Genomic DNA, 72,089 nt, shown 5'->3' with positions numbered 1-72,089 from the left:
AAATTAGCTCAACTGTTTTTTTAAGTTGTGTACTTATATACAAACTTTATCAAATCCATTTAAAACCTAAATTTGTTTATTATTAAGTATTTCTTAGATATACAAAACGATAGAAAGTTTATGGAGATATCTTTTTTTTTCATTTCAAGGATTGTATAAGTTTTAATTAAATGAAGACTAAGCAAAACAGACTTTACATATATCTATTACAGACATTATACAGACATATATTACATTATTACAGACATATTATAAACAGGTATTATACAATATACCACTAATAAATAAGTTACTCTAAAGTATCTTTCAATGTTAAATTTTATGTTTTTTTAAGGTTTAATTTCTTAAAAACAAACGTTACTCTTTTTTACATCCTGGTTTAGAATTTAATCGGAATCTGTATGATTAATTAAGTATGTTGATATTATTAAATATTATTAAGTATGTTGTTAAATTGATATTATTAAGCTATAAAACTGTCATTTGTTTTTAACAACTCAAATTATAGAGATTTTATTTACTAAAAAGCATAACATGTTATCTTTTTTAATTTTCAAAAAAAAAAAGAATAAGTGTTGTCTTTTTTTACTTATATTTTTGTATACAATGAATAACCTTAGATTTAGTTTAAAAAGTACACAAACAATATCTATAAAAAAAGTATATTATATTTATGGATGATACTGTTAAAGAAAAAGCTTGTTTAGAGCAGATAGTTGTAAATAAGTTGTTTGACGAAGGATACGGTGGTGAATTCAATAAAGAATACTGGTGTACTGTGCTAAAAATAAAAAGCAAGACATTAACGGATTATGTAGATTGTTAGACAAAGAGAAATGACCCACCTTAAAATTTACTTTTTTATGTACTAAATTTACTGCTGATGCCAACAACATCTTATATATCAGCTACGACTGAACCTTACAAAAAAATAAGTATTTTTAAGCGGTTTAAAGACAAGTTTGTAATCAGCTGTTAAATAATGTTTTTTCTCTTAGTTAAATAAAAGTTAAAAAAACTATTGTTTAAATTTTTGCTGAGGTAAGAAAACTTTTAACCAACGAATGATACCTCAAGAATAAAGACTTTTGGACAAAAAAAAAATTTATAAGGAACTTAGTTGAAAGTGTTCAAAGAAGAAGTTTTGTTTATAAATAGAATGTTTTTCAACGCTAAGACCAGCTTTGACAATTTTAAATGATTAATCTAACAAAAAACAGTTAACCAGATAAACAAAGTTGGTTAGTACAAAAAATTATCATGACAAAAACACAGTAGCACTTATGCAATAGACTAACATTTAATATCTTTACCAAAAAAGTGAATCGAGTCAACTATTTAGTACTATAAATCAAAACGACATAAATTTATTTTTTGAACAGAATAAATGTAGATAGTAAAATTGTAATTAAATTGATTTAATAATCTTTGAATTATTTTGATTTACTGATTCATAATTTTGAATGTGTAGTTGAACAATACTTTTGTATGCTAAAAGGTAATGATACTTTAAGTAAACTACTTTTGAGTTAAATAAAAGTATAAAATCTATAGATTTTATAACATAAAAGGTAAAGAAACTAAAATTGCATATTTTAAGACATAAAGTAAGTACTTATTAGTCTTGAAACTTCATTAATTTCGTCAAACTAAACTAAATGGCTACTAGAAAAAAAAAAGCATAGAAAGTTTGTTTTCAATTAAAATTTTAAATCTTAAAAAAACTAATTTTAGATACATTAATATCAAATAAACGATAACTTTTTCAAACAAAGTTATTATTCGTAAACTTATTTAGTCAATTAATCAAAAAAAACTTATATAGTAAATACTAACAATAATGTAATTTTATAGATCACAACAAAAACAACAAAATTTATTTCATGTCATGGTTTTTCTTAACTTAATGCGATTATAAAAATAATATTTATTTATTTAAAGAATAAAATGGTTCAAGTCGTTAGTAATAAACAAACTGTGACCTACTTAATTTCATAAGCATTAATGTTTCACAAGAACTTTATGCACACAAAGTAAAAACACTTCCTGATTAAGTGAAACGTTAAAACAAGCAGTTTGACATGAAAAACGTTAAGAAATCCGTTCATGACATGAAAGTAATAACTTAAATATAAAAGCGGAGAACAAAATTGAATATTAAGTCGGTAAAACATAATAAGAAGTACCAACCTTAATGTTATATTAAAACAAATTGAGTACAACTATTGCAGAAAGTTTTAAGCTTTTTATATTCTGTTAAGTGCATACAAATAACTAACACATATTAATATTATGTGTATCGATATAATTTTTTATATTCAACTGTCATTTAAACATTTAAAATAAAGCTCAAATTTAAACTGAAACTAATACCAAAAGTATATTCTTTATCAAAAGTTAAGTTTTAGAAATTTTCTAACAAATATGTAGTAAGATAAATTAAGTTTGGAAAATTATTATAATTGACGCACAATCATTTCAACAATTTTTTTAGTTATTTACAAAGACATAAGTTTAAGTTTTTGATGTATATTTTAAACTTTTGTTTTAACTAAACCAAATTAAAGTTTCATAGCCATGTATTTAGTACCACTAGTTGTATTACTAGCGTATGTCTCCAAAACTTCTGGCCACAGTTGGATAGCATGTGCTGATTATACTGAGAAAAACGGTAGGTACTGGGATCCAGAAAAGTGTAGGGGTTTCGCGAGAGACTCTGAAAGATTTGCACCAAAGGGTTCTTTTGGATCTGATAGAGGTTAATATTAATAAAATATTCTACTCTAAAAGTAAATTAACTTTTGAATTATTAAAACTACTAATAGCTATTGTCATTGCTAATGTTTTTATTTTTATGACTAAAGTTTTTGTTATATTTTTGTTGATAATTTAGTATAGTTTAAAATTTGATCAAAATTACAAACAAAATATTATTAAACAACTGAAATAGATTATATTAAATTTTTTATTTGATTTATAGCCTATACAAAAATATCAATCTAATTCTAAGTTTAATAAGTTTATAATGAACTAGACGACGCGTCTTTAATTAATTTTTCAAAATATTTACTTTTTTCAATCGATTATACGTATTTTATGGTATGTTACATAGTAACTTTAATAGAATTAAATAAAAGAAAACAAAGCAGTACTTTTATTTTATCGTGTGAAAATTTCTTGATTAAAATAAAAAAGGTTTCGATCACCGTCCATCACAAGCTCCAACGGCGTGCAAGACGACACTTAGCGGATCAAGTTATTCTCGAAATTACCCAAAAGCTGTTTACTATCCTGGACAACAAGTAGTGCTAGTTCATCCAATGAAGGTTGTTTGTTTGTAAAATTTAAACTTAAGTGTAAACTTGAAGTGTAAAAACGATGTTTAAAAACAAATTTTGACGGTTTTACTTGTCAAGTGACTTAAAAATTTAATACTAAATTACATTCATGGAAAAAATAACAAATAGATTGTAATGATAAAAATACTTGTAAAGTGTTTATTTACCATGAACTTTTTTATAACTACAACTAACTCAATTTGTATCTATAGAATCTACAGTTTTAAAAAAAGTCTAAGACTGTTACAAGCTATTTGTCTTTAATAGCACAAAACACTGCACTACCAATAAATATTGATAACGACGCTTCAAAATGTTCTACAATATATATACTATTAATGTTTTAAGTATCTTTTGTTAAAGGTAATTCTTATTAAAAGATCCGATCGAAAAAAGCTTGTTGTGAAGTAATTACAAAAATCTTAAAAGTAGTTAAATTATTAAAACTACTGAAGTTTAACTATTTTAGACTAACAACGTAAGTTAATTAAGTTTTTCGGGTAAACATTATCGTTTAACCAGTTACAAGTTAATGAATGTAATATTGTCTCTCGAGTAAGAAAAAGTAGTCAGCGTTCAAATATATTTTCAAAAGAGCTGATATATCAAAAGATCTGTAGTCATCGAGCTACACACTATTTATTTAATTTTGGGGTTTTAAGTTGTATTTATTTTTAATTTTTAAATATTAAAGTTTTTATTACGTAAACAATATTTAAAAGCACAAAGAAAGACGCTTGACTCAAAATTATTAAACATTAAAAAATTGGTATTTTAAGGTACTTTTAACTTTACTTAGAATAATGAACCTAGGCTTATTATTTTGCGCTAAATTTAGTAGCTGTAGTAGACATTAAATTTAGTTGCAAAATGTTGTTGTGGCTTAAAAAACTTCTCCTGTAAGTTAGAAAAGTATCTATGCAGACGACTATACACATAAGTAGAGCTAATTATGCTAGATATATTTTTAAGATCAGAAAAATTATTTAAGATAGCTACTGTTACAAATTCAGTATACTACTTTTTAATCAATTCGCTATTGATTAACATTGAAAAATAACTGAAACAAATAAACAAACATTTTCAAAATACAATTTAATTTCAGCGCCATGGAATTTGTGGAAGAAGAGGATTTACGCCAGACAGTGGTAATGCAATTTACCACGGTAGAAAAGGAACGGACACTAATGAACCTCTTGCTCACTACAAACAGTTTCTCGTATCTGACTTGGGAAGGTCTGTGAACATTGATGATCACACTAAATACCCGAAACCTGGATATATGAATGCTCCTGCTTTTTGCGAGAACCGAGATAGGTCAATGGGAACCTACAGCTTTAATATTCCTGATGATTTTGAACAAGGTTTTAATTCGCTTACTACATACGTAAATTGTTTTCACAACTACAATTAAAACTATAAAGAATTTTATTTACGTACCTTTTACATTAGACTTTAAATATTTTCATTTTTATAAATATATTCACGACAATATATTACTGTTCATTATTATTTAAAAATTTTGCACCAGGTGAGTACACTTTTGTGTGGTTTTGGGAGTTTAACAAAAATGAGCTTTACTCTACATGCTTTGACGTCATAATAGCAGAAAACAAGCGTGAAAGAGATATTACTCTAATGGTAATTTTTTTTATTGTAGCTTAATAAATATTTTAGTAAGTTATACAAAAAGTTATGGTAGTATAGATTAGTTTTATTCACTATATATACATATATATATATATTTATGTTTATATATGAAAGTTAAAAAAAAAATATGACTAGCTGAAATTACTCTTATAATGAAAGTAATTATAAGAACTAGCAATTTACAGTATGTATCACTAGTTAATTTATTGAATATAATTAAAATTTGATAGAACAACGGTTTAAATGATCTATCTGTTCCGTGTGGAGGAATGTTATCAAACTTAGAAGTAGGTAGCACAATAGGTTGTAATGAACCAAACCCTGAAACTCCTGTACCACCAACAATACCATCTATAATGTTAGTTTAATCTAACACAAAAAAAAAATCAGACTTAGTAAAATAGTATAATAAACATAAATATATGCAGTTTTTTAAATACTACTATGATAAAAACACAGAAATAACTATTAAACCAAAACGATAGTACTCTTAATAGTTTTAAAGTTAAAAGTGTAATTATATAACTTTTATTAAAACTTTAGTTTGAAGAAATATTTTATAAAAAAAGTATCTTGAGATAATTATTTTTTAATTTTTTTATTTCATATTGTTACTTAAAATATAAACTACATTTTAATTACTTTAGAACAGTTAGTTTTAAATTCAGTTTGCGGTAAACACTTGTAGCATATGAACAGCACTAGTTTAAAGTTTTTTTAAAATGTTAACAAATTTTTAGACTAAGGTTACCGAAAATATATTCAAAATCGCCCTTTTGCACAAAATCAAAAAACTAACTGCTTGTTCAAACCCAAAATATGTAGTGTAATTTAGTTTCGTTTAAAATTCTATAACTGCCCGAGTTTTCAAACTCGCCCTCTTACTAAAACCGCACAAAAAGGGGCCCTCATTGGGAAACGCTTGTTTATATTTACTTAATAAAAAATGCTAATTTTAGTCGAATATAATGTTTTTTTACTGTTATCTAGTAATTTAAAAAGATTATTTGTAAGACACAGGTAATATCCAAAAAATTCATTAGTTTACTGTCAATTATTTTTTTACCATATTTCGAGATAATAACAAATTACTTTTTTTTGGTTACAAAAGTTTGCAAACTTTATATTTTCATCGAAAAGAAAACTTTTGAAGTTTACAATAGACATTTACTTTCTTTTTATATTCAATATGTTGTGTTGTTACCTTAAGTAGAATTACAAAAACATTACTTTCTAAGTGAAGGCATGTAATTTTAAAAGCTATGAAAATATTTATTTTCTTAAACATGATAAATGAGCGTTTTTTTCAATGTATACCTACAATAATTTTGTGTTTGAAACAAGTTTGATACCTACAAGTTATAAAATGGTTTATATAGGGTTTTTAAGTTTATAAAATAATTAATATCTGTATAAAATTACAAACGACGGTTTTACCTACATGATTTTTGTTGAAACTAAATTATAATAAATGTTAAACACACAGACCATCATTAAATTTCATTTAAGACTGTTATAAAAACATTTGGGAGAAATTAAAAATATTATAATGGATATGATCTTAGCAAAGATTAATTATATTCAAGCTAAGTTTCAAGTAAGACCATTTTGCTGGTTGTAGTTTTCTTATTCTTCTAAAAAAAAACTAACTGAAAAACATATTAATCAATTGTTTGAGATTTAAACTTCTTATCAAAATTTAATATCATAAGAGTCATAAACAATACTTACTATTAAGTTCTTTTTATATTTAAAAACAACTAATATACTGTGGGTTAACGGTGTAGGGGTCCAAATGAGAACTTTGAGAATTCTATCAGTTAAACTTTACAAACCTACAAAATAAAAAAGAAGAAAAAAAGAGATAAATTAAGTTATGTAGAACTTTCTTTTTCAGAGACAAGTTGATATTTATAATTAAGTTTATATTTTAGATAAGAGCTAAAAACTTAAAAGGTATACTTTTGAAACTAAGCTTCTAAGTTTATTTTTACTTTTATAAACTTTTTTTTTCCAGACAACCAACATCGGGCAATAATGCTGTTGTAAATGTTCATTTTGTTGTTAATGGTGAAATAGATTTCAATCAGCCAAGTAATAACGAAAATCAAAGGCTTACAAGGGTAACTTTCAACTGTAAAGCAGAGGCTAGAGTTAGTTTTTTAGAAAGCTGTATAGTATTACAATATCTTAACTTTAAATATCAAGTATTTAAAGCTTTAAGTTAGTATAAATTTCTAACAAGCTTAAAATTTACAACTTGTTTCGAATTCTGAAAACCAATCTAAAATAAAAAAATCTTTACACTAAAAAAGCTAATAATCTTTACGTAGTAACTTATTTCATTAAGCGACAGCTGTTTCAAAAATTAACAATCATTATTACAGGAACTTAAGAGTGAACAAAAATAGACAAATTAACAAAAACGAAATTATTATTAATGCTTAATCCTTAAAAATAGCTTAATTTTTTTTCAGTTTTGGAATGCAAGAGTAGTTAACGGAAATAGTTCATCTAAAAATATTTATGAAGTACTACAAGAATCTACTGAAATTAAATCAGGAAAGATTTTCTTCTCTGCTTTTTTACTTGAAGATTGTAACGCAAAAAGTGACTTTGTTACCGTAGTTACATTGTAAAAATCTGATTAAAAAAAAAAAAATTGGTTTTGGATCTCATGTCGTTCTTTAATTGTTATAATTAACATTTACTAAAATAAATAACATAACAAAGAAATGTGTTTTAATAATTATCTTATTAAGTATAAAACTGAAATTTTACAACGAGTTACATTAAATAGTACATTTTATCGCTTGAGCATGATTAAAAATATTAAACTAAGATAAAAGTTAAAAGATAAAACTATCGTGCAATTCACCTAAACTTTATCTCGTAACGAAACTAGTTAAAGCATTTCATAATCAAAATTTAGTTTTTAGTTAATACCAAAAAATAAAGCCATTGAATATGTTTTCATAGCAAAAATTTTATCTAGGTTTTTACCTATGCTTATGCATTGTCAAGCCTGCATATTTAATTCTGGATAAACATATTTTAATTTTAATAAAATATTTAATTAGCTGATAGTACAAAATAAAGATTTCTGAGTAATTTTCAAACTTTGTACAAAGAGAAAATAAATTAAGTTCAACTAAAAGTATGAACTATTGTATCAACATTTTATGGCAGAAATTTCAAAAGCATTTTTTAAACAATCTACATGAACTGCTCGCATGATATAAAACCTTTTAAAAATACATTTAAAGTAAGGTTTTGAATTCTTAACAGTACACTAAATGAGATTTTACCAAGTTTTGACTAAGATTACAAACTAATTTGATACAACCAGAAGTTTTAGCTAAATTAAGATACATTTTATTTAAAAAATGAAGAAACACTGATTCCCAAAATTTACAAAGAAAAAAAAACTATAAACTGCATGTTTATAATTAGATAAAACATTTAATATAAAAGTTTAAAGTCTAAACAAAAAATTCTAGAGAAAAATTAAAGTTAAAACTGGACCAACGTAATCTTAATCATAAACAAGAGAGCCTAACTCATTTTTATTACTTATTTTTGTTAAGTTATTTAAAATTAATTTTGATACTCTTGTTTTATTGAGACTTGTTAATTAGAGAATTACAGAAGGTAGGTATATTTTGCTTTGCAGTGAGTGAAGCACAAACTAGCTCTATGATGGAAAAAATTTTTAATAGTTTTTTTTATGGATCTACGTACAAGCGCTTTTAAATATGTATTTATAACATATTAAAAAACAGACTAGATTTATTCAATAAAAACCATAGTATAATTGTTGTTCTTAGACACATGAATACTATATACAAGTTTTTAATTTAGTATATTCAATCTATAAAATATGTTTAGTTCGATATTAAAATGTAAAATAACTTTAAATGTTTTCTAAAAAACGCTTTGAAAGTCTAACAGTCTAATAAATAAATTTAATTAAAAAATAGAAATAATTAAAGAAATTTTATTTGTTGTACAACTTGTTTTTAGCTTTTTAAAATAAAATAGTAAATAAAACTTAATACGATCTTAATAGTAAAATTAACTTTTTAAATGTTTTTTAAAAAGTTATCATGTATTTTAAATATTGTATAAGTTTTTTGTGAAAAACAAACTTAAAGAAGTAAACCCTAGAACATAAAAACAGATTTTTCCGTACAAACTGAAAAAAACTGTTTTTAATATATTTAAACATCTGTTTGATAAACCTTTCTCGCTAATGATTAAAACACTAGCGGATATAAGTCCTTTTTCAACACTTAAATTAAATCCAGTATTACTTTTTAGAGTATAGCTGTTAAAGAGATACATAAACGCTTTTATCCATGTAATTATATACAGCTTTTAAAGAAAGATTTATTTTACTGATACTTAAAATGCTTTGATTTTTTTGTTATTTAAAAGTATTTTATAAATAATACACTCATTAAAACATAGTGATTTAATGATTTTTTTAGAAAGCTTTTGCGCTTAACACTTAAAATTAAGTAATGTTCTTATGTAAGACAAAATAAAACAAAGTAATTCAAATGAGAAGCATTTTATTGACATTTAACACGACGTCTTATTTTTTGCTTCTTTCTGAGAAGCATTAGCTGCGTAGGTTCCTCAATCATCTTCCTTTTCCTACATCTTCTCGGAGCGTCTATCTTCTTCTCCGGACAGCTTTTGCCGTCCCCCTCAGTCAAAGCTGTTCTGATGCAGCTTGAGAAGAGTATTTAAATTTAAAGTACTAATTTATAATAAATTAAAAAAATAATAAGCTTTTTGTGGTACTGATAATTTAATTCTTAAGACTAATATAAAACTAGTTTGAACAATTTATGCACATACACCTTATAATAAGCTTTTTGTGGTACTGATAATTTAATTCTTAAGACTAATATAAAACTAGTTTGAACAATTTATACACATGCACCTTATAATATGTTTTTTTTTTTGAGATTTATTGATAATTGGAATTTTTTTTTGTTTTTTTTCCTTATTAAGTGTGAAAATAGGATCTGTTGTTCTACTAGATTCAAATTTTTAAATACATTATTTTATTTGTGTTGTTACAATTGTTTATGTTTGTTTCAATAAAAACTTTCTAAATAAACTTATATTTAAAAATGAATACTTAATCGCTCAATATATTTGTTACATCTAATATAATTTGGTAAACAGACAAAAAATTTAATTAAGTTTAGTTATTTTTAGTAAAAACCAAAAAAACTACCAAACTTTTATACAAAGCTAGATATTATTAGGCATTATAACTAAATTCATATTTAACAACTGCGTTATCTCTTCTTATTTTAATTCTTTATACTTATACATAGTACCTATCAGCGTTTATTTATCTGCTTCTAGCCAATTTTAACTTCAATCGTTTTAAGCAATTGTTTAGTATGAAAGAAGTGCTACACACCTAAAAAAATTTAACTTTAAAATAACTTCGGTTAGTTTTATGACATTTAAGTATTTTTTACATAAAGATATCAAATATTTTTGTTATTACTATGATTTATCTAAATGTTTAAGCTTGACTAATGTTAGCTGTTTATCGGTTTTTAGCTGTTACGACTATTTTTTCATTAACTCAGACTAGTTTCTGCTTACTACAGTTGGATTTTTTGATTTAAAAAATAGCAAGATAACCCTGTAATCAGTCAAACATGTTAACAGAATTATTTATACATAAGAATAAAAAATGAGCACATAGTAATTGTGGAAAAAAGTTTAAAAATAAATAAGTTATTCACTTACATAACAAACAAAAATAAATACAAAAAGTTCGTTTTCACTACTTTTTGAGACTTTCAAAAAGTTACATTTCTCTCATTAAGTCTCATGCTGATTAATTCAATTGAGGTAATATTGATTAGTTAAACAGGGTGCTGACCAACAAAGGTAGGGAAAGTGTCAGTCTAAATCGAGAAGTGTCTAAAATTTCAAAACCCTGTTTTAAACAGCTTCATTAAAAATTTCATGAAAGTACATAGCACAATTTAAACAACTAATGTAATTATCAAATACTATTAACGAAAATAATAAAAATGCGGTCAAAATAGAATCAAAAATTAAATTATTTAAAAAATTCTTAACCTAATTGATTCGGACAGCGGAGGTTTTTTTATTAAAGACAAAATTTAAGTGAGTTCGCCTTTTTGTCATGTTTTCAAAGTGCGAAACTAATTGACAGTTTGTATTACACTCAAAGTTTGTAGAGTCTGAACATTATTTTAAGCTAGCTAAAATTTTCTTGATGAATTAAAAGAAGAATATCAATTAGGGGCGGTTTTCGTAAAAAATGTCCTCTCGGGCCTCGTAATCTTGAAAAATTTATACGTGGAATTTGAACAAATATTTTGATTAAAACTTAATTTAATTGACCATAAGTAAGCCCTTCTTTGTAATGAGAATAGAATTGAGTGTACAATAAAAATTACATAAAGCTAGGTTTTAATTTTGTTTGCATAAGTTGTTTCCAAGCTAATTTATTCGTCGTTAGCAGGAGATCTAGTTGGCAGGCCGTACGTATCACTCTGTATACCCAAAAAATTTTAATTTTAAGCACTTTTTTAACTATTTTTCGGTTTACAAAAACCAAAGCTTTGATAAGCTCAACAAATTTATTTCACCAACTATTTTTAAATATTTTCATATACTTTTTATGAAGCTAATTTTATTTAACAAGAAATTTTTAATGAAGTCTGTATAGTTTTGAATAGTTCTTTAACTCTGTGTTCATATTTGTTTTATATAGTTTAAATGAGCACAAGCACTTTTGCACGAGGACACTTTTGCACGAGTGTCACTTTAGCACGGCGTCACTTTTGCATGCAGGGTCATTTTTGCACAACGGGACAATTTTTTACGTCGAGTTTTTTGCACTAGCGTTACTTTAGCACTAGGAAATACTTTTGTACGGCGTCACTTTTGCACGGAGGGTCACTTTTGCACGAAGACATTTTTGCAAATATTGAAGTTTTTTCTTTTTTGTTAACTTCAATTAATTTTTTCTATATTTTGCTATTATTATTACCCCTAATCCTTACCCTTGGTCGGTAAATTTTAATTTTTTTTTTGTTTTTGATAGTTTATTTTCCTGTTTTTTTTATTATTTTTTTTTATTATGTAAATTTTTTTATTTCTATAACTGTTTTCCCTTTCCTTTACCCTCGGTCAGTTACTTTTTTTTCCCTTTTTGTTATATATTAGTTTATTTTATTTATTTTTTCTAGTTTTTTAATTTTGTATTAGTTTGTAATTTTTTTCTTTGTTTTTGTTTTAACTATACCTGTTACCACTTACCATCACCTTCGGTAAGTATTTTTTTCTTTTTTGATTTTTTATTAGTTTATGTTATTTATTTATTTTATATAATTCTTTCTATTTTTACTTATTTTTTTTACTCTCCACTAGCCCTTACCCTCGGTCGATAACTTTTTTTCTAATTAATTCAATTTTTTTTTTTTTTTTCTTGTTTCTTTTTTACAATTTCTTTTTCTTTTTATTTTATAAACTTTTTTTAATCTCGTGCAAAAATGACCCTCCGTGCATAAGTGACGCCGTGCAAAAGTGACTCCTTATCATGTGTACAGTTCTACAATTATCCTTAAAAATCGGTACTTAATTTTGGTGTTTTTTAATGGTAAAATTTGCTGGTAAAAGCTTTAAATTTATAATTTAAAAGTAGAATAGATTGTTTGAAACAGTAGAACTTTAATTGTTTCAAAAAGTATTATAATTTGTATTCATATAAATAAAGAAAGACGTAAAAGCTTGAATCAAAAACAAGATTTTAAAATGCAATATTTCAGTCAGATTGTACTTTCTTAATTAACTGTGACAATTGCTTATACAAATTTAAAAACGGACTGTTAAATGAAATATAGCCAAACAATAAATCTTTAAAAGCTTTCTTTTTGTTACAAAATTTTCAACGAAAAACAGTTTTCAAATAAAATAAATTAGGTAAATTATACTTTGTTATAAAAAACAGAACAACTATAAATATAAAAATTTAAAAATCTTAGCCAATTATTTTACTTGACAAAATTTACCATATGTAATAAAACCAACAACTTAGAAAACTTTAACTATTTATAATTTATTTTTACTAAAAATAAGTCGCGGGCTACAAATTTCTAACAACCACTTAGTTTACTTGAATTACGTCAACTGTATTTTTTATAACTTTGCATTATAGCACATTAAGTAGTATAGCAGTAAATTTATGATATTAATTAAAATAAATCAAAAACATAGTTTAGCAAAATAAATAATTTTAGTTATTTAATGTTAAACTAATTTTTGTTGGGATAGGAAAAGTATTTTACAAATGCTTAATAATTTCAAACTATTTGCATATCGGTTGAAATTTTTTGCCTCTGTAATAACCTTTTTAAATAGAAGTCTTTTGAGGTTTAATGACTTTAAAAATAAAAACATATCTTATAAAGACTATTTGCAAATACGATACGCCTTGTGTAATGTTGTTTTTATTTTTTTTTACATAATAAATTAATATTGTTTTTGTTATTATTCATTCTAAAAACAAATAGTACATATAAAAATAAAGAAACCAAAAAAATGTAATTCCAAAATATTGTTAAAAGTTATATAATCGTAACATAACTACATTCAAAACCAATCATATAAAAGAAGTTGGAAGTTTCATGCTTTTTAATATTAAAGTAAGGTTTAATAAAACAACAAATTTTGATAAGCTTAAAAATGTAAGGATTTTAAACAATAAAACTATTTTTTGAAACAAAAAAATATTAATCAATTTTTTCAGTTTTAAACAAAAAAATAATTATTTACATGTTCTATAAATATATGATAAATTATAAAAAATAATTATAAAAAGTATGGTGACAACTATTTTTCTTAGTTGTAGTGAATTTATTTAAAATTAAGAGCAAATCATTTCAAACTGAATCAGTTCAAAGTTTATCTTTTAAACTGAATCAAATTAAAATTTACCACTCAACAAAAAAATAATTATTATTTTTGTCTTTCATAAAACTATATAGCAGACATTTTAGTAATTAACAGAGTTATTAAGCACATCTAAATTTATTAATTTTTCCTAATCTGCCCCGGGAATGGTCAATTAAAATACAGCAACCATCAGGTCTTCAGCGTGACTTTCAACCATTTCTTCTATCGTTTCTTGGCACCGTCGTCTTCATCCTCATACGGGGCCTCGAAAACTTATCCAATGAAATCTCTCGACGCCTTTTGCGTGTCAGACAAATATTTATTAAAAAAAATTATTATTATTTGTAAGAAAATGTACGAGGTTTATCGTATCGTAAGTTATTGTAATAACAACATTAAAGAAACTAAAATACATTAAATATATATACACTTTTTAATTTTTTGAATGGTTTTAAAAGCTGTTTTTTTAGATACATATCCTATAAATAACAATAATTTCTTATAAAGCTACGTTGTTAAACTTGTTTAGTCTAGCACCATTATTACAAGCTTTTTCTTATACAATAGAAACATTTGTGTTAAAATAAAGTTGTAGCATAATATATTATGAATATATTGTTTATTGAACGACAAAATAAAACATACACCTAACTTTCAAATAAATTAGAAAAAAAACTCAGCAATCAATAATCTATTGCTTTGATAAACTTTGAAAAAGTTTACAAATACAACAAAGCGCTTAAAATACTAGAAATTAATAATACTTTGTTCTAAAAAGTAAAAAGTTTAAAATTATTTACAAGCTTCTGATATCAATTCGATAAGAGTTATAAGTTTTTTTTAAATTAACTCACTTGTTTTTTAAGCTGTACATATATAAACTTTATAATATCAATATGTTAAAGCTAAATTAATTTGTTTTAAAGTGTTTCTTAGCTATATAAAACAATAGTTAGGTTTTGGAGATTTTTTTCTTTTAATTTAAGGGTTGTATAAGTTGAAATCGAATGATGACTAAGCAAAAAATAAATCATAATGTTTTTAAAAATTTTGACCAACATATATCACTAATAAATCAGTTGCTATAAAATATGTTCTATTATTTTATTTTGTTGTTAACATATATGTTTTATTTATGGTTTAATTTCTTAAAAGCAAAATATCACTCTTTTTTACATCATAATTTTGAATTCAATCGGACTCTGTATGATTTATTAAGTATGATTTAATTATTAAGTTGATAAAACAGTCATTTGTTTTTAATAACTGGAATTGTACAAATTTTATTAACTAAAAAACCTTAGATGTTACTTTTTTTACTTTCAAAAACAAAAAAAGAACAAGTTTTGTCATTTTTAAACTTAGTGATGAGCTTAGTTTTAGTTTAAAAAGTACAAAAACAATATCCATAAAATATTACAAGTTAGTTTTATTGGTTTGTTCCTAATTTTTGTAAAAGTCAAAGTTCATCTAAAACGTATGTTAAGGTTAAATAAACATCAATTATATATATGGATAATACTATTAACAAAAAAGCTTGTTTATAGCAGATCATTGTAAATAAGTTGTTTGACGAAGAATACTGTGGTGCATTCTATAAAGAATACTGGTATACAGTGTTTAGAAATATGAAGCAAAATATTAACAGATTTTGTAGATTGCTAGGCAAATAAATATGAACCACGTTAAAATTTACTTTTTTATGTACTAAGTTTACTGCTGATGCCAACAACTTCTTATATAACAGCTTCGACTGAACATTACAAAAAAAGGTATATTTCTGAACGGTTTAAAGATAAGTTGTATAAAACAATTAAAAAAAATAAATTTTTAATAGATTAAAAACAAAAAATAGAATTATGTTTAAATTCTTGAATAAGAATGAAACATTCTAACCAACAATTGATACCTCAAGAATTAAGACTTTTGAATATTAAAAAAAAACATGTATAAGGAACTTAGTTAAAAGTGTTAAAAAAAAGAATTGTTGTTTATAAATAGAAATTGTTTTAACGCTAGGGCCAGCTTCGATGATTTCAAATGATTGATCTAACAAAAAATAGTAAATCAGATAAGTAAAGTTGCTTAGTAAAAAAAATTATCATAAAGTAAAAGCATTAGAACTTATGCAATAGAATAATATTTAATATATTTACCAAACAAGTGAATCGAGTCAACTATTTAGTACTATAAATCAAAACGACATAAATTTATTTTTTGAACAGAATAAATGTAGATAGTAAAATTGTAATATAAATGATTTAGTACTATTTGACTCATTTGAATTTACTCAGTCATAATTCTGAAAGTGTATGCTAAACGGTAATGATATTTTAAATAAACTATTTTTAATTTTATAAAAAGTATAAAGTTTTTTATATATTATACCATTAAAGGTAAATTAACTTACTATTGCATTTAAAGATACAAAGTAATCATTAATCTTAAAACTTCATTTATTTTGTTAAACTAAACTTTATGGCTACCAGAAAAAAAAGCATAGAAAGTTTGTTTTCGTTTAAAATTTCAAATTAAATAAATTAAATCTTAACACATTAATATTAAATATACAATAACTTCATCAGACAAAGTTATTCTTCCTAAACTTTTTTAGTTAATCAACTTTTTGAAAATACTAAAATAAAAAATATTAAAAAGAATATCATCTTTTAGGTGACACAAAAAACAATAAAAGTTATTACGTGTCATTATATTTTTTAACTTGATGCAATTATATAATGAAAAAATATTATAACATATTTAGTTAAAGAATAAAAATAGTTTAAGTCGTTCGTTAGTAATAAACAAACTGTGACCTACTTAATTTCTCAATCATTAACGTTTCACAAGAACTTTATACACACAAAGTAAAAACACTTCCTGATTAAGTGAAACGTTAAAACAAGCAGTTTGACATAAAAAACGTTAAGAAATCCGTTCATGACATGAAAGTAATAACTTGAATATAAAAGCGGAGAACAATATTAAATATTAAGTCGGTTAAACATAACAAGAAGTATATAGCTTCAATGTTATAATAAATCAACTTGAGTATTACTGTTGTAGCAAACTTTAAGCTTTTCATATTCTGTTAAATGCATACAAACAACTAACATATGTTTATAACATGTGTATCGATATAATTTTTTATATTCAACTGTCGTTTAAACATTTAAAATTAATCTCAATCTTAAACTGACACTAAAACTAAAAGTATATTTATTATTTTAATTTAAGTTTTACGAATTTTCAAACAGTAATGTTGATAGATAAATTTTGTTTGACAAATTATTATAATTGAAACACAATTGTTTCAACAAACTTTTTGGTAATTTAAAAAGACATAAGTTGAATTTTTTGTTGTATATTTTAAACTTTTGTTTTAACTAAACCAAGTTAAAGTTTCATAGCCATGTATTTAGTACCACTAATTGTACTGCTAGCGTATGTCTCCAAAACTTCTGGTCACAGTTGGATAGCATGTGCTGATTATACTGAGAAAAACGGTAGGTACTGGGATCCAGAAAAGTGTAGGGGTTTCGCGAGAGACTCTGAAAGATTTGCACAAAAGGGTTCTTTTGGATCTGATAGAGGTTAATATTAATAAAATAATGTACTCTCTAAGTAAATCAACTTTTGAATTATTAAAACTACTAATAGCTATTGTCATTGCTAATGTTTTTATTTTTATGACTAAAGTTTTTGTTATGATTTTGTTGAGAATTTAGTATAATTTAAATTTTGGTAAAAATTAAAAACAAAATATTATTACAAATGCTATAGATAATATTATGTTTTTTACTTGAATTATAGCCTATACAAAAATGTAAATCCAATTCTAAGTTTGATAAGTTTATAATGAACTAGACGACGCGTCTTTGATTAATTTTCCGAAATATTTACTTTTTTTTCAATGGTTTATACGTATTTTATTGTATGTTACATAGTAACTTAAAAAAAAAAAACAAAGCAATACTTTTATCTTATCATGTGAAAGTTTCTTTACTAAAAAAAAGGTTTCGATCATCGTCCATCACAAGCTCAAACGGCGTGTAAGACGACACTTAGCGGATCAAGTTATTCTCGAAATTACCCAAAAGCTGTTTACTATCCTGGACAACAAGTAGTGCTAGTTCATCCAATGAAGGTTGTTTGTTTGTAAAATTTAAACTTAAGTGTAAACTTGGCCAGTTTTTAAAAACAACTTTTGACGGTTTTACTTGTCAAGTGACTTAACAAGCTTATATTTTGTTACTAAATACATTCAAGGAAAAAATAACAAATAGATTGTAATGATAAAAATACTTGTAAAGTGTTTATTTACAACGAAATTTTTTAAAACTACAACTAACTCAATTTGTATCTATAGAATATAAAATTTTAAATTAAGTCTAAGACTGTTACAAACTATTTGTCTTTAATAGCACAAAACACTGCACTACCAGTAAATATTGATAACGACGCTGTAAAATGTTCTACAATATATACACTATAAATTTTTTAAGTATCTTTTGTCAAAGGTAACTCTTATTTAAAGATCCAATCGAAAAAGGCTTGTTGTAAAGTAATTACAACAATCTCAAAAGTATTTAAATTACTAAAACTACTGAAGTTTAACTATTTTAGACTAACAACGTAAGTTAATTAAGTTTTTTGGGTAAAAATTATCATTTTACCAGTATGTACAAGTTAATGAACATAATATTGTCTCTCGAGTAAGAAAAAGTAGTCAGCGTTCAAATATATGTTCAAAATACCTGATGTATCAAAAGATCTGTAGTCATCGAGCTACACACCACTTATTTAATTTAAACGTTTTAAGTTGTATAATTTTTTTTGTTTTTAATATTTAAGTTTTTATTACCTAAACAATATTTAAAAGCACAAAGAAAGACGCTTGACTAAAAATTATTAAACATTAAAAAATTGGTATTTTAATGGTACTTAAAACTTTACTTAGAATAATGAACCTAGGCTTATTATTTTGCGCTAAATTCTAAAAATAAAATTGTAGAATTAAAAACCTAAGACAGTCTAAAAAATATTTTTTGTAATTTTAGTAGCTGTAGTAGACATTAAACTTAGTTGCAAAATTTTGTTGTGGCTTAAAAGACTTCTCCTGTAACTTAGAAAAGTATCTATGCAGACGACTATACACATAAGTAGAGCTAATTATGCTAGATATATTTTTAAGATCAGAAAAATTATTTAAGATAGCTACTGTTACAAATTCAGTATACTACTTTTTAATCAATTCACTATTGATTAACATTGAAAAATAACTGAAACAAATAAACAAACATTTTTAAAAATACAATTTTATTTCAGCGCCATGGAATTTGTGGAAGAAGAGGATTTACGCCAGACAGTGGTAATGCAATTTACCACGGTAGAAAAGGAACGGACACTAATGAACCTCTTGCTCACTACAAACAGTTTCTCGTATCTGACTTGGGAAGGTCTGTGAACATTGATGATCATACTAAATACCCGAAACCAGGATATATGAATGCTCCTGCTTTTTGCGAGGACCGAGATAGGTCAATGGGAACTTACAGCTTTAATATTCCTGATGATTTTGAACAAGGTTTTAATTCGCTTACTACATACGTAAATTGTTTTCACACCTACAATTAAAACTATAAAGAATTTTATTTACGTACCTCTTACATTAGACTTTAAATATTTTCATTTTTATAAATATATTCACGACATTATATTACTGTTCATTATTATTTTAAAATTTTTCACCAGGTGAGTACACTTTTGTGTGGTTTTGGGAGTTTAACAAAAATGAGCTTTACTCTACATGCTTTGACGTCATAATAGCAGAAAACAAGCGTGAAAGAGATATTACTCTAATGGTAAATTTTATTTTATTGTAGCTTAATAAATATTTTAGCAAGTTATACAAAAAGCTATGGTAGTATAGATTAGTTTTATTCATTATATATATATATATATATATTTATTTATTTATGTTTATATTTGAAAGTTTAAAAAAAAATTTATGACTAACTGAAATTACTCTTATAATGAAAGTAATTATAAGAACTAGCAATTTACAGTATGTATCACTAGTTAATTTATTGAATATAATTAAAATTTGATAGAACAACGGTTTAAATGATCTATCTGTTCCGTGTGGAGGAACGTTATCAAACTTAGAAGTAGGTAGCACAATAGGTTGTAATGAACCAAACCCTGAAACTCCTGTACCACCAACAATACCATCTATAATGTTAGTTTAATCTAACAAAAAAAAATCAGACTTAGTAAAATAGTATAATGAACATACATATATGCATTTTTAAAAATACTACTGTGATAAAAACACAAAAACAACTGTTAAACCAAAACGATAGTACTCTTAATAGTTTTAAAGTTAAAAGTGTTATTATATAATTCTTATTAAAACTTTAGTTTGAAGAAATACTTTATAACAAAAGTATCTTGAGATAATTTTTATTATTTTTTTATTTCATATTGGTACTAAAAATATAAGCTACAACTAAATTACTTAAGAACAGTTAGTTTTAAATTCAGTTTGCGGTAAATACTTTTAGATATGAACAGCATTAGTTTAAAGGTTTTCAAAAATGTTAACAAATTTTTAGACTAATGTTACCTTAAATATATTCATAATCGCCCTTTTGCACAAAATAAAAAAACTAGCTGCTTGTTCAAACCAAAAATATATAGTGTAACTTAGGTTTATTTAAAATTCTACAACTGCCCGAGTTTTCAAACTCGCCCTCTTACTAAAACCGCACAAAAAGGGACCCTTATTGGGAAACGCTTGTTTATATTTACTTAATAAAAAATGCTAACTTTAGTCGAATTTAATGTTTTTTTACTGTTATCTAGTAATTTAAAAAGATTATATGTAAGACACAGGTAATATCCAAAAAATATATTAGTTTACTGTCAATTATTTTTTTACCATATTTCGAGATAATAACAAATTACTTTTTTTTGGTTACAAAAGTTTGCAACCTTTATATTTTCATCGAAAAGAAAACTTTTGAAGTTTAGAATAAAAATTCACTTTCTTTTTTTGTTCAATAGGTTGTGTTGTTACCTTAAGTAGAATTACAAAAGCATTAAATTCTAAGTGAAGGCATGTAATTTTAAAAGCTATGAATAAATTTATTTTAAAAAACATAATAAATAAGCGTTTTTTTTCAATGTATACCTACAATAACTTTGTGTTTGACACAAGTTTGATATCTACAAGTTATAAAATGGTTTATATAGGGTTTTTAAGTTTATAAAATAATTATTATCTGTATAAAATTACAAACGACGGTTTTACCTACTTGAATTTTGTTGAAACTAAATTATAATAAATGTTAGACACACAGATCATCATTAAATTTCATCTAAAAGTGTTATAAAAAACATTTGGGAGAAATTGAAAACATTTTAATGGATATGATCTTAGCAAAGGTTAAATTATATTCAAGCTAAGTTTCAAGTAAGACCATTTTGCTGGTTGTAGTTTTGTTTTTCTTTTAAAAAAACTAACTAAAAAACATATTAATCACTTGTTTGAGATTTAAACTTCTTTTTAAAATTTAATATCATCGGAGTCATAAACAATACTTACTGTTAAGTTCTTTTTAAATTTAAAAACAAGTAATTAGCTGTGGCCTAACGGTGTAGGGGTACAAATTAAGACCTTGAGAATTCTATGAGTTAAACTTTACAAACCTACAAAATTAAAAAAGAAAAAAAGGATAAATAAAGTTCTGAAGAGCTTTCTTTTTCAGCGACAAGTTGATATTTATAATTAAGTTTATCTTTTAAAAACTTTTTTATCTTTTAAGCTAAAAACTTGAAAGGTATACTTTTGAAACTAAGCTTCTAAGTTTATTTTTTACTTTAATAAACATTTTTTCCAGACAACCAACATCGGGCAATAATGCTGTTGTAAATGTTCATTTTGTTGTTAATGGTGAAATAGATTTCAATCAGCCAAGTAATAACGAAAATCAAAGGCTTACAAGGGTAACTTTCAACTGTAAAGCAGAGGCTAGAGTCAGTTTTTTAGAAAGCTTTACAGTATCACAATATCTTAACTTTCAATATTAAGTATTTAAAGCTTCAAGTTAGTATAAATTTCTAACAGGCTTAAAATTTACAACTTGTTTCGAATTCATAAAAACCAATATAAAATAAAAATTCTTTACACTAAAAAAGCAAATAATCTTTACGTTGTAACTTATTTTATTAAACGACAGCTGTTTCTTAATTTAACAATCATTATTACAGAAACTTAAGAGTGCACAAAAATAGACAAATTAACAAAAACGAAATTATTATTAATGCTCAATCCGTAAAAAAACCTTTATTTTTTTTCAGTTTTGGAATGCAAGAGTAGTTAATGGAAATAGTTCATCTAAAAATACTTATGAAGTACTACAAGAGTCTACTGAAATAAAATCAGGAAAGATTTTCTTCTCTGCTTTTTTACTTGAAGATTGTAACGCAAAAAGTGACTTTGTTACCGTAGTTACATTGTAAAACTTAATCTGATTGAAAAAAAAAAATTGGTTTTGGATCACATGTCGTTCTTAAATTGTTATAGTCAACATTAACTAAAATAAATAAAATCACAAAAAAAAGTGTATAAATATTTATCTTATCAAGTATAAAAAAGTTATTTTACAGCGATTTATATTTGATACTACATTTTATCGCTCAAGCATGAATGAAAATATTAAGCTATGTCAAAATGTTTAACCATCTTGCAACTACCTTTTATTTTATCTCTTAACGAAACTAGTTAAAGTATTTCTTAATCCAACTTTAGTTTTTAGTTTATACCAAAAGAGTAAAATCATTAAACATGTTTTCATAGCAAAACTTTTATTTACGTTTTACACACGCTTATGCATTTTCAAGCCTGTATACTTAATTCTAAGATGAACATATTTTAATTTTAATAAAACATTTAATTAGCTGTTAGTACAAAATAAAAGATTTCTGAGTAATTTAGAAATTTTGTACAAAAAGAAATAGAATTAGCTTAAACTACAATTATGAACTGTTGTATCAAAGTTTTAATTTATAACATTTGTTATCGACAGGCAGAAATTTTAATAGCATTTTCCAAACAATCTGCATAAACTGCTCGCACGACCCCTTTAAAGAAATACATTAGTAACAAAAGAATTTTAGAATAACGTTTTGAAATCTTAACGGTACACTAAATGAGACTTAACCAAGTTTTTCAAAAAACTATAAACTACCTTAAAATAAACAACCAGAAAGTTTACCTAAATTTAGATACATTGAAAAAAAGAGAAACAATAATTCTCAAAATTTACAAACAAAAGACAATTTATAAACTTCATGTTTATAATAAGATAAAAAATTAGTTTAAAATTTTAAAGTCTAAACGGAAAACTTCTAAAAATAAATGTTAAACTAAAACTGGTCCAAAGTAATTGTTATCATAAATAAGAGAGCTTTACCCATTTCAATTAGTTATTGTTCTTAAGTAAATTGATATTGGTTTTTGATACTCTGGTTTTATAAAGACTCGTCAATTAGAGAGTTTCAGATGTTAGGTACATTTTGCTTTGTAGTGAAGTCAGCAAATACTGACGGCTCAGTCAGTATCTGCAAGACCGTTAACTTATTTTTTTTCGTCTTCAGCCCTTCTTAGTCTTATTCATTTCCATTAGTTAAATAATAACTTAAATTAAAAACAACTGGTTACAAGTTTAGCAGCAAGTTTGATAGACAATATTTAAAAACAATTGTTATTTTAAAAATGCGTATTACAACAAATGAAATTTTACAAAAAGTTAATAAAACTAAAGAATAATTTGTTAATTTGGTACTTTCTTTTATAAGCAACAGAGTTTAATCAGTCTATTATTTGGTACTTTCTTTAAAAGCAACAAATTCTTAAAAGTTCAAACGCTTAAATGAATATATTCTCACATTAGCTCAATGACGGAATAAGTTTTTTTACTACTTATTTTCTTGTGTATCTACGTACAAGCGATTATAAAAACGTACTTATAAAATATTAAACAAAAAAAAAAACAGACTATATCTATTCAAAATATCTGATCAGTAAAATTTTTGTTTTTAAACATATTAATATTATGTAAAAATTTTTAATTTTGTATATTCAGACTATAAAATATGTTTAGTTCGATATTAAAATGTAAAAGAATGTAAAATGTTTTTTAAAAACGTTTTGAAACTCAAAAAGTCTAATAAATAAATTTCACTTAAATTATAGAAATAGCAAAGAAAACTTATTTGTTATTCAATTTGTTTTAGTTTTTTAAAATAAGATAGTGAATAAAAACTATTCCAATCTTTAGAGTGAAATTTATTTAGTAAATGTTTTTTAATATTATATAAAATTTTTTTGCTTAAAACAAAATTAAATAAGTAAATCCAAGAACACAATGATAGGTTTTTCCGTTTAAACTGAAATTAACTATTTTGATATATTTAAACATTTTTTAAATAAATTTTTGTCGCTAATTATTTTAACACTAGCGCATCTAAGTCCTTTTTCAACTTTTAAATTAAAAATAATATTATTTTGTAGAGTAAAACTGTTAAATAGACACATTAACTTTTTTATTTATTTAATTTTAGACTGCTTTTATAAGATTTATTTCTTTTTTGATAACACTGTGATTTTTTATTAATATTAATTACTTAATAAATGATATACTGATTAAAACATAGTAATTTAGCAAATAATATTTTTAAATTTTATATATCTAACGCTTAAGATTAATTAATGTTCTAACAAACAGTCAAATTTTAAATATAAGACAAAATAAAACAAAGCAATTCAAACGAGATGCATTTTATTGACATTCAACACGAATTTTTATTTTTTTATCTAAGGAACTTCAGCGTCGAAGGTTCCTCAATCATCTTCCTTTTCCTGCCTCTTCTCGGAGCGGCCATCTTCTTCTCCGGACAGCTTTTGCCGTCCCCCCCAGCAAAAGTTGTCCCGATGCAGCTTAAGAACAGCTCATTGACCACCTCGATCGCAGCTGCTTCCATTTCCTTTCGCTGCAGCATGCCCTCCGCAGCCTGGAGGTTCTTCGCCAACAAACGAGCGTTGTAGTTTCTCTCAAGCTCAATAGAGACGTCTGTCGTCACCATGTCAACGAAGTGGGCGACTTGTTTTTCATCAACAACTTCAGCATTCTCGTTCGCGTTCAACCCGCACTCGTCAGACGCCATATCTTCTTCGGAACTGTTTTATAATTAAGTAGTAAAGAAGTAGTCTACAAAAATATAGAAATATGAAACTGTTTAGTTTAATTATTTTTATAATTACTTTACTAATAAAACACTAACGGCGTGTTCCTTATTTGTTGTAAATAAGCTCTTCTTTTTTCCCTCTTTCTTTCCTCTCTAAAAGCCACCAACGCCTTATACTTTTCTACAGATCCATTAACTTCTTCCCAGCTCTTCCCGATTTTGTCCAACAGAAACTTTTTACACTTCCCCAATCCCGAGCAACCCTTCCAAGAATTCGCTCTAGTTGTTACCTATTTTAAATTGAGTTATTTAGATACAAGTTTGTAGTATTTGTCATTTTAATGCCTTCATTAAAAGTAACTTTTAGAAAATGTTTTTATGGTCAAAAGAAAAGAAAAGTTTTGATTTTGGATTCTAATCAGCTACTAAAAGTTGCATATATAAAGTAACCACATAAACATTTTTGCTCGTTTATGAAAATAAAACTAACAGTTTTTACGGAACCACCCCACTTTTTCTTGATTAACCTGTAATTAATCAAGCCTTTAAGCTCCTTCTTGCAAAGTGAGTTGCGCTCCCCGAATTTGTTCATAATTCTGTGATAATTTTAATATTTTTTTATGTAAGTTCTTTGTTTATTTAATGATTTATAACCATTACAAAATATGACCGTTACAAAAACTTTAGTTCATTTATAAGCATGCGTATGTTAAAGATACATGAATTGAAAAACATACATCACAAGGGGCTTCTTTTGTATCAATGGCTGACAGCCAAGGAGCGCATTTAAATCTTCCCTAGCGTCGGAAAAGTCCTGTTCGACCGGAGCGCACGCATCAACCACGTAGACGATGGCATGAGCGTCGCCTACGTAGTCATTCCAAGCCATACTGCCCTCCATTGCAACTTCACTAATTTGGCAGTTGTATCGTCCTTAAAAATATTATTCAGTTACTAAATCTGCCTGAATAAGAAAGTTAAACAAACTACTAACCTTTGGTGAAGTGCCAGTTTTCCACACCGTTTGACGGCAGAGGATTCTTCGGTCTAGCGCCTGCCATTGCACCAGCCACGGTCGAGACTCCGGACCGCCTTTGTCCGGTCAGAACTATGTTCACTGCCTTTTTTCTCTTTAAAAAGTTCATTTCTGATTCTGTTTTGTGATCTGTATGAAATTGTGAGTTTTTACGGCAACATCAGTTTATATAGCCGTAATTCGAGGGTATTATGATGCAACTTTATAGAAAGTTACGAAATTTACTACATTTTGGAACATTTCCATAGCAATAACAATTTTATACAAAAATAAATTTATACAAAAATTGTAGACAGAAATTCAATTTGCAATTTATTTTTTGTTAACTTAACATTTTTCGATTTACGTTTATCAAAAGTTCATGTAGATAACTAAAAATATTTGTGTAAAACAGTACACTTAATAAAATAGTAAGATTATGCGTCATTATAGGTAAAAATAATTATATGTACAATGCAATGCTACTATAAAGTAATTTGAAAACTATTAACGAAAATCTTTAAAACACAACACTAGACTATCAGATACTAAACAAATTATAAAGTTAAGAAAATTTCTAAAAAAAATCTATTATAATTTTACGTTGATGCAAGGTTTAAACAGTTTTTATACGGTGTGAAAATATATAAAACAAAAAAACTATTTAACAAAGTTTTAAGTATAAACCTAAAATACTCGAAATTGAAAACATTTATAGAAATTAAAATAAGAGGAAACAAACTTATATAAACTTTCTTTAAAAATAAAATTAAACAAAAAAACGAAACTTAGTAACAAAACTACAATAATTTAAACAAATTAGAATCATAAACACATTTTTGTTTGCATAAACTTGGAACATTAGTTTTTATAAATAAAGATTCTAAAACACTTAAATGGTACATATTACGTCCTTAAAAAACAATTGAAATCATATTATCGTTATAGTTTTTTCAGCAATCTTAAAAAAAAATTAAAAAGTTAGTAACAAATTTTTATTTGTAAACAAGAAGACGTATTTTATACTTATTTATAATGTGCTTAACTATTATTCTCATTATTAAGCTATATTTTATAGTTTAGTACAGAATAAGTTGAGTAAATTTTAAAGGTAACTTTTAACCATTTTTACATATAAAAAGTACATTAACTCTATATGAATTGCGACCTCTTTAAGTAAAATAAAATAGTAAACTGCTTTTGTATACCTCCAAACATGCTTGTGAAAAACACATAGCTAAAATATGATTTTAGGTTTTACTGTCTTTGTATATAAAAGTTATGAAACTAATTAAAAATTAGTTTAACAGTTTCGTCTCCTCATTTTAATAACAATAACTACTTTTACAATGTTTTATCTGGCAAGTTGTGTATTAAGAACCAGTTCAAAAAACTTAGAGATAAATTACAGCTTAAGAGTAAAACATACAATCTTTTTTAAAAACGAGTTGAAAAGTTTTATTAATATAAATAAGTGTAAACTTTAATTAAATATGAGAATATTGAATGGATAAACTTGTAAAAAAATAATCCTAAATTTTACAAAATCCTTACTCTATATCAGGATTCAGCAGCCTTCTGTGCGGAATAGGGCAGATTATGTGAAAAGTATCTTTGAAGAGACATTAAATTTCGCAAACCAAAGTTAAAAAAAAAGTTGAATTTAAAATTAAAAATATATCTGTAAACGAGCAACTTTGCAATGCACAAACCACAAAATATTTAGAACTGTTTACTCATAAGCAAAAAATTCACATTAACACTTTAAAAAAAAATCGGAAATTGCTTTTACTGCATTAAGGTCTTTTTAGGTTATTTTTTACTCCGCAGGCAAAACTCGGTTCGCGCGCCACAGTTTTTTACCATCCCGGCTCTAAGTAAAGTTAAAAATAAAGTGTAAAACTTTCTAACTTAGTTTTTGACTTAGCTCATGATACATTTTTGATTACTTTTATTGAGTTGTAAACTAGTTACATTCAATGATACGTTTTAAAACCTTACCATTATATTTTAATTTAAACTGATCTTCAGAAGTTTTAATAAATTCTAAATATTTATTTCAGATTACTCCATGTTAAAATTTATCTAGTAATATAACTTTATTTCCTTATTTTATTTTTGTTCATTTGTACTTTTGTAAGCCAATTTACGTATTTAATTTATTTAAACTTTTTTTAGAGTATAAAAGTTTTGAGCACCTACATTAGAAATATTCTTCTAATGTGAGAAATTTCTTGAAAATATGCTTACTTTCAAAAAAGTTTTAAGTTATCCCAATAAGCTTTCATACGACTATATAACCATTAAAGTCTTAAAACATCATACTAAGGACAAATATTGCAATTGTATAAATTTTATTGAACAGTCTGCGTGGATAAATACATAAATTAAAAAAATATTTATAAATTATTCGGTTTTACTGTGATTTTGTTATTAATATCATATTTTGTAAAACTTATGCATTTTGGTCATAACAAATCAATAAAAAATAATGACTGATGTTTACACCAGTGGTATTCAACGTGTGTAACAGTGTACACTAGTGTACAAAAAATTTGTTTTTGGTGCAACAAGTTTATTTTGGGTGCATAAATCGTAACTTTCAAAACTATCCTAAATGAAATCCTAGATTGAAACTTTCTCTAGATAATCTAAAGTTCGTAATAAAGTGCAAGAAAAGTTTATTTTTGGTGTATTTAAAGCTAATTAAAAATATTTATAGGAAAAAAAGGAAATCTAGAGGATCACAAGTCGCAAAAGGGGAGCCACGAGGCCATTTGAAACATACACTAGCTATTTTGGAGTTGATAAAGTAAAGCAAAAAAGAAAAAAAAAAGGTTTTTTTATGGTATTTTTTGAGAAATCTTGTTTAAGGGAGCCATAGCTTAACAAAGCATAATGGGGGCATTTGAAAAAAGGTTGGGAAACCCTGCTGTAGATATTACAAGAAATTTGAAACTTACACTAGTTATTCGCATATTTTTGACACAAAAATTTAGTTTTGCAATTTAGTTTTGGTGAACAGATTTTGATTAGCTTAAAAACCACTGATATACATTACTGTTGCTCTTTGTAATTGTTGTTATTTTTAATCGTTAATAATTTTATTTGTAATTTTTTTTAAGTATATCAAAATTTATTGTTTATATACTTCTTAATCATTATTAAAAGGTGTCTTATCAAACGACGCAACTAAGTAAAATAGAAATTACATGTTTAGAATAATAAAGTAAACTGTTTTTTATTATCGATAGTGCTCAACTTTTAAAGATTTGTCCTTATTTATTTTCTTTACAAAATTTTACTTAACTACCTTTTAGCTATTATGAGTTCTTCTGTACTTTGTTCCAAATAACTTCTATTTACTTTTTATTTAAGTTTCTATATTAAATAAAACTTTAAAACTTTTTTATAAATTTATATCGAATCAAGTTAGTTTCGTCTAAACCTTAAAGTTGAATGTAAACAACTTTTTAATATATTTAGGTTGAATATTTAAAATTTGATAAACGCAATGTAAAATAAATCTTATGAACAATATTTTTTATTCAGAGACAAAATTATTATATATAAATTCTAAATGCAACTGGGTTAGGTTAAGTTGACAGAATTATTAAAACAAAAGAATGACTTTAAACATTAAAAAACTAAGAACAAAAGATAAAAAGCAGTTTATTTAAGTAGACCAAAACAAAACGTTATGGGTATTATAGGTTTGAACAATCCTGAAGTATTCTATTGTAAACTTAAATAAATTATACATACAATGACTTTAACAAAAGCTAACTAATTAAAGTTTAAGTTTAATCAGTTTTTATTTTAACAGCTGTTACAAATATTATATATTTGTCATATGTTTATTATCATAAGTTATTCTGCTATAACTAAGCTGCATGAAAAAATTTTTGTTAAGGTTTTTTAAAATAACAATCTAATAGTAGCGTAAAAAGAAATATATTTATAGAGCGTTCAATTAAATTTTTTAAATAACACACTTTTTAGAAAGTGATAGCTTTTAAAGAAGCTATGTTACGGAAATTCACACAGCTTAAATAAGCATTAATTATCTTTTGTAAACTTTTATAAAACTTTACGGTTACATCATTTTTATTGAATATACTTTTTGGGCTTAATTTTTGTAATATTTCAAAGTAAATGATGTTTTAAGATTACGTTTAACTTTTACGGAAGTATTAAAGTAAAATTTTTTTTTCTAGCTATCTTGTCATTATTTTTTAAAATATATTACAAGGTAAGTAAAAAAAAACTTATCACAAATAATTTTGTTTAATCAACTACCTATAACAAAATATTGTCATACATATTTTATCTAATTCTGTTTAATCTTATAAAATTTTACAGAACTGTTCAATTGATAAACAATCACGAGGTCTAAATATTCTAAACCTTATAGATCCAATAGAATTCTTAATTTGCAAGCAACTGCACTTTAGACAATAAATTCAGTGAACAGCGCTAGATTTGTGTAAAAATGATATATAAATCATGGCTAGCAAACATATCCGACAGGCTCCTATGCAAGGCTTGCCATACCAAAATTGGATTACACCAAACTTTAATTAAAAATAATAAACAGGCGTATGACATCTATTAGTTTGAATTACACGCTTTACATTCAGTAAATTCAACAGTTTTAATTTTTTTAGGATATTTTCAGTATAAAAATGCATTTAGTATGAATTTAAATTGGTTAGACTCTCAAGTTGTGCTACATGTTTAATAACGTAGCCTCAGATTTAAGAAATTAATATATTTACATAACGAAGTATTATTGCAATATAAATAGACTGATTTATTTAGTGCATGTTTTATTTAAATAACGACAAGAACCAATCGACAAATTTAACACAAAACTGGCAATGTTTACAAACTTAATAATGACAAATATACTAAATATATGAGAACTTATTAAGGTTAAAGCAAAAAACAACGTATTAAAAACTTATGCATGCCAAACAACTAAATATCGTCGCAACAATTTAAGTTAATACAAACAACACGCACTCAATAACTAAGTTGGATTATACGTAAACTGCGTGCGTTTCGTTGAATTGAGGATGAAATACCCAAGGTGACAGGTCCTTGATGACAATGTCCTTCCACAGTGCGAGTCTTGAAACTTCCCCGAAAGTCGTATTTTTGACAGCCAATTCAGCGATAGTTCTGCTACTGTCATTTACGGCCCATCTCATATTCATGTGGACCGTCAAGTGATCCTTCATATCTATCAGTCCTTTGAAAAAGTAGGAGGTCTCTTTATCGTTCGGTCGCATCTGGCGGGTTTCTTCAATATGAACTTGATCCGGGTACAGCTGAGACAAAATCATGGGTACTACTATACTCAGTCTCACGTTTGTTTTAGTTTCATCACCGCTGATACCATAAAAGTTTTGGTAATCATAAAACCACTTTTGTAGGCAACAGGAGTCTCTGTTTGCAAGAATTATCCCGTTCGCGACTAGTTTGTCTTGTTTTTGAAGCTTTTTGAGCGATTGGAGAAACCTTTCGATTATCAAGTCGCACACTATTTGGATACCTTTCAATGTGTTGTCCAATACCTTGTCCAGGATATTTACTTTTTTCTGTCAGCATTTTTAGTGCGCAGAATATAATTTCTATGCACACGCTTATGACTAGTTCATTAAGCGATACGTTCATATACAAAAACATTTATATGTTATTATGTAAATTTCTTTAAACAATGTAATGTGGTATATGTGGTGTACGACTTGATAACCGAAAGGTTTTTTCGTCACCACGTCCTTAGACTAAACTTTTTGAATGCTTTATTTTCGTTCAATAAACAATATGTAAAAAGACATAATTTTAATAAAAACTTACAGTTGACAATATAGCGGTTTTTGTTCATAGAAAAATTATAAAATGTTGTCTTGTGTATTTATTTATGCCGCAAGAAAAGAATAGAAAATAAAGTAAGACACGTTAGTCACAAACACAGTGGATTGGGTGTCATCTGTTAATTTAACAAATATGATTGGTAAAATACACTATTTTGTACCATTAATTTAAACTAATTTAAATTTATTTTACTCAAAATTAATTTTAGATAATTTTTTTAAAGCAATTTAAATTTGTTTTTAAAATGTTTAAAAAAAATTCTTAAGTTTTTAGTTAGTTAAAAGATGTTCTAAAATGGTATAATTTTTATGGAAAGTTGGTCCGCCTAAAAAAAGGCTGCCAACCTATGATCTAATTTAAACTTTAACAAAAGATAGAAAAGCTTTATATAAAACAGGGGTCGTCAGGCAATTGGTTCTCGCGGGCCAAATTTCAAGTTTCAAAATTTTTCGCGGGCGGAAGTTTTAGTTTTAGTCAGTTTTTATTTTTATCGATTTTAGTCACACTTAGCTACTTATGGGGGTCTGGCCTGGTCTGTTCAAATGTATTACTATTTTAGATTCTAAAATTAATATTTAAGTAAATACTAATGTCCCAATGTTATTTCTATATAATTTATAAATTTATTTAAATAAAATAACAATTGTGTTATTTACATTACCACCTAACTCTTTAACAATGAAATAAGCAATCTATTAGACGTTTTGTGTTTGAAAAAAAATTACACGATACACAACAATAAAAGATCAACTACAAACACAGTGATGCGATAAAACAATTACTAAAATCTGATATCCATTTCTTCTTCTAGTTCGGTTTCATAAAGCTTTGTTTTTTTCTCTTTATCCAGTCTTTTGCATTTTGTATATAGCCATTTCACGTAGTTAATTATAAGCAACTCTCGCTGCCATCTGTAAAAAACTAAGCTTAAAAACAGATGTGGGTCACTTTGTTAACTTTTCATATAATCAACTTCTATTTATTTAGTTTTTATTTTATTTTAAGATGTTGAAAACAATCTTTATATATTCAATACATTGCACAGCATATATTTAAAGTTTCATTTATTTTGTTAACTTAACTAAAATACAAACAAAACTAATACTATTTATTTCATTTTAAACAGCACTAGTTTTTCTTTTAAAACCCTTGAATACTTTAATATCTATCTAAAGTTTTCTTGGTTGCAACTTTTGGAAACAATAAAGTTACAATCAGTTACATCAAACCAGTCAGTGTTTTTAAAACATAAAAAAAGTAAGAAAGTCTAGATTGAAAAACTTTGTCATTTAAACAAAGTAATTTACAAACTAAAATCTTTTTTTTAAGTTTTTGGTTTCTTTTAAATGTTTTAAATGCAAATTTCAATGTAGTGATAAAATAATTTTAACAGAAATTTTTTTATAATCACAAGTCATATCAAAGACCTAATTTATAATGTATTGACATGTTAATAAAAAACAGTTTTGTTTGCACAGTGTTTGTACGCATAAAAATCTTTATACTAAATAAAGTTACTTATTGCATTGTCAACTTACTGAATCTAAGAAACACTCCAATCCAAGTACGTAAGCTTTTGTATACACTTCAAGATGTTGTTGTTTAAAAGGAAAAGCAAAATTTAAACAATAAAGTAAAACTGCTAGAACTACTATCTGTTTTTTTCACGTATTTAAGCTTAAGCAGTGAAAATAAGAAATGGTTTTTAAATGATTACTAGAAACTTAAAAATAAAACAAATAAAAATACTGTTTAATTTTTCGAAAAAGTCAATTTAAAATATAGTTTTGTTAAACGGGCCAAATTTATATGCTCGAGGGCCACATTAATATGCTCCATTTAAGTAAAAAAACTTGCTCGCAAGCCGCAGATTTACACTTCGAGGGCCGCAGTTTGCCGACCCCTGTAATAAAACAACATTGTGACAGTTATTGTTGTTTTCTAATTATTTTTATTTTTAAAGATGTTTTGCATAAAAAAATAAGACACAAAAACTTTAAAGTTTTAATAACTATGATTCTAATAAACAAACGCAATTTTACTACTACTTAACACTATAGTTGTAGGCTATAAAGTTATACAACTAATCAGATACTTTTAAATTGTTCATTTTACACTCTTTAGTCTGTTTTTAAGCTAAAAAAATCTATACTTTATAAAGCTCCCATTTTAAAACAAACAAAAGTTAATACAAAACATAAAGCTGTTAAATATATCTGCTGTTAACTGCTTAATGTGTTAAAGGAAATAAAGCCATTTAAGATTCACAGCTAACGTTGTGAACCAGTTTACAAACTATGATTAGCAATAACTGCTTTGCTTTACAGTCAACTATGAAGCTTAATGAACATGTTAAACAGTTTAATTGATAAAACACTTTTGAATAATTACTTGTAGGTGTATAAATAGTATAACAACAAGTTCTGATGAGCATATGACAATTGTAAGAAAATATTGTAATAAATAAGTTAAGCTCTTAAAAATTTGTTGCCTCAAACTTCAATTGCTACACAATTTTGTATAGTTTTTGCACAATGACAGCATAGCTTAGAAAAAATCAATTATTATTATCAGTTTGTACTTTAATTTACTTAAGTTAATACTGATCAACTGACAATAACATTGGATGGTGTAATCTAGCATTAATTTGATAAATAAGTCTAACTTGGTAACAATGTTTTTTATATAGTTCACCTTGCTTGTTACAATTAAGTTAAAACAATGAACACTCTATGTTATATGAAAATAAACTTTCAGGATTTGTTTAACCTGAGAAAATATGAAACATCATGAACTTAATGTTAATCCTGGAAGAAACATACCTATACTTGGTTGGTTATTAAACAGACTTCAAATAATTGCAAAATGGTTCTTCATTGTAGTAGTCATCTCCATAGTTTTATACTTTCTTTATGCTTGGGCATATAACCCAGTTTTCAAGCTTTGTAGCCCTAAAGAAATCAGCCCGTTAGAACTACAGGCAGATTTGGACGTTTTTTATACCGGCACTAATCTGGCTTATGGTCACAGAAAAACAAAGGTAAAAGAAATTCCAGAAGAGTGTTTTAAAAATTTGATCATTTTGACATCTGAAAAGAGATCGTCCTTGAAACTATACATGCGTGAAAAGGCGGAATACTTCACTCGTCAGCATGAATTACATAATAAAGTCCCAATAGTAACAGAAAGGCGTAAGTTAATGCCATTGAATATAACAAAATTAGATTATGAAGATATGAGTTACAAAGATGATATAAATCAAGAAAAGTTATTGGCCCAACTTGAGTTATTGAAAGTTACCAGCGATGAAAATTTAGAAAAGTTTAAGCCATTACAAGATATACTTAATTCTAAAACCACCGAGTTTCATGTTCCAAATCTAATTCATTATATCTGGTTCGGGAATCACACCTACAGAGTCGTTGACTATATATGCATGCTGAGTGCGCTTAGAAAGCAGAACCCTGATTTAATGCTAGTTCACGGAGATTTTGAGCCCGTGGGCGTGTACTGGGGTTGGTTAAAAGAGGAAGCTGGAGAAAAACTTAAATTTGTCAGGAAAAGCCCGCCAGAGACAATTTTTGGCAAGAAATTGACTAGAGTTGAGCACAAGTCCGACGTCGCAAGGCTTCAAATTCTCCTGCAGTTTGGGGGAATATATCTTGACACAGACACGATGGTACTTCAATCTCTCGAAGAGCTTCGCAAACAAGACAAACTAGTCTTGGGAAGATTTACGGAAAATTTAGTTGCGAACGCCATAATTGTTGCAAACAGAGACTCGTGGTTTCTTCAAAAGTGGTTTTATGAATACCGAAACTTTTACAGCGGTAGTGGATTGAATGTGAAACTGAGTATGATAGTACCCAGGATTTTGTCTCAGCTGTACCCGGATCAGGTTCATATTGAAGAAACTCGCCTGATGCGACCGAACAATAAAGAGAATTCCTACTTTTTCAAAGGACTGATAGATATGAAGGATCACTTGACGGTTCACATGAATATGAGATGGGCCGTAAAAACAGAACCATTGCCGAATTGGCTGTTTTAAATACGACTTTCGGAGAAGTTTCGAGGATCGCACTGTGGAATGACCCTGCCATCAAGGACCTGTCACCTTGGGTATTGCATCCACAGTTCAACGAAACGCACGCAGTTTACGTATAATCCAACTTAGTTATTGAGTGCGTATTGTTTGTATTAACTTAAATTGTTGCGATGATATTTAGTTGTTTGGCATGCATAAGTTTTATTACGTTGTTTTTTACTTAAACCTTAATAAGTTCTCATATGTTTAGTTTTTTGTCATTTTTAAGTTTGTAAACATTGCCAGTTTTGTGTTAAATTTGTCGTATGGTTCTTGTCGTTATTTAAATAAAACATGCACTAAATAAATGAGTCTATTTATATAGCAATTATACTTCGTTTTGTAAATATATTAATTTGAAATGCTGAGCCTTCGTAATTAAACATGTAGCAAAATGTGAGAGTTTAAATAATTTAAGTTCGAATAAAATGCATTTTTACATTGAAAATGTCCTAAATAAAGCTAGGTTGAACTTAATAACTGTAGAGCGTGTAATTCAAACTAGTATGATCTCATACGCTTGCTAACATTTTAAATCAAAGTTGGGTATATGGCAAGCCTTGTATAGGAGCCTGTCGGATATATTTGCAAGCCATAATTTGTATATCATCTTTATAAAAATCTAGTGCTGTTCACTGAACTATTGTCTAAAGTGCAGTTGCTTGCAAACTAAGAATTCTATTGAAACTATATAGTTTAAAATATCTTGACCTTTTAATTGTTTATCAATTGAACAGGCCTGTAAAATTTTAAAAGGTAAAACAGAATTAGATAAAATATCTATGACAATATTTTAATATAGAAAGTTGAATAGAAATAACTATTTGTGTTAAGTATCTTTTCACTTACCTTGTAATATATTAAAAAAGTAAAGATAAGATAGCTAGAAAATAATTTTCTACTACAATATGTTCGTAAAAGTTCAACGTAATCTTAAAACAGCATTTTCTTTAAAATGTTACAAAAATCAAGCCCAAAAAATAAATCCAATAAAAATAATGTAACCGTAAAGTTTTAGAATGATTTACCAAAGATAATTACTGCTTATTTAACCTGTGTGAATTTTGGTAACATAGCTTCTTTAAAAGCTATTACTTTCAAATAAGTGTGTTATTTTAAAAAATAATTGAACTCTCTATAAATATATTTCTTATTACGCTACTATTATATTGTTATTTAGAAAAACCTTAATAAAAATGTTTTCATGCAGCTTTGTAATAGCAGAATAACTTATGATAATAAACATGACAAACATATCTGTTTGTAACAGTGGTTGAAATAAAAACTAATTAAACTCAAACTTAGTTTAGTTAGCTAGTGTTAAAGTTATAGTATGTATAATTTATTTAAGTTTACAATAGAATAAATCAGGATTTTCAAACCTATAATACCCATTAAGTTTTATTTTGGTCTAATTAAATAAACTGCTTTTTATCATTTGTTCTTAGTTTTTCAATGTTTAAAGTTTTTTTTGTTTTAATAATTCTGTCAACTTAACCTAATCGAATTGCATTTAAAATTTATAATTGTCTCTGAATAAAAATTATAGTTCAGAAGATTTATCAAAAAGTATTTAAGCTAAATAAAAAAAAGTTGTTTACGTTCAACTTTAAGGTTTAGACGAAACTAACTTGATTCGATATAAAATTTATAAAAAAAGATCTAAATTTTTATTTAAGATATAAATTTAAAAAAATGTAAGTAGAACTTATTTGAAACAAAGTACAAAAGAACTTTCAATAGCTAAAAGGAAATTAAGTAAAGTTTTGTAAAAGAAAATATAAGGACAAATCATTAAAAGTTGAGCACTATCGATAACAAAAAAAGTTTACTTTATTATTCTAAACATGTAATTTCTATTTTACTTAGTTACGTCATTTGATAAGAAACCTGTCAATAATGATGAGGAATTATATAAATAATTAATTTTGATATACTTAAAAAAAAAAGTACAAATGAAATTACTAACAACTAAAAATAACTAAAAATTACAAAGAGCAACAGCAATGTAAATCAGTGGTTTTCAAGCTTATCAAAATATGTGCACCAAAACTAAATTGTAAAACTAAGTTTCTGTTTCAAAAATATGCGAATATCTAGTGTAAGTTTCAAATTTCCCGTAATGTCTAGTGTAGAGTTTCCCAAACTTTTTTTCAAATGCCCCCATTATGCTTTGTTAAGCTCTAGCCACCTCAAACAAGATTTCTCGAAAAATACCATAAAAACCGTCTAAAACTTTTTTTTATTTTTTGCTCTACTTTATCAACTCCAAAATAGCTAGTATATGTTTCAAATTATGGCCTTGTGGAAACCCTTTTACGGCTTGTGATCCCCTGGATTTTCTTTTTTTCATAAGTTTGTTAATTAGCTTTATATACACCTAAAAACAACTTTTTTTTGAACTTTTTTACGAACTCTAGAATATCTAGAGTAAGTTTAAATTTATAATTTCATTTTGGATAGTTTTCTGAGTTACGATTCATGCTCCCAAAATAAACTTGGTGCACCCAAAAACAAATTTCGTGTACACAAGTTAAAGACCACTGATGTAAATATCAGTCATTATTTTTTATTAATTTGACATGACCAAAATACATAAGTTTTACTAAATATGATATTAAAAGCAAAATCACAGTAAAATAAATTAATTTAAATATTTTTTGTTTATGTAATTACCCACCGAGACTGTCTAATAAAAATTTATACAATTGCAATATTTGTCCTTAGTATGATGTTTTAAGACTTTTAATGTTTATATGGTCGTATGAAAGCTTAATGGGATAACCATTTAAAAGTAAAGCTTTTTAAAGTTAAACTTTTTTAAAGTAAGCATATTTTCAAGAAAATTGTCTAAATTTAGAAGGTTTTTTATAATTTAGTACCTTAAAAAAGTTAAATAAATAAAATACATAAATTGCCTTAAAAAATTAATTCAACAAAAATAAAATAAAAGAAATAAAGTTATTGTACAAGATAAACTTTAACATTAGGTAATCTGAAAGAAATATTTAGAATTTATTAAAACTAATACAGAAGAGTTTTGAATAATTTATAATATAAAGGTTTTAAAACGACTTCAATAAGTGTAATAAGTTTATAACTCAATAAATGTAATTAAAAGTGTATCATGAGCTAAGTCTAAGTCTAAATTAGAAAATTTCAAATTATATATTTCAAGGTCTTAAGTAAAAAAAAGTTTAAACATCAACTTGACTTTAAAAAGTATCCTATAATATTTTTCCATTTCATATAACTAGCTGGTTCTTCGTTACTTTTATATTAATATACTTAATAAAATAACGGCTACAATAAATTTCAAAATGCTTGTTTTTTTTTTTGTTTTTTTTGTATAGGATCAAAAAAATTTAAACTAGTGATACTTTGATTTGGTTGAATAAAAGATTTAAATGAGAATAATTTAGTTGAAAACCGATAGTAAACCATAAGTAGTTATAAATTGTGCCTCATAGATAACTCACTTCTTGGTTGGGTATGAACCACTTAAAAAAATTTTATTTATACCAGTAATTCTTAATAGAAAAAAGTTTCAATATGTTAAGGGCGTAATTTATTTTCTAATAAAACTGATATACAACTAACTACATTTTCACGATATTTTTTTTTATTACATTAGCCTATTCAAAGATTGAATCTATAGTTTAAACCGTCAGTATGTAAACATATATAGATATGTAAACTCTGTACGTTTAAAACTTCATAAGCATTACTAATTGCAAATATCGTACATAGTGTTAACAGAAGTGTATCATAAAATCAACTGTAATCTTTATTAAACTAAAAACTGTACTTTGACGAGAAGTTTCAGTTGTATAGTAAAAGATCAAACAAAACATCGGCGAAAGTCTACAGAGCTTAAGCTTGGATTTTGTAGGCTTTCAGACAAGCTAAGTTTACATAAAGATTTAATCATACCATTTTGGTCATCAAATCAGAAATCTTAGTCTACCGAAGGCTTATGGTCTGATAATCGAAATGGTATAATAAGATCTTTAAACTATTTTATGTAGAAATTAGAAATTAAACAAAAACTTAATTAGTAAAATGTAGTTTTTTTAATAACAAAAATTCAGATTTAAATCTTTTAATCAAACAAAAAATTATGAAAAATACTTTAAAATTTCAATAACTTTTTTCAACTAGAGAAAACACAAAATAGTATTTTTGCGAAGCTAAAACGAAATGAAAGTGAAGCAAAGCCTTCAGTTTTGTGAGACTGTAATTCAATTTTCCCTAAATTAAAATTCAATTTTAGATGTTTTACTGAATATATAAATTTCAAAGATACTAAAAAATAAGCTGAACTTATCCAAAGCTATAAAACAACTTATTTTCTTGACTAACGAAAACACAAAACAATCTTTTTCTTACGCAAAGCCTACGGCATTATGCGACTACAATTTAACATTTTGTAAAACAAAAATTCAAATTTAAATATATTAATTAAAAAAAAAAGATGAAAAGTACTAAAATTATTAGCGTAGAAATTATCTGCTTGGAGTGTCACATCACTTAATGCGTGTGCAGAATATTCGCAAAAGTTTGGTTCAAAGACCACAAAAATAGTCCTATATGCAACCAGAAAAAAACAGAAGTTGAAAAGAAGTTTTATTAGGGGTAATTTTTATATCAACTAAATCCAGCAATTCCATTTAGGACATTTTCTTGCATTGAATTTAAAACTTTCATGAAATTTGACTTAGTATTAACTAAAATAAACGCTAACAACTAATTTTTCTAATTATACTTTAAAAATTCAGCAACAAACTCTTCAATAAACAGCTTACACATCTTTCATAAGGCTAAACAGTATTTGTACATAAGTTAAAGTCTTACTTTCTTTTCCTATTTAGTTTTATGTATTAAACCAAACACTTTAGTAAGCAAATAAAGTATTACAGTTTAGACAAGCGCTTTTTAACTGTAAAAAAATATTAACATTTAAGAAGTCTATGACAAGATATGCATATAAAACAAAGAATGAGAACTTTTTATGTAAATTACATTCCCAAAGGGTTTCTGGTAAATGAGGTCTGTGGAATTACATCTAAGATGTCTATGTAACCGCAGAACTCTATGTAATTAAAAATAGAAATAGTTTTGCAAATTACCTATTATTAAAAATAGAAATAGTTTGACGAAACTGCATGTAGTTGAAAAAAAATGTTTTAATAGAAGTTACACGTAAGTTTAATAACAATACACCTAGTGTAAGAGGATAATTTATAAGTTATAGTTAGAAAGGTTAAAATTTTTAGTTTTTTTCTTAAAATAATATATTATTGACACTTTCTCTGCTTTCGTTAACAAAAATTATCTTTTTAACAATTTCTATAAAAAAATTGAATATTAAAAATAAAAGCTTGGAATTAATATACAATATTAATTTTATAAGATCTTTACTACTTGTTACTATACCCTAGTTTTTTAAGCGTTTATTTAATCAATAGTTTTTAAAAACTACGGTTTTATATATTTACTACCTTAAATTCTTTTAACCTTTCAACTTAAATAAAAAACATTAAACTTTAAAATTACCTTTAGCAATGTTGCAAGACATAAGCATTTACAATTTGGTTTACAAAAATGACTCTCCATGCAAACTTGACCCTTCGTGCATAAGTAACCCTTGGTGCGAATGTGAACTTAGTGCAAAAATGTCCTTTCGTGCATTTTTGACACCTAACCATGTAAAAAACCTAAAAGTTTAGTATAAAAAATGTAATACTTACAATAATCTAAAATCGTGTTTAGCCGAAAAAACGTTATTGTAGCTCAAGCTTCTAAAACCACAAATTTCTAATATAGAATAAACAAGTACAGTGCTTTCTTTTATCCGGATATGTTGGGCTAGCAATTTTTGTAATTATTAACAAAAAGCTTTTGGTCGGATAATAACAAGACTATGACTATATATATTGTCGAATATTTTCATTTTATTTACATAGATATTATTTCTTTTTTATATACAGTAACCTCTCGCATATTTACGCACTCGTGACGTTACGCACTCTCGTTTAGTTACGCCTATTAGATTATAAAATTTTCAAAAAACAAAAATCTTTTTTTTTGATATTGCACAAACTAGGTTAATTGTAAATTTTTAATTTAAAAAATGATTTTAAATGCTTACTCATCTCTCTATATCTTAGACTTTATAAACTTATGTTCCTTGACTAATTGATAAACATTTAGTTATACCTCAGTATATAAGAAATTTTGTTAACAATAAGAGATTAAATTAAAATTCTAAACATAAACAATTTTTATTAAACATTTTCTTTTATTTTACGTATTTTGTTCAAAATAAGAAACCCATTACAGCACCAAATGCATGTTTTTGAAAAAGCCTACAGAAACAAATTTTAATATAGAGACCACACCATTTCTAAATTGTAAACAAATGCTTAATTATAAACTGAATTTGCGAAGTAGAATGATATAAATGTTAAGTATCAAATAAGTCACTTATAAATAAAGATAAAATTTACTTATTATTAAAAGTTATTACTTTACTTAAATTTAAACATTTTTTAATATATGTATAGTTTTATCTTTGGTTTTCATATTAAGAAATAAAGTAAACAAATTGTTAAAAGGGGGAAAGTCCCCAGTCTGCTTTAAACTAGAAGCAATATCAAAAAACAGCTATGAAAGTAAGTATATTTAGAACCTCTGTTATCTTTACGATATCTCGTATCTTTACGCACTTTCTCTGTGGACACAATGTGCGTAAATAAGCGAGAGGTTACTGTATTCCAATGTATACAATAAAACGCACACTAAACTTAAGTCTATTTTTTAACTAAACAAACACTTAATACAGACAAAAATAAACGAAAAAAAGTTTTGATAGAGATATAAATAATTTAACTTAAACAAATCACACCGTCAGTAGTTTAACTAATATCGGATTTTTTTTTGAAAAAAAAACAGAGGTTTGTTAGACAGAACTTTCTCGTTTTTTATTATAAAACTCATTGAATTGACTATGTTGTTGTTCTTTTTCTGGTGTGATTTATTTTTGACTACAACAATAAGCTAAATCGTAATACATTTTTTGTATTGCTCCAGCGTAAGATAATGGACACTTTGATAACTGGGGAACACCGTTTTTGTCTTCAACACCCTTATCAGCACTTTTTTGTTGTTTCCAATAATCAGAGCAAAAATTCCTTGCTCTTCCATGTATTTATACCCACCTTTGCAAATCACCAACCTTTGGATATCATTGTCTGTAAATGTGATATTTTTATTTTATTTTTTTGTTGAACTTACTGTTTGTAGTTTCTTCCAAATGGTCACTGTTTTCCATGTAAGACATTGGTAATGGCACGAAAGTCTTCCATGAGTTTCTTATAGCAAAAGATGCTGCTATATCCAAAGCGGATGCAACAGTATTGACAATTTAGATCAGGTCGATTTTTTTTTTAAACCGTGAAAGCTATAAAGTAAATGCTAAGTTTAAAAAGCTATTAGAACTATGAGGTAGCTATAAAATGCTTCCCAAGTTAAAGAAATTAAGTTAAACATGTACATATAATTAAAAACAGGTTTTGGCTAAATTTTAAAATTTCACTTTTCAACTCAAACTGGCTGGATAAGCGAGGAAGCAAAAAAATCCTTGCGGGCTGCACTTTCAGTGATAGATTTTTTTTTATTACATACACCGTAGTATCTAGAGTGAGCTTAAAAAAGTTGTGACCACAAAATATCTAGTCAAAATTTTAAATATCTAGTCAAATGTACAAAAGAACTAAAAAATATATAGTGTAAGTTTCAGAAAATTCTAGTTCAGCAGGCCATATAACATGCTCGTTGGCCGCATATCATTAAAATAAAAACATGCTTGCAGACTGTAGTTTGCCTATTCTAGCAATATACGTCTGGCAATTTAAGAATATAAATGAAAATATTTTAAACTGCTAGATACCCAAATTTTTTTCAATAAAATGCCAGTCGTGTATAAGCTTCGTTTGTTCTTAAATTTCTTTTAACAACACTACAAAATAAACTAATATTTTAATGAAAAAATTTAATGAAATTATAGTATACTTTTAGCAATTTAGTATAAAATATTTTTACGAAAACAAGTTGTTTACGAAATTAAGGCACACAAAAAAAAAAAAACTTTTGAGATCGATATCTTAATCTAGAAAATTTAAAACTATTTTGTTTGACATCACCATCAGTTGCAATCAGGGTTGTGTTTTGACTGGTTTCCTGTTTCCTGTGAACCCCTTGAAAAAAAAAAGAAAAGAAAAAAGAAAGAAAGATTCTAAGAATATCACTAAAAACGTTGTTTATTGACTTTGTTTTGGTAATTTGAAAAACTTTGAATAATGAATGTTGAATTTACAACACAGAAGTTTAAAAAGTTTTGCCCAGCTGAAATAGATTTTAAATAAAGTTTTAATTGTGATGTCATATTAGGTAAAAGTTTTAAAGTAGCACTTTTTCTAGGAAACTTTTTACTAAGGTGCTCTTAGATCCCATTTTAAATTGTTATTTAGTATAAATAACCTTTTATTAAGTATTGTTTTTGAACTAGTAAGTACAGTTTTACTTAAAAAGTGTCCAATATAATCACTAAAGTTTTATTTTACTTATCTTGTTGTTTATAATAATGTTGTGTTATGTTGTTATATATTAATGTTGTTGTACTAAAAGATTTATGTTTTTTGTTTATGTTTCAACCAACTGGGTTTAAACCTTGAAAAGTTCAATTTATAGAGTTTTCAAAATCATCTTTAGAAAACTACACCACCTGGCAATTTATTCTTTTATCATTTAATGGTATTTCAATATTTTTTTAAGTTGTTTTGTTATTGTATATCTGTTGGTTACAAAATTGATTATTGACTTTTTTGAAATTTTCAATTCAAAGAGATTTCAAAACCATCATTAGAATCCCTGCACCATCAAGCAAAGATTTAAATAAAATTTAAAGATATTTTAATTTATTTGTATAAGTCTAAACATTTGTTTTAGTGGAACTTCAATTTTTATAGATTAAATTACTTGAATTTTTTTTATTATAAAAAGATATACAAATGTAAAGAGTTTAAAATTTGTAAGAACTCCATCTATACTAAAATTTAAATCAAAATTATTTTTTTCTTATAAAAGTTTGTTATAGTTTTAATTATTTTATAATATTGTTTCCTGATAAAAGTTTAATTTTTTGTAGAGTAAGTTAGTTATGTCTGTAATATTTTTGTTTTAAATAACAGATTTGAAATTTGATATACAATTTGTAAGTTTTTAACTTTTTTCTGGTTCTTTTAGTTTTTCTATCTAAATTTAATACAGTATAATAAATAAAAAAGTATTATATATTTAATACTATTTTCATGTTTTTTTTTATTTCAAAGCAAAAAAAAAAATCATTTTAAAAACAGAGGTTTACGGCTAAATATTGCGTGCTTAAGTGGCAGGCAGTGCACACCTAAGAAATGCGTACTTAAGCGGCAAATTAAGAAAAAAAATATGAACCCCCTTTGAAAAAAGTCTAGAGATGCCCCTGGTTGCAATGTAAATGGTTAATTAATTTTAAATATTTGTGTATTTGACTTCTGAGTTTGAACCATATTGAAAAGCTTAATTAATAAAAAATAACTGTTTTAAATAGAAAACATTCAAATTATAAAAACACAATACTTTTCTACATTTCTATTAAATAAAGAATGAAAATTTTTGAGACTAAAAATTAGGTATAAGTACTACAATAAAGCCGAAATAATTACACGATTTTTTTTTTTTTGGTTTTAGGTACCTACTAAACTTTGCTAGACTCTTAGCTGCTAGTGTATAACTATTTTACTAGCAAAGATAAAAAAAACTGTACTAAAAATTGAAATGATTATAACTTACATCTAACTATGACTAATACTTGATTGAATTAATTTCTATGTTATTTCAGGACGTCATAATTTGAGGGAAAAATATTCTGATTTATTACTTAAAAGTTGTATATATTAACTAAAAGTATCATGCTTGGTTAATTATGTGAAAGTTTTCTCACAGAGATCTGGCTACTAAATTTTAATACTAGTTTTATCAAATAACAATCTGGGTTAAGTTTTAGTTAATTTTTAGTTATCACATAAATCATAGAATATTTATAAATTCATGAAGTTCAAGGATTTTTAAATATATAAAAATATTTTGATTATAACAAAGACTAGTTTAAAAACAATTGACACTTTTATAGAACTAATCTAACAAAAGCATTAATAGAAATATATTTCTTTTTACACATAAGATGTCGGTTATTTACTGAATTAATTTGACAACATTGTTTCAGGATATTTTTAATTTTTTTAGGGAGAGATACTTTAAAATGTAAATGAAAGTCTATAAAACCTAGCTTTTTTAAAACTTTTACTTTTTTTATAGTATTTGTCAAGTCTAAATGCTTGACAAACTAAGTTTAAAATATTACAAATCTTACTATTTATACAAGGCAACTTTGATGTTAATTATTATAATGTAAAACCTAGTATAAAATTAAACATTTCTTAAAAATAATTACATATCTCTCGATACTATTTTAAAATTTTATGGCTAGTTTATTTAAAGATTAGTCGGAATTGAAAGAAAGCTGTAAAAAAGCTCAGTCAGCAACAAAAAAAACTATTTTTCATTTTGTTTTTAATTTTAATAGTTTAAGTTTAATTTTTTCAAGTTTAAATATGTTTAAGTAAGCTGGGTTAGGGATAAGTGTTTCTTATTTGTTTTAAATAAATAAATAAGAAAAAATTTAAACAAAGACTTTAAATAAGTTTACTGACTTAGCCTCTTTCAGCTCAGACTGACTTTCAATTCAAGTATACTTTTCTAATTTTGTGTTTATTTTTTATGCATATATAATAAAATTGTGTTTATATATTCATGTATAAACAAAAATTTAAATTATTTATTTATTTGTCTGTAAAGTTTCATATTCTTTTTATTTTACTATTTAAAAAAAAATATTTTCTTAGCTTGTCAAAAGTAATCATAAAAAAAGTAAAACAATACATTTCCTATATTTTATTTAAAAATATTTTGTTTGGAGTTTTTAAAATAGGGTAATAAGTATTAAATCTCGCAGTAGGACTTTATACTGTTTTTACTATTATCTCGTTATCTTTTTATATATACAGAAAATAATGAATAAGAAGGTTAAAAATCGTACCAAAAGTTCAAGTCTGTCTTTTATTTTTCATAGTTTTAATTATTTTTTAAATACAGCTATATACAGCTATAAAATATTTAACTAAATATACAAGTTATTTTCTATATATTTTTTCACATGTCCTGAGCAGAGTTGTAAAAATGCTAATCGTTACTATAGTAATTCAGCAATGAAGCTTATAAACTTTGGTTTGTTTTAAGTTCGTAATTTAACGCTCGAGTAAACGAAGCAATGCCTTTTAAAATGTTTGGTCCTGAATTTAATCTACTAAAACTAAAACCAAACTGTGTATTTAATAGGCTGTTATTACTTTATATGAAACAAATTTTACATGAGGGAATTAAATTTTGTCACAGCTAAGCTTAAGTTAGTCAACAGTTTAATTTAAGTGTATTAACTTATACTTTTTAGTAAATACTTCAGTTTCTATAATGAATTTATTGTATTTGATTTTGCTGTAGCTGATTTGTTATATTTTTTTTACTTAAACATTCATATACATGGTTTGAAAACTTAAACATTTTTTAAACTCATCAGTTTTCATTAAAGTATGTATAACTTAAACAACATTAAATAGCTTGAGTTTTTATTTGTAAACTTTTTAAGCAAAATCTATTACAGGGAATGTTTTATCAGTTTTGTAATTATTATGAAATATTATAACACTCGTCTATCTTAATCTGCAGTTTAGTGATGCTAACAAACAGTAAAAATTTAAAAAATAACAACTTTTTTGAAAATTTTACTATCTATAATTGTTTAAAAATATCTGTTTAATGATAGTCTTTGATAAAATAAAAATAGTAGTACTTTAAATCAGGTTGAGTTATTGTAAATAAAAGTGAGAAATGTATATAAAACAACTAACAGCTATAAATAGCAACAGTAGTGTAAATAAAATGGGGTCAATCACCTTTTTCACAATTTAGTCTTATTTTATTAAGTTGTAACTAAGCTATGAGTTGCTTTTGGCAGATTTTTAAAGCTTAAAATATTTTTGAGATAAAGCTAATTGAAGTCAGAGACTATAATAGTACTAATCAAGACTCCCCAATACCTGAATTGACTTCTAAAGGGGATTTTCCTTACTTTGAAAAAATGTCAGGCTAAATTGGTCTCAGTCAGGCTAAATGAAAAAAAAAATCGCGCACGAACCCTGTAGTACTTTAAATCAGCTTGAGTTATTGTAAATTAAAGTGAGAAATGTATAAAAAACAACTAACAGTTATAAAAAGCAACAGTAGTGTAAATAAAATTCATTTTTTACATTATTTTGTCATTACCAAGTTTCTATATACAAAATATAGACATAAATTGCAAGGAAATAAATTTTAGAAAATATGATATAAAGCAAAATTAAAGTAAACTCGAATAACTTTTAAATAAGAGCATGTTTTTTTTTTAGTTAATTATCCACGCAGACTGTTAAATAAAGTTAATACAATTTCAACATTTGTCCTTAGTATAATCTTGTTAAGTCTTTCAAGTTTTATTTATTCGTAGCAAAAATCAATGGCATAACTTAAAACTTTTGGAAAATGTGCATATTTCCAAGCAACTTCTCATACTAGAAAACATTTTAAATGTATATGCTCAAAACTTTTTATACCCTAAAATTTGTTTTAATAAGAAAAATATGTAAAATCTTTGTCTAAAAATGTACAATGAAACAAAAAAAGAAAAATAAACTAAGCTATTATACAAGACAAACTTTAACATTCTGTGATGTGAAAAAAATATTTAGTATATATTTAAATTACTTTACATCAGTTATAAGTATCTATAACTGTAAGGTTTTAAAACAAGTTTATTGAGTGTAATTAGGTTATAACTCATTAAATGTACTTTCAAATGTATCATGAGCTAATTCTAAAACTAAGTTAGAAAGTTTTACACTATATTTTTACCTTTACTTATAGCAGAAATCGTTAAACTGTGGCCCACGGACCGAGTTATGCCTGCTAAGCAAAAAATTTAGTTAAAAAGACACCTAATGCGATAAAAGCAATTTCAAGTATTTTGTAAAAAAGTATAAATGAATTTTTTTTTTGCTTATGAGTAAAAGATGCTACCTATTTGATGTTTTCTGTTTTACAAAGTTGCTCTTTATTTATATTACTAAATATATATATAGAATTAAGTTATTTAACTTGATGAATCAAATCTTTCACACTGAGCCCACCTTAAGCGCTTTATTAATGAAAAGATTTATTTAAAGATGTAAAACTTGAAGGACTCGAGTTTCGTGCTTATAAATGTAATTTTAAACTTTTGGTAGTTTCAAAATTACGTCATAATCTATTTATGCTAAATTTTTTTAATTTAATTTGTGTGTTTTATTTTGTGCTTTATTTTATAAAATAAAGCACAAAGTAAAACACACAAATTAAATTTAAAAAATTTAGCATAAATAGATTAAAGTAGATTAAATAGATTCGTGTTTTCGTGTCATAATTTATTTATGCTAAATGTTTTAACTTTAATTTGTGTGTTTTATTTTGTGCTTTATTTTATAAAATAAAGCACAAAATAAAACACACAAATTAAAGTTAAAAAATTTAGCATAAATAGTTATGACACGAAAACACGAAAAACATAAAAATACGACAACATTATCGCAGTACATTTGGAAACTAAAAAATTACAAAGTCAATTTTAAAATTCAGTGGGAAATATTAACAAGAACAAAAAATAAGTATAATTTAAAAAACGGATGTAAATTGTGCAATGCAGAAAAAATCGAAATTTTAAAAGTTAAAAATCTGAATTTCTAAACAAAAGAAACGAATTACAAACTGGCTGCATACATTATCGAAAACAATTTATCTAAAAACTCTGTTAATAATTTTGTCTAAAAATGACTATCTATTCTATTATTACGTAATACCTAATTTTGTATAATTTTATTGCTGTACTTACAAGTTTGCTTTTCATTGAATAAAACTTGGCTGAAGACGCGTATTAAACGCAGAAACAGCTGTCCCAAGCAAAAGTTTATTTTGTGTATTTTAGTTCTATATATATATATATATATATTTATTAATAAGTTGATTAACTTCATAAACTAATTTTTTCAACACGTAGCCCACCTTAAATGCTCTTTAAATAAAAAAGTTTATTGCAAGATGTAATAACTTGCAGAACTCAAGTTTTTAAAAAAAGTATTAAAAAAGCTCAAATAATTTATGAGCAATTTAAACCAAACCATCAATGAACATTTAAAACTTTTAGTTATTGCTTAGCTTACACTAATGCATGTATGTTAGACTTAAGCTTGTTTAGTTACTTATTAATAGTTAATAAAAAAAATCCTCTTTAATATAAACAATATCACACTATCCAATAATTAATGCACCCATAAATTTTTTAAAAAGTTTAAAATGCTTAATTATCAAAATAGTTAAGACTAAACTACGTTTTTAATTATTTTATACAAACTAAATAATATATAACATTAAAAATAAGTATACAATAAAAAATATATAATATTGAAAATTAATTTATCAGCTAAACTAAATAGTTTCATCTTTGAAAATTTTTGAATGTTTAAGATAGTGTTTTGTTGTTTTCTAAACAAACCTAAATTTTATACAGAAAAAGAAAATATGAAGCTTATAATTTTGTATTTATTAGTTATATATTCTTTGAGTTTTTATAAAGCAGTATCTTCAAATGTTTTTCATGAGTACCAGTCGAAAAGTAAGCAAATTTTTTAAGTTTATGGCAATTTAGAATTTAATTTGATTGTTTTACAAAAAGCTTATGATGTACCAAGTACTCTATCACAAAAAACATAATAAGTAATCATAAACTGTTTATAAAACTTAAAACAATGTTTTAATGAATATGAATTTTTAAGAAGTCTAATTTTTGAAAAATAAAACGACCTTAACTGAAACCTTTTAAAAAGAGTTAGTCATATTTTTAATAAGAAAACAATTTATTTTTAAATATTGTAGAGATACCATGTATGCTTGATTCCGACTGTGAGAGCGCTGGGATGAGATGTTGGTTTTTCGATGATAATCCCTATTTATTTGGAGAATGCGTTTGCAAAAACAACTATTTTGGACCGTTTTGTCAATTCAGTTTGTTTTTTGTTTTTAAAATTTTGTTTAAATGCAGTGTTAGGTTAATTTCAAGCTAAAGATAAATAATTAGTTTTGTAGACATTCTCATAAGGTTGTGAATATTTAAATGGACTTAACTATTAGTTATATGATGCTTTGACCTTTTTCTTTTGTACATGTTTTTCTTTTAACGTTTACATTTTATTGTTATTATAGAATATACTTGTTTTTCAAATGTTCTTTAAATGCAAAATTTTTCAGCTTTAGCAGCTTATACAAAACTGTATACAATCATAAAGTTTTCTAAAGTTTTAGTTTCTACTTAAAATAAATTTATATTTCTATATTAAACGTAAAAATTTAAAGCGTTTTGACAAAAATAACATATTAAGAAAACAAAAATAAATTGCTACTAAAAAATTTAGAACTAAATCATTTGTTTTTCATATCTAAAATAGACAAAGCTTTCGGCAAAAATGTTTTCATTATAATTTTATAAAAAAGATTTGATACTGACAATAGCTAATAAAAATGGTCGTAATATCGTTAAAAATATTCTTAAACTATGTTTTTGTGTGACTGATATATCTTATTAATTATACAAGAAAAAGTTGTACTCGGTCACTTTTTTTTTGTTTTAACATAAATAAAAAAAAGCATTTAATTAATAGGCAAAGTAAAACTTAAACTTGATAATTTACAAAAATTTTATAGCTAAAAAAATACTTTTAGTTTTTAATAATTAACTTTCAATTTAATTTTCTATTTTATTTGTATTGTTTAGTATGTATTTTTTGATTTGATTTAAACTTCCATTATGTTGAACCTTGATTTATTTTAATAACCAAGTTGCACCACAAATCAGTTTTAACTAAATAATTATCTTACAGAACCTTGTGATAGCAAACCTCTTCCTACTTCGTGTTTTGACTACATGTATCTTAAAGATGTTAATTTTAGTAAGTTTAAGTTATTACAACTATTTATAAGTTGTGTTTACCACAAATAACTTAACAGCATTTTTTTAAAATTCAAATTAGTATACCAAACAAATAAATTTGTTGCAAAATCTATACATTTTTTAGCAAAGTTAACACTAAAAAACTACAATACCATAGATATAATTTTGTAAACGAACATAATTTTACATTAGAATTGTACATTTTCAAAATTAAATTTGAAATTATTTAGTTGTTATCATTTTTTAATTCTATTCTAATTTTTTTACAATTAGTTATGCATAATAAACATTTTTCAGTGTATACTTTTCTAACTATTGAAAAATAATTCAATATTAGTAGTTGAAACAAAAAGAAAACTACAACTTTAAACTTATTAAATTTTGTTAACTGTAAACAGTTTTCATTTTGTCCCTAATTTTAGAAAGTTAAAATATGATTATAAAGCAAACCTTTATGTTTAAAAACAAACAAAATTTAATTAAATTAAGAAAAGACTAAGTTTAGAAAAAAACAGTCTTATTAAAGTATGATAACTTTAAGCGGTTGTGAACTGCATCTTTAAATATATTTTCAAGTATTTTAATTTAGTAAAAGTTTCTTGTGATATTTTTATTAATTTCATATTATTTTTGAAGAAACCAAGAAAATTTAAAAAGAACTTGAATTTTTGTGATATGAATTGTCATCTACCTTTTATAAATACGCTACTAAAAATATTATTTTTTTTGACTGGCTGACGAGTTTCAAAAAGAATGAAAACCGGGTATCAGCTAACTTAGGCTTGTGGTCTGATGGTTAAAGTGGTATGATCAAACCTTTTTAAAGTTTGGCCTTCGACCAATTAGTGCTTGCCAACCTCCTGCTTTAAAACCAACGCAGTTTTTTAGGGACACGTTCAGAATCCACCCGATCAAAATCCACTAAGTCAAGTTCGAGAACCGCTTACCGATCGAGGGTAAGGGTTAGAGGTAACAGTGATAATGAAAAATAAATAAAATATTTCAAAAAATACACGAAATAAACTAATGAATTAAGAAAATATAAAAACAATCAAGTAGATTTTGAACGCGGATGGATTTTTATCCGATGGATTTTAAACGCGGGTTGATTATTTTGATAGCATACCGTTTTTAAGATTTATAAAACTCAACTGACAATAAAATTTTTCAGAAAAATGCCCGGTGGACAACAAATGCGAACTAGGTCAGTGTGTCGAAGGACTGTCGGGTGATCAAAATTGTATTTGTCCTAATGGGTATGATGGGGAAATGTGCGATACAACCCTAAGACAAAGTTATTTGAGGCAAAAATATCATAATCTACTTATTTTTGCTATGCGTTTAAGGTGTAGTAGAGTATGACACAATATACCAATTAAAAAAGTATAAATAATTTAATAGTTAATTTTTTTTGTTTGGGTATTTTTTCTTTTAACTAATAAATTTTTTATAATAGGTAATAGGCCTTATATCCGACCTGTTGAGACTGGTAAGTGTGCTTTTGTGTATTTAAGTGCTAGTAATTATATGTTTTTAAAATACTTAAATGGAGTTTTATAAAAGGGACAATATCTCTCCAAAAATCACCGCTTAGTTATTTATTCAAGTTTTCTATTACGTAAAAATAAACATATATAAGCCAGTTAAAACTAAACAACATTTTAACCTAACTATTTTAAGTCTATCGTCAATGTTCAAGCAAAATTGACGCACTTCATTAAAAGTTCTTTTTTCAAAGTAACATGTGAAACATCTGGAAGCGAAACTTGCACAGCAGAAGCCGCCTGTTTCCAAATCGAAAACGAATTTGTTTGTCAAAAACCTGAAAACTCTTACACCGTCCCAAGTAAATTTGATTGTTTTTGTATATAAACCAAAAATAATTTTAAAGTATAAGCTTGTATGTTTTTTTGTTTAAAGAAAAAATTCATTATTTATAATAGTACTAATATAGCACAGGTTTATATAAGTTTCAGCTGTTGAAAAGTCATCACAAATTACTGTAGGTTGTTAATATTAATTTACAAGCTATTTAATTACGAAAATAATTTTATAAAAAATTTAAAATATGTATCTAAACTAAAATCAAAACTTAAAAAACGATACAAAAAGAAAAAAAACTTTTCGCGTTTTCACTTGTTATTAAGTTACCGAGTCGCATAACATTCAATACATTTTAACATCTTGTCCAGGACAGAATCTTTTATTTTTTGATATCAAGCAAACAAAAAATAGCCGTTTGTAGTATTGAAAATTTTTTTTTTTCAAAAGCAATATAATATTAAGATAAAACATGTTAAAAGAAACTAAACTAAAAGCTAAATTGTACTTAAAATAGCTCATGATGAAAAATAAAAGTCTAAAAATTGTATTTCAGTTGGAAAAAAAAAGTTTTAGAGCAAAGCAAAGGGCTATTGACTTGTTTTTATACTTTTGTAACTGCAGTTATATACCTATGCCTATAAATTAGACATAAACTACATTAGAAATCAGCAAACTAATACACTAGTTTTGTTTATTTAAATCAAGTTTTATAAGAAGAAACTAAATATAAAACTACAAAAATATATCCTTCTTTTAAAGTAGTTCAAAAGGTAAATTGTTTACTTTTGAATTTTAGAGATATTTTATTAAAGACATTTTGAAATTACCTATATAGAAAAAGTACTGCTTCATTAATTTTAATTTATATAAAAAGTAGCAGGACTTTCTACATTGTAGACTGGACAAATGTTATCAGAACCCAATTTATTTGTTTAGTAAGGACTATTCCTAGGTGTAATAATCATCAGTATAATCCTAGCACTCATGAAAGTAATAATTCATCGTAACCTATCTATATTTAACAATTCACTCATTCCTTTAGTAGAAAATATTTCAAATAAAATTGGTAATACACAAAAGGAACATGATTTTTTAAGTAATTTAGCAGTTCATTACGCAATTTACTACCATGTTATTCTAGAAACTTATGCCCATGTCTAATATTGTGTAATTTTTATTTTGTAAAAATCTTGTCAAATGATTATTTACTTATCTATGTTTTTGAATAAACACATAAATTTAAATGTTAACAAGTCATGTAACAATAGTAAATAAAAACTCATACTTAAACAGGTCTTCAACATTTAATATTCATTTTTGGTAATTTTATTTTTTACAGTTTTATCATTCTTTTTGTAATAAATATATCTAAGAGCAGATATAAAGTACATTGACTTCATTGGCTCTAGTTTTTTTTTTCTCTACGTAGCATAATAGACCGTATCTTCTGTGACTTAAAAAGAGTTAAATACTAGATAATCAGATTTTTCATTCAAAAGTATCTCGTTTTATACATAACACCAATTTTCTCTGATAACGCCGTTTCTTAAAGTTCTGCCCACTTAATATTATTATCCATTTAAGTACCGAAGTATTTGTAAGTGTTATTTTTTTTTCATAATTGCTTACCTATTTTTGTACTAATATAAAGATTTTTTTCCGACTGTAAAAACATGCATCTTGTTTTGTCATTATTTAACTTAACTTTTTTTACAATAAGCTAGTCTATTTTTTTTAAAATTAAAGTTTACACTGTCTTGTACATATGTGTTTTGTTTAAAAGTGATCAAAACTATATTTAGTACCGTTTTCCAGTAAAAACGTAATTAAAACAAATACAATTCATTTAAGGCTTGTAAACTTGTTTAAACAATTATAATTTAGCATGTTCTACTGTGCTTGTTACAAACTTACTCAACTTAAATAATTTTTGAATCGCAGCTTTTATTGTTATGAATTGAAAGTACAAAAGAATGAAACAAACATGTGTTACAGATAAAAAGTGTGAATCAAAATGTAAACTTAAAGAAAAATGTGTGAGAGACGAGTTCTCTATTGAATCTCATACGCACTTTGAATTCACTTGCAAAGCGGATGCATTGATTGCAAACACCACCGACAATAAATTACTTTCAAGTTTGATCACTTTATATTGTTATATAGTCTAGCTAATTTAGGTCGAGTTACTAATGGTGAAAATGTCAATAAGTATACCTAGCAAGCTGTTGGCTGAGTTTAATACTATCTTTTTTTTTTGTAAAAAAGTGAAATAGCCATTTTTAATGATTCAAAATATTTAACTTAAATATACAAGTTGATCTAAAATTCTTAATCTAAATTATTATAATCGGCAAGTCTTTTAAGTTTTATTGTTTAAAGATTACTTTTGACTTCCGTTTGTCTTGCTGTTTTCAGTTTTTAGAATAATCTTTATAGATATGTGCAATTGGCTTGTTCCTGAAATTGAAAAACATACCTGGGAAGGTAATTATGCTGAAAGTAAGCTGCTTAATCTTGATTTAAAGTTATGTTTCATTTTATTATTTGTTAAATAACTAAGTATTTTTAAAGCTTAATTAAAATATACTTTTGTTTTTAAAGTTCAATTTTCAAATTGTTACAGTGAAGTATCATTTTATGCTTAGATCTAAGAAAATAAAAATTATTAATTAGAATCTTTAAAAGTTTAAAAGGACTTTTTACTACATGAAAATGAATCGAGGATAAGCTTTTTGTTAAACCTTCAATTACAACGCCGAAACTTTGCTACTTTTTCCTCGGTAGTTAATTTTTAAAGTTACTAAAGCTTACTTTTTTCAGTGAAGTCTAGTTCAAACGATTGCGATTTCGATGAGCAATGTTTTAAAAATCGCGAAGAACGACTACTTCAGCATTTTTGCAAATCGGAAGGCTGGTACACAAAGCCCAGTTGGTATAAAGATTATTTAACTGGTAAGCTGTTGTTTATAACTAGATAAAACTTAATATTTTTCGAAAAGCAAGTTAATCAAAGAAAAAAAAAAACTTGTTTACAAAGAAGTTTTTGACTTAGCCTTGAAACTTATAAAATTAAGTTTATGTTTGTTTAGAAAACTATAAAAAAATAATTAAAAAAAATAAAGTTTATTAATAAAAGTTTTTTACAACAAAAGACCCAAATTTTATAAAAGTTTTAGTCATTAAAATAACCATTTAGGTTTAAACTAGACTATAAAAGATAACAAAACAAACTGTTGGATACTTAAAAAAAATTATAATGTTTATTTAAGTAGTAAACTTTAATACTTACAATAAATTATTAGAAATATTAATTATTTATAAATCCAATCATTAACCTATCCTTTAACTAATTCAAAACAAGTTATAGGAATTGATGATAATTTTAATATTTATTTACTTAAACTTTTAACGAGTTTAAATTTGACCAGGCTAAGCATCTGAAACACTAAATCTACGTTTAATAAATTCTTTCAAAATATTTTAAAGCAGACTCAGTTTCGGTCAAAGACCTCTTCAGTGCTTATTTAAAAACATCTGATTCAATAGAAAATAAAATTATCAATTAGAATCTTTAAAAGTTTAAAAGGACTTTTAACTAAATGAACATGAATTGAGATTTTATTTGAATAAGACTTTATTTAAATAAGCACTGAAGAGGTCTTCGACCAAAACTGAGTCTGCTTTAAAATATCTTGAAAGTATTTAATGAACATAATTTCTCCTCAAAAAATTGAGATATTTTTATTAGTTTTCGAAAAAATCAAAGCATATATCATTAAAACTACTTAAGTTGTGAGACATTTAAATTACTAAGAGTTTAGCAATAAATAATTCTAAATACGTGTTCTTTAAGATTTTTTTTTTCAAATTTGAATAAATTTCACTTCTCTTTTAATTAATCGTATTTAGCAGTTTTAAAATTGCTGTGCAAATTTTTTAGTTACTAAGTTTTTCAAACTATTTTGAATATATATAAAAAAAATAGACGAACTTATTTTATTAAGTTTTTGAGTACTTATCAAAAACAACGAATAATTCACTACCAGTTAGTTTATACTATAACATCTTAACTGTTTTAAGATAATAGTAAAAAAAAATGTATAAATTTTTTTAACAAAAATATAACAAAAAACTTTTAACTGAAGTTTTAGAAGATAAAATACAAACTAAAGATAGTGAAAAAAATGAAAACTTCAAAACTTCCAGAGAAGCCTCCAACTCGCTTAAAGGTAAACATTTTGATTTTAAGGGGATTTATTGTTCAAATAATGATAATTTTAGTAAAACATGCATGGGTCATGTCTTACATAAAAGCAGTTTAGATAAAAAATGCGTGCACCATTTAAAATAGTCAAAATTAATTGTATCAAATTTTTTTTTTGTTAGCTACAGTCATCGTTAGAAATTTGAGGGTCTTTGAAATTTACAATCGTGCATATTTGTATATATTATTAAAATATTGAAAATTTGAAAAAAAAGCATCCAACCTTGAAAACACAGCAATGTTAGAATATTAAAAAAAAATTATTACGGCTAAATCATCAGTTAGTGTAAAAATGTCCAAAAAAAAAAACTGTTTTTTAAGGGGTACACTCAAAAGGTCAAACCCCAATCGATTGGATTTTTTTTTATTTCATGTAAAAAAGCTTTCTCTAGAACAAAAAAAAATCTTAGTTAGCTTTAAACATATGGAAAATAATTTGATCTAAAGTTTAGACTTTTTTTTAAATATTTCAAAAATATGCTAATCGAGCTAAGTTAACGCTTGTATGTAAAAATAGAATAAACACTATATAATTTTTTTATACAAAATTATAACAAAATATATATTTAACTGTAATTTTAGACGATAAAGTAAAAATTTATTTCTTAAAGATAGTGAACAAAATGAGATCTTTAAAACTTTCAGAGAAGGGGAATATTAATAAATTTTTATCAGAAATAAATTGGAAAGTTCTTTTTAACAACTCAAAAAATCTACAAATGTTTTATGATAAATTTATCAAAACAATAAACTTTTCAATCAAACAATTTGTGCCTTTGATTAAACAAGACAGAAAAATGAAAACATATCCTTCTGATATAAAAAAGTTGTTAAGAGAAAAACTAAAACTCTACAAACAATGTAAGTTAGATAAGCAGATGATAGATGTATCAAAAAAATATGAAAAAGCAGTGAAAGTGTTCAACATAGAACATGAAAAACGTTTTTGCCAAAACACAAACTCAAAAAAATTCTACAGCCATGTAAAATCAAAGCTCAAGTTAACACCTTCTTTACCTGTATTAATTAATGAAAATAATATTCCAATAATATCAGAACTTGATAAAGCCTCTTTTTTTAACAGGTCCTTTCAAAAGGTATTTATTAAAGATTGTGATGACAAAATTTTTACACTTGTTAGTAAAAAGTGTTTGGAAATGAAAAACTTCTTCATAAGCAATGATGAAATAATTAAGTCTGTTAATCATTTAAAAGATAAAATAATCAGAACGCCTGAAAACGTTCCTTCATATTTTATTAAACGTACTATTCATTCCCTAATTCTTCCAATTTCACTAATTTTTAATTGTTCACTAGCTACATCCTCTGTACCAAACCAGTGGAAAGTCTCATATGTCATACCAGTGCACAAAAAAGGTAGTAAGTACAACCCTTTAAACTACAGACCCATTTCTTTAACAAGCAGTTTTTGTAGAATTTTCGAACATATAATTTCTCTAAAAATACTTGATCACCTTTTTTTAAATAAGCTAATTTCACATAAACAATTTGGTTTTCTACCTAATCGATCATCTAGTTATCAACTGTTGAATTGCTTACACTCATGGTTGGTTTCATTTCTAAGCAATAAGTCAACTAAAGTTATTTACACAGACATTCAAAAGGCTTTTGACTCTGTATCCCATTTTAAACTAATAAAGACTTTAACTCAGTACAAAATTCATAAAAGTTTAGTTAGCTGGTTCAAAGAGTTTCTTGAAAACAGAACCCAAAAAGTAGTTATTGGTAACACTTTTTCAGAGTCTTTACCTGTTTTCAGTTGAGTGCCTCAAGGAGGGGTTATTGGCCCACTTTTATTTATAATTTATATCAATGATATAGCTTTAGAAGTAGATGTCGATAGCAACATAAATCTCTTTGCAGACGATACAAAAATTTTTAGCCATTCTAACACAATTCTACAAAAATCTTTGGATAAAATTTATCATTGGCTAAAAGAAAGAAAACTAGTTTTAAATCCTAGTAAATGTCAGGTTCTAAACATTCAAAAAAATACATCTAGAATCACTTCTGAATTTAGAATAAACAACATAAGGTTACCTTCAACTAAAGTGTTTAAAGATCTGGGAATTTTTATTGCTGAAAACCTAAAATGGAACCACCATATCAATTACGTTTATCAAATTGCATCAACTATTTCTTTTCAAGTTTTAAAGAGTTTTAAATCTACAGATATAAACATTCTCAAAAAAATTTATCTCGTTTACATTCGTCCTAAGTTAGAATACAACACACCAATTTGGTCTCCATACCTGAAGAAAGATATTAACCATCTTGAATCCATTCAAAGAAAATGTACAAGAATAGTCTTCAACCGTTGTAACATCTCATACACATCTTATTTTGATAGACTCTCAAAACTTGGTATTAAGTCTTTAGAGTATAGAAGGATTGAGTTTGACTTAATTACTTTTTTCAAACTGATTAATAGTGAAATTACAATTAATTTACAGTCTATTTTTGTACCTCATAAATGTACTTATTTACTGAGAGGTAACAGCAGAAAATTTACATGCAGACATAATTTCAATAATAATGTTTGGCATAATTCTTTTTTTTATCGTTCAGTTGAATTATGGAACAAACTTCCAAACGAATTAGTTTCTTGTAAAAAAGTTGAGCATTTTCGGTTAAGGTTAAAAAAGTTTGATTTAGATAAATATTTTGTTAGCAAAATTCATAAGTGATTTTTTTTGTTGTTATTTCTTCATTAACCACTGGTTGTATTTGTCTAATTTGGTTTAACCTATAGCTTTATTTTATTAGCGGCGCCTTTCCTCTGTGTATAACAAAACCTGTTCCTTAATACATAGTTTATTGGGCTGTTAAAGTGCTAGAAGCCTTGGGTTCTTAAGTTTTGTTTATAGTCAGTGTTCTCAACATTTATCAGCTACTACGAAAGTCCAACAAACGCTGAGTTATCTGAGTATTAAAGATTAGAAAGTAAATATGAAGCAGGCTCTCCTAAGAAAAATGAAAAACGTTGTTCATATAAAAGCGGTTCTAGTTATACGAATAAAAGTGAAACAAGTTGTATGGATAAAAGTTAAGCCGGTTACTCAAATGAAAGCTGAACCAGTTGTTCAAATAATGTGAAGCAAGTCGTTTGAATGAAAGTGAAACCAGTTTTGGAGTGAAACCATCTGTTTGGGTGAAGTTGAAGTAGGATATTGTTGTTCTCTTTTCGGAAGCACCGGAATTATAAATTTTGTGTTATAATTTTTGGTGTTTTTATGTTAATTTTTAAACTTTAATTAGTTAAACTCAGTTTTTTTTCATTTTTAATGTACAATTTTGGTTTATTTTTGTCTTTTTGTTGTATGTCTTTCTGTATAAGTGGCCTAGGTTTTGATGCCTGGGTCCTTCGTATGACAATAAACTTACAATAATAAAGCCTTCAACTCACGTAAAGGTAAAAACTTAAATTAAATATAAAAATCATTAAAAATTATAATTCTATAGGTTAGTCAGAAAATTTTACCAATAACAAAGTATACTAGCTTAGAAATACCTGCTGTTGTTTATCTGCTGGAATACAGATATTTTATATTAAAATAACAACTAAAAGTGGTTTACTGATTTAATTGAAAATCATATGTTGACAAAAAAAAATATATATAGTTACCTAAAACGGTTATAGAAGATATTTTTTTCTCTATTTGTGGCAAAAGTTTTATTATAACTATTTATCACCTTATACTTTTATGTCGTTTTATACTTTTAAAACTATTATATTCTTAGTGTACAAAAAAATACAAAAAAGTAAAGTGAAAGTTGTTGAAGTAAAGTTTTGTTTGCTTAAATTACTAGGAGTAAATTATAAATATTCGTAATACTTATTAGCTTTTATATTAAATTTATAAATTTATTTCTAAAACAATTAAATGTTACTCATTTTAAACACATTTAAAGCAACCAAACAGAAAATTTAAGTAAAATTAAAAGAACAAATTATATACGGTATAAAATTATGTACGGTTTAATTAGAAAACTAATTTAGTTTTCAGTCTGTATATCACAAAAATTCTAGTTGCAAGTTAATAGAAATAAAAGTCAGCATAAAATTTATTTAATATAGATAATACTTCAGACTAGTGTTTCAAAAAAACTTATTTACAATAGTTTTGCTTTTGGTATACATTAATTTTTATTCTGCTATTAATCTAAAAACAAAAACTTTGTAATTGTTTAAAATTGTATTAATAGATATGCAACTTTTGTTCTTTAATGATAAGTCTTTTGTAAAAATCAAGACTTAAGTTCTTACTATTTTACTAGACTTATTGTTTTATGCGGTCTAAAGTTTATGCTAAGATATCAATATATATTTTTGTTTAAACGAAATTAATTTTAATAGCTATTTATTGGGCTGTCGACTTTTACTGAGGTTTATTCAGAATTATTTTACCTACAGAAGAGTTTGACATATAATACTTATACTTTCAAAAGTTTATCTGATAATAATTATAAAAGTATTAACAAAATGAAAAATAAAAGAAGAATAGAATAAGTTGTCACAGAAAATAGATTTAAAAAAAAATCACTTAGTCCAATTTTTTATTTGCTTTTATTTTTCATGTGATTGATTTTAAAACAGCTGTTATGTCTAATACTTATTCAAACGTATAAAACAGGTAAATTCTATGTTTTCCTAAAGCTTTTCAAGAATCTAAAAAACTCATACTTTTGGATACATCTGATCCTTCAAACTGTGTTTTTTTTGACTTGTTATCAGGTTTGACTTAAACTTTCTAATTTGTTTTTATTATATTGATTAAAAAAAAAGTTTTGTATTTGTTTTAATATTATATACTAGAATAACCAAACTTAGTTTAAGTACAAGTCTTGATATAGTAAGTAAAAACTTAGTTTTTAGCCTTCAATTTAATAATTAAGAAATTTCGACAGTTTCAAAAAAGATAGTACGAAACCTTCTTAGTAACAAACATATGTGAATAGCTATTTTAAGGGTACTTATACAAATAAACTTTACGATTAACTATATTTAGATTAGTTTGTTCTAAAATTTATGAGCTAAAAAACAAAAAACAAATGTATTTTTACGGTACTTAAAAACATAACTTTAAAAAAGTTAAACATTTTTAGTCACTACTGTTATAAACTAAAACAACCGTACATAATTTATGGTAATTACATATAGATTTTTGAGAAAAACTCAAAAATTTAACAATATTTTGTGTTTCGTTTTAAACAAGACCATTATAAAATGTGTTATTATTAATTCAAAAAAAGTAGTAACCCTGAGTTCACAGCAAATTAAAATTTTGAAAAAAAGTGCTACAAACAAAAGCAGCAATAAAAAACAACTTTGTGCTTTAAAAAGATAAAATTTGAATACACAGTTTAGAATAGTATTATTCTTGTTTTATATTAAATAATATACATATTTATTAATTTAGGAAACTTAATGTATAAAATTTAGTTGTTCTAACTTATTTTATAAAAAACCTAAAATTTTGACAGGCTTAGTTTAAAAAATTAGTTAATAAACTAAAACTTAAATAAAAATTATTTTCAATGGTTTTAAAAATTTATTATCTAAAATTTGTAAAACTTTTTTTTGTGGTATCTCAAACAATTATGCTAACAGTTGAATCTCAAGACAATTTAACAAAGTTATCAATTTTGTAATTTTGTAAAAACACCAAAGGTATTTAAAAAGCTTTGTTTTTGCTTTCAAAAACATATCAATTTCAACGTTTTGAATTAATAAATAAAGATAAATTCTAGAAGTAAAAAAAGTAAGGTCTATAATAGTGTTTCTTATTAACTTCAATATAGTTTCATGTAAGCATTTTTCCAAATTTATAAAGTGTTAAGATTGTTAAAGTCTTTAGAAAATTAGCGATGAATTTGCAATTACTTTGAGTATAACTATTAATAAGTAAGCGTTAAATTAAGTTTTTTTTATTCTTGATAAAAGTTGCGTCAAAAATGGTTGTATTATTTTTGACTAACTACAAATGTTAACGAGATTTTAGGAATTTTATTTGAAAAAGTTATAACTTTGTTCGTTTATTTGCGAGTATTTAGGAGTCTATAGAGACTTTGTACTAGCGACGTACTATTTAGTTTGTAAATGACTAAATATGACTAAAAAAAACTAGAAAAATTACAAACTAATATATTTACAAAATTAATAAAGATTTTCTTAACAAAATAATTAACTTAAATTATATGTATAATTAAACCTTAGAATCTTTTAACTTTTTTTCTTACATTCAATATATCTTAATATTATTTACTTAAATGGTATCTTTGAATAATGAGTGTTTTTTTTCGCTATAAGAAATTGCTTACGGGCAATAGAGGAATAGGTAAGGGTAACGGGTATGTTGTCATATGCGTCCTAAAGAAAGCATTTTCTTAAACTATTAGTAAAACAACAAACAAATTTATTGTTTTTCAAAAAAAAAAAAGATTAAATGAAATTAAAGCTAAGCTAAAATTTATAAGTCATAGAAAGTATCTAAACACAAGTAATCAAAAACATGACCAAAAAATACTTAGAGTTTAAGTTAACAAAGCCTTACATTTTGTAAATGATTTTAACGCATTGAAAATAACACACGCACTGCATCAATTGACTATCCCGATTGCTCAGTGTTTCATAACGTTCTCTATTTTATATAAAAAGCAAATAATGACTTTTTATCTTATGCACAGATTTATTTATTGTTCTAAGAATGATTTATATTCATAAAACTTTAAATAAGCAAATAAAAGGATAGAAAAAACTAATTTTTTACTTCCGTCTTAGATATAAAACCTAGATCCGTCCTAGTATGTAAACATATATACGTATTATAACTCTGTACGTTCTAAACTTCATAAGCATTTCTAATTGCAAATACCGTACATAGTATTAACAGAAATGTATCATAAAATCAATTGTAATCTTTTTGAAACTATAAACAGCTGACTTTGACGAGAAGTTTCAGTAGTATAGTAAAAGATCAAACGGCGAAAATCTACAGAGGTTAAGCCTGGATTTTGTAGGCCTGCATACAAGCTTAAGTTCACATAAAAGTTTTATAATACTATTTTGACCATCAGACTACAAATCTCAGTCTACCGATGGCTTGTGGTCTGATAATCGAAATGTTATGATCAATTTTTTGTTTAGTAAAAGTTTAAAACTAGACGAAAACTAGATTTTCAAAGTAAAACTTTCTTAAAATAAGAAAAAAATTAAGTTTTAAAGCTATAGTTTAACAAAAAAAGTTTGAAAAATTCTAAAATCTTCAACAGCTTTTTTTTCTAAAGAATTCAGAAAACATAATTTTTCTGAAGCAAAAACAAAATAAAAGTGAAGCAAAGCATCCGACTTGTGACTAGTGAGACTGTAATTAAATTCTTTGAAAAGTTAAAATTCAACATTAAACGTTATAAAGAGGTATAAAAGTTTAAAGGGTAGTAAAAAAGTAAACTCATTTTTTCAGACACTTTTTTAATACATTCTTAATTTTAAAAAACAACTTATTTTGTTATCTAATAAAAACACCACAATTTTGTGAAACTGTTAATTGGGCTTTATTCGACTGTAATACAACACCTTACAAAGAAAAAATTCAAGTTTAAATGTTTTAATTGAACAAAAAATATGAAAATTACTAAAATTGTTAGCGTAGAAATTGCCTGCTTGAAATGTCACGTCACCCATCGTTTGCGCAAAATTTTTGTTAAATTCCACAACAAGTGTCCTGTGTGCAACCAGAGGCTTAACACAAATTAAAACGAAGTTTTATTTTAAAGTTTAATTTTTAATTACTGATTTTTGGTTCAACGACATTGACCAATAGCGTTTAGGAAATTTTCTTTTGCAAGTTTAAAAATTTTATGAAGCTTAACTTAGTCTTAACTAAAATAAAAGTTAACAGTTAGTTTTTCTAATTTTGTTTTAAACGTTTAGCAATAAATTATTTCAATTAACAGCTTACATATTTATGATAAGGCAAAACAATATTTATAAAAGTTTATAAATAAAATCTTTAGTTTTTTTTCCTATTTACTATTGTGTACAAAACCAATCACTTTAGTAGGCAAATAAAGTATTAGAGTTTAGACAAGCGCATTTTAGCTGTCAAACTATTATCAATATTTAAGAAGTCTGTAACGAGTAACGAGTTTTCAAAAAAAAAAGAATGAGAAGTAGTTGTGTAAATTACATATTCACATGGTTTCTGGTAAACGAGGTTTGTGGAATTACATCTAAGATGTTCATGTAACTGCAAAACTCTCTGTGATTAAAATTAAAAGCAGTTTTGCAAAACTTTCTGTATCGAAAATTTTTTATATTAAAGACGTTACACACAAATTGAAAAATTTACACTTAATGTTTCAAGGATAAATTATAAATTTCTTTTAAGAAAAAATTAAAAAGTTCTTTATATTTTTATAATACTATAATACTCACACTTTCTCTGCTTTAACAAACGAAAACTTTTATTTAAATAAACAAACACAGAGGTTACTAAAAATAAAAGCTTGGAATAAATGAACAGTATTATTTTTATAAGATCTTTTCTACTCGTTACTATACCTTAGCTTTTTTTAAGTGTACATGTAATCAATAAATTTAAATAAGTTAAGATTTTATCTATTGATTACCTTAAACTCGTAAAATTTTTACAACTAAAAAAAAATAAACTTTAAATTTACTTTCAGCAATTTCGCAAAACAAAAGTATTTAATGGTTTAAAAAAGTGACAAAAAACAGTCTTTTTTAAAATGCTTTTAAAGAGTCCATAGCTTTGGAGGGGCTTAAAAAAAAGTTTAGTAAACCCTGCACTACATAAAACGGAAAATTTGAAACTTTTACTAGATATTCGCACATTGGGGTACACAGAACTTTCATTTTGCAATTTAGGGTGCTCAGATTTTGATTAGCTTGAAGATCACTGATTTAAATTACCTTGACTGTGTTTTACTAATAATTGCAGCACATCAAAAACTATAGCCGTAGTGTTAAATTATAAATAAAAATAAATCTAAAACCTATTTTAGGCTAAAAATTAAAGAAAAGTTTATTTCTATTTAACTAATTTTTAGTGGAATAGAAAAGTCTTTTTACAAATACTTAAAAGTTTCAAACAATTTATGAATTGAAAGAATTTTTTGCCTTTGTAATGAGTTTTAAATATAAGTCCTTCGAGTTAAGGTTTACTAACTTTAAATAGAAATAACATACTTTATAAAATTTACAGCAACTACGATTCATCTGGTTTAAATTGTTTGTAAGTTGTTGTTCAATAACATAATTTTTATTGTTTTATTTTCTATCATAATGGTTTTTTTCTTACACCAGGTCCTTGACCAAATTTTTTGAGCGTATTTTTCGTCGTAACAATACTTATAAAATAAATAGTCGTTATGAAAAATAAAAATAAAAACATAAAAACATCATCCAAAAATATTGTTTCAAATTAACACAATTGTAAAATAATTACATTTTATTATTTCATAAAAAAATAGTTTCCGAGTTTTGATGTTTTTTTCAGTTATAGTAAAGTTTAATAGAATAAAATACATATAAATAGCTTAAATTTGTAAACAGTATAGACAATAAAATATTATTTGAAAAAAAAAGTTTCAAATCAATTACAATAATTTCCTTGTTTTATATGTATATAACTAGTTTTAAAAAATACTCTTACGGAGTATGCTAACAAACTATTTTTCTTAGCTGTAGTGAATGTATTTAAACTTCGGAACAGATCATTTCTAACTTGATCATTTCAAACGGGATCAGTTCGCAAATGATCTTTTTAAGTAAATCGAATGAATCTTGAGTATTCAAAAAAAAAATTAAATTAAACATTATACAAATTTGCAAGCTTGCAACCATTAGAGACTAGATCATGCTATACACTATCATTTATACGATTGATAGTTTAAAACTTGATTATTTGAACTCAGTCAATTTAAACATGATCATTCTAAGTTTGATCATCGATTTTTCTATAAGGTCATAAGGCTGGTTAAATCACCACCCAGCGTAACTAGACAGTTTAAATAAATTAGTTTTGAAGAATTAGGTCAAATTTAGTAAGTTTATAAGCGTTAAACAAATATTAAAATAAATTTTTGTTTACTTTGTGTACATTTATTTTCATTTATTAACAGCTAAAATGGTAGAACTCTCTCAAGTTTATTATAACCGTATATTGATTATTTAAGATTTATCATTTTTAATTTTTTAGAAACATTTTAATTTTCATTTTACGCCTACCTTAATTAAATTTTGACGAATTTCCAACAAATCAAGCTTCTAAAGCTAGCAATTATGCATTTATTAAAATACGTTTTTTTTGCAAATTAAAGTTTTTATATAAAACCTTTTACTTTTTTATGTCATTCAAAGTTGTGGTGATTTAATAACATAAAAAATAAATTTAAAGTGTTTTTACAATAAATTGTTTTAATTTTAAAGTACTTTAATAGTAGCTGAAATAAAAATATACATTTTCGATGTTAACAGAGCTATTAGGAACATTATAGTTTATTACTTTTTATGTAAAAAAATATAATTTATTAACACAAATAATCATAAAAAATAAGATACTTTTTACAGAAAAAAATATTTACTCCAATTTTGTAACAAAATTAAGCTAAAATAACAAATTGCGTATCAAGTACTGTAGAACCAACTGTGAAAAGATATTAAAATAAGTATCAATACCAAGTTATGCTTTTATTAATTTTGCCAATTAGCTAAAATAGATTTTGTATTTTCCAAAGCATTTTTTAATTGTTGTGGTTGATTTTAACCTACACCATCAAAAAAGGACCAACTATTCATTTATATACCAACGTCTTCATCCTCATACGGGGCTTCAAAAATCTACCCAATGCCACCCAATGAAATATCTTGACGTCTTTTGCATGTCGGTCAAAACTTTATTAAAAAAATTCTGATTGCTCATAAAAAAATGTACAAGATTTATTATATCATAGTATAGTATAGTTTATTGAACGAAAAAAGCGCTCAAAATGTTTGGTCCTAGTACATGGTGCACGAAAAAACCCTTTCGGTTATTGAGTCGCACACCACAAATACCAAAACGTCCTGACCATAAGTTATTGTAATAACAACATTAAAAAAACTACAAAATTTGAAGGTATATATACTTTTTCGGTTTGTTAATTGGTTTTAAAGTTTTTTTTTTGTTATATATATATACAAGAAAAAACAATTTCTTCCTATAGAACCATGTTGTTTCATTTGTTTAGTCTAGCAGAATTGTAACAAAAAAATTATTTTATGTTAAAATAAAATGTGTCATAAAGTATTTTGAATAAAAAGTAATAACAAAACCTTTTTTATGTGCCAAAAAAAAATAAAACATACCACCAATTTTCAAAAAAATTAAAACAAGCTAAACAATCAATAAAGTTTAAAAAAAGTATAAACATACAAAAAAAGATCTGATTTAGCAACAGTATAGGTCGAGATCACAAAGCGTATGAGTAAAATGTAAGTTAATTTCATCTTGTTTCACTAACTGTGTTCAAAACTAGTTGATTCTATTTTTAAGGTTGGAAACTCTTACTGTAAGAATTACCGCATGCACGTTGCTTTAAAACTACTCATGTAATTTTTTGTTAATACGCAATGCAATATTCATTTTTGCAAAATAATACGTGATTTTTTAAGCTTCGAGTTTCACATTCAGAAGCAAACAGCATAAATAAGCTTGATAAGTAGAAAAATGATGCATACAGAAAGCTTTCAAAATTGTTTAAACCTTATTATTTAAGTAAAAATATGATTAAAGTTTCAAATTATATTGAATCTTCGATACTTAAATAATATACAGAGATAAACTGCAAATATTTCATTTGTTTTCATCAATTAAGTTACAAACTTATATTATGAAAATATACATTTTTTAGATAACCTTATTTAGCATAAAGCAATTGTAACATATCAATTTTAATTGAATGTTACAATTATTGAAATTTTCAAGAACTTACGCAGTAAAAAATAAACAACGCTTGTGCTAGCAAATATATGTTAACAATTTAAACAAGAGACTTATTTTTTATTTTACTGAATAAAGAAAATGACTCAAATTCTTTCTTTTCCAATATATTTCATCAACTTTCGTCAGGGAAAGTACAATTAATACAATAAACTAAGATAAAACGCAAACAAAATATATAAAAACATACTTATTAACCAATTAACTAAACTCAAGCGTAATCAATATAATAAAAATTAAAATTAAACAAAATTTGTTTTTTAACTATATAAGGCTAAAGTATTATCAAATTCTTTCTTTTTGCACAAATTAGGTGTATTTAAATGTATTAGAATGGCTTTTAGTCTTATTAACTCCAAAATATAGTCTCATAACACTAAATTTTGAAAAATCTAAATTGTTTCCACAGCAAGTATTGTTTACTAAATGTTCAGCTATGGCTGATTTTTTCAACGCGTTTTTAACTCCTACGCTCTTTATATCTTTTTGTCACTGATGTGCGAGATAATACATTTTGGAACATGCTCTTTTATTCTTGTTTTTAGACGACGAAAAGTTTTTCCAATGTAACAACTTTCACAGTAGCATTTAAACTTGTAGACTACAAGACTTTTTTCTTTTGTTAACATTGGGTCTTTTCCTTATTGTTGGAGGATTGGTTTAGACGTAAAAATAACTCTACTATTTACTGGAAAACAGGTTTTGTTTGTTATGTCAACTATCTTTTTCTCAATTAGTTTTGACTCAGAACCGACATTTGATAGCTTCAATAATAATGGAGATTTTTCCGGTCCTAAGGTTTAGCATTGTTTAACCTTGTTAGTTGAGACTTTATTATCCTTTTCACTTACGTTTCAGAGTACCCATTTAGTTTGAGAATTGTTTTTATGTTAATTAATTCATCTTCCAAAAACTCAGGTGACCATATTTTCTTTGCTCTACTAAAGAGAGTTTTAATCAGACCAATTTTTCCGCGTTTGCTACAAAAGGATTGAAAATTCAAGTAATTATTTGTACAAGTTGGTTTTCTATATACTTTAGTTTTAAATTAACCATCCTGTTTTATCACAAATCAAGAAAGGCTATTTGCTTTACATTCATTGGTGAACTTAATAGCTTTATGAGATTCATTTAGCTTTTGAAATAGAGTTAATCTTCCTCTTCACAATTTGTTATTACAAAACAATCTTCAAAATATCTTCTATACTAATTAAAGTACATATATGTTACATTTTAATCTAAAATAGCTTTTTGCAACTTTTTGTTATTTTAAAATCTTTGAATATTTTCAATGTAACTTGAAACTAAAAGCAGTTTTATACTTTTGTAAATCTTGTGAAAATTTTATTTCAATATGAGTTTATTTATTATCTAAATAACTTTTAAAAATTTTAGGCCAAGTTTTAATAATTTTTTTCTGTAGTTTGAGGTCTAAGTTTGCGTCATAAAATTACAAAAGTACTACTTAATGTTATTTTTTTTAAGTAGTTTATTTTTTATTCGTTTGTAATTTAAAGTTGGAATAATTACTTGTGACCAAGGTTTTAACTAAGGGGGCGA

General features: G+C 25.3%; 3 protein-coding genes across 3 annotated transcripts; all 3 read left to right on the top strand.

Annotated features, from left to right (window-relative positions):
• The first annotated feature begins 2,577 nt into the window (after nucleotides 1-2,577).
• LOC145844832 (uncharacterized) lies at nucleotides 2,578-7,627 on the top strand. The gene is made up of 7 exons (XM_082952251.1): nucleotides 2,578-2,758; nucleotides 3,196-3,326; nucleotides 4,444-4,702; nucleotides 4,870-4,979; nucleotides 5,219-5,346; nucleotides 7,006-7,141; nucleotides 7,466-7,627. The coding sequence occupies exons 1-7, from the start codon at nucleotides 2,578-2,580 to the stop codon at nucleotides 7,625-7,627; spliced, it is 1,107 nt and encodes a 368-aa protein (XP_082808377.1).
• A 9,737-nt stretch (nucleotides 7,628-17,364) lies between these two features.
• LOC145844830 (uncharacterized) lies at nucleotides 17,365-22,478 on the top strand. The gene is made up of 7 exons (XM_082952250.1): nucleotides 17,365-17,545; nucleotides 17,969-18,099; nucleotides 19,281-19,539; nucleotides 19,707-19,816; nucleotides 20,066-20,193; nucleotides 21,857-21,992; nucleotides 22,317-22,478. The coding sequence occupies exons 1-7, from the start codon at nucleotides 17,365-17,367 to the stop codon at nucleotides 22,476-22,478; spliced, it is 1,107 nt and encodes a 368-aa protein (XP_082808376.1).
• A 12,740-nt stretch (nucleotides 22,479-35,218) lies between these two features.
• On the top strand, nucleotides 35,219-36,151 carry LOC145844829 (uncharacterized). The gene has a single exon (XM_082952249.1). The coding sequence runs from the start codon at nucleotides 35,219-35,221 to the stop codon at nucleotides 36,149-36,151; it is 933 nt and encodes a 310-aa protein (XP_082808375.1).
• The last annotated feature ends 35,938 nt before the right edge of the window (nucleotides 36,152-72,089 follow it).

This window comes from Thalia democratica, chromosome 9, assembly GCF_965202585.1.
Source record: "Thalia democratica chromosome 9, ktThaDemo2.hap1.1, whole genome shotgun sequence".
NCBI classification, from domain to species: domain Eukaryota; kingdom Metazoa; phylum Chordata; class Thaliacea; order Salpida; family Salpidae; genus Thalia; species Thalia democratica.
This window is presented reverse-complemented; position numbering and strand designations above follow the sequence as displayed.

Excerpts from the sequence above, each read along its gene's own strand:
- LOC145844832 (XM_082952251.1), top strand. The coding sequence starts at position 2,578 with ATGTATTTAGTACCACTAGTTGTATTACTAGCGTATGTCTCCAAAACT. Across the intron at positions 3,327-4,443 it reads TGCTAGTTCATCCAATGAAG|CGCCATGGAATTTGTGGAAG; the intron begins GTTGTTTGTTTG and ends ATTTAATTTCAG. Across the intron at positions 7,142-7,465 it reads ACTGTAAAGCAGAGGCTAGA|TTTTGGAATGCAAGAGTAGT; the intron begins GTTAGTTTTTTA and ends ATTTTTTTTCAG.
- LOC145844830 (XM_082952250.1), top strand. The coding sequence starts at position 17,365 with ATGTATTTAGTACCACTAATTGTACTGCTAGCGTATGTCTCCAAAACT. Across the intron at positions 19,540-19,706 it reads TCCTGATGATTTTGAACAAG|GTGAGTACACTTTTGTGTGG; the intron begins GTTTTAATTCGC and ends ATTTTTCACCAG. Across the intron at positions 20,194-21,856 it reads CCAACAATACCATCTATAAT|ACAACCAACATCGGGCAATA; the intron begins GTTAGTTTAATC and ends CATTTTTTCCAG.
- LOC145844829 (XM_082952249.1), top strand. The coding sequence starts at position 35,219 with ATGCGTGAAAAGGCGGAATACTTCACTCGTCAGCATGAATTACATAAT.